We start from the raw sequence: 72,089 nt of genomic DNA, 5'->3' as shown, positions 1-72,089 counted from the left end.
TATGTTAAAACTTATTATCTTGGAACTATATTTGGATCATATACACACTTGAATCAATCGAACTGCTTTAAATGTTAATTTGTCCCAATTTTGAAAAACGTTTCAAAAATTAAGTTATTGGTAATGCATATTTTAAGGTTCTTCTTGTCGTAGAACACACTGAGGGGTGTCAGGATTGATCAAATGAAAGACCGACCGAAGGGAGTTCTTTTTTTTGGCAGTACTGACACCCCGAGGTGTAAAAATAGTATTATTTTTTAAAAGATTTGCAAAATTTAGCATCCTATTCTACCGACCACACTAAAATTGGGATATTCTTTTCTAATGCGTTTATGTTTAAATACGTCCTACGGCTCAATTTGATGTGAAATAAAACTCACTAATTAATCTAGATATAAAACCTTTTAAAAGTTACTATCGATACACAATAAAAAATACTACTGTAACCGCATGAAGAAAGAAACAAATGAATAGTTACCATCCGATAACGGTGTTAACAAATACAAGACGCATTGTAAGTAATTTATTGTACCAACTTAGTTTATGGAAAAGGGAGGGCGTATGTTTTTGTTTTGTGAGATACCGTAACGTGAATGTTATTCAATTGAATATAAAAGTATCTTTTGATAAAACATATACATCAATTTAAAAAAAAGTTAAGAACTGACACGAAGACGAATATAAATACATGTAGCTCACAGTATGATTTCCTAATTAACAATATCTTCCTGAATATGCATGAAATATTTGCCACTGGACGTAAAGCAAGCAACCAACAATCAATGTGACTCAATAAGATTATCAAAATCTTACGCGCGAATAAGTTAAACCTGGCTTTATTTTATGAAAGTTAACAATAAAATCTATCCAACATAATGACATATATGATAATGTTTCTGTAATGTAGCGATAAATAAACAAAATTTCACGTTTTATTTGTTTCCGAAATTAAAATGCTGGTAATTACGATTTCTTTTACCCCTGTCATCGGTTGAACTTTAAAAAATAAATTCCCAACCGGCAACAAAAAAAAACCCGATCAGACGAATATAATTTAGAAGTAAATTATAGATTGCATTTTTATCAAGGAAAATAATGATCTCAAGCAGGTCATTATTTTATACCTTGGGGAATATTTCATTAAAACATGGTATCTTCTGGGTTGATTCTGAAAAAGAATAACCTATGGTTCTGAATGAAAATAACTCCATATAAGTATATAATAATTTAGATTTTATCATAACACCTGCGTAATGTTAAGTAGGTCTCTACAACACAGCTGCAAGCACATGAGAGTTGAAAAATAAAATTTGCAGTTTTCCCTGATTTAAGGTAGGTAGCCTTTTTTAAATTGCGAAACATGCATGGAATTCAAACTAACAATTGAATTCCAAGTGAACAATAATACTAGTGATGCATTACTATTTTAATTAGTTTTTTTTTCTGTGAGAAATAGATATTAGTCAACGATAAAAATTGTCTCAGTTTTATAAATTTGTACATTTTTGCAAATAAATAATATCGAAAATAAATATTTTTTTTTTACTTGGACACATAAGTTCTAGATTGCAAATGCTTATATACTGTCATACGGACATTATAATAAAGTTCGAGTTTATCTAAATCGACATTTATAAAATATTCTAACGTTATGAAAATCGAACATTTCCTATATCCGAATAGTTTGACTTGGTGATTACAGACTTCCGATTTGATTCATTTAAAAAAGTAATACATGTGCATCAACTTCCGCCTTTGTCTTTTTATATTATAAATCATAAGTACTAGCCATCAATATTACATGAAATTTAATTTTTTTTGGTTAAAATACTGTCTAGAAAAATCCCTGGGGTTCGAATGTTTGTGTTGGGTTAAAGCATTTCTGATGAAACAAGAATGTGTCCTCAGTACACGAATGCCCCACTCGCACTATCATTTTCCATGTTCAGTGGACCGTGAAATTGGAATAAAAACTCTAATTTGGCATTAAAATTAGAAAGATTATATCATAGGCAACATGTGTACTAAGTTTGAAGTCGATTGGACTTCAACTTCATCAAAAACTACCTTGACCAAAAACTTTAACCTGAAGCAGGACAGACAGACGGACGGACGAACGGACGAACGGGCGAACGGACGCACAGAACAGAAAACATAATGCCCCTCTACTATCGTAGGTGGGGCATACAAAAATCAGTTCTGTCCCAGGCATACGAATCCATATTAAAGCCAACATTTCGGAAATTTTCGTTTTGTTAAGCTAGAAGAATTTGCATTTGGTTTCGATTTTTGCACCATTGAGTTTGACTGCCGTACTTAATTATCATCAACTTGGTAATTCAATGAGTTTCTTGAGTGGTATGTATAAGAATAAATGAATATTTTGTTTACAAGGAGTGATTACACCTCGGCACTGACGGGAGTGGTGAACTGTTTGACTCCGGTCCGTTCATACGTTCGTCCGTCACATAAAAGTATACGTCTTTATTGTATATGTAAGGCACAAAAGTGTAAAACTTACCTGATAGTTATCAAAACAATTAAACAGAAAGACAAAATAATAGTACACCATTAAACATGTTTACATCGAAAACTGTAATATGTTAAACAGGTTTTCCATATTGTATGCATATTTTTCGTTGTACTCAAGTTATAAAATACAGTTTTTGTTGAAACCCTCATTGGAATATGGCCAAAGTTTCAACTTAACCTATGATATAATTTTTAGTATTTTGGTACCTTTGATAAGTATTTACGATAAACCGTAAAGTTATTCAAAATATATGAAATGTCTATAACTTTATATATTATATAACTTCTTAACGGGTACAGACTAAATGTGATATTTTTCTACTGGATAAAAATGTAAAATATCAAAGACATTTCAAAATGAGAAGTCCTATACAAAATGGCAAAAATGGGAAATATTAGCAAAGGTTAAAAAAACATCCAGCTTTTTTAAAGAATTGAATAAATAATAACATTTAGAAAAATCAAATGATTTAGATAAATGTAATTCACATCCGTATTTATAGTTTGGAAACAATAAACACAGACAAAAAAACATACTTATGTACAATAATCGTTGTTCGTGACGGATGCTTCTAATGTATCTGAATGTTCATACTCTTCCGGAGTACCTGAAATTCAACCCCGTTTTGATGCGTTTCGTTTTGCCATTTCTGTAGCTAACTATTAAGAGTTTTGTGGACAGATTTCTCATTTCGCCGGTTTTTATGAACTCTTCTTTTCAAAAGAGGCGAAGAATGCCAAAGGGAAATTTAAACGCATAAGTCGAAAATTAACTGACAACGACATGAATAAAAAAGAAAAGAATAGAACAAAAAAAATGCAAAAAAAATAATACAAAAACCACTGAAAAATTGGGTTGGTCTCAGGTGTTCCGGAAGGGTAAGCAGGTCCTGCTCCTCATGTGGGTACCGTTCTTCCTATGTATCTGTTCCGGACCATATGAGTATCTGGACCATACGCGTATGGTCATGACCATATGGGTATATACCTATATGGTCCGACCATACGCGTATGGTCGGACCGTACGCGTATGGTCGGGGTAATCAACACGTATACTTTTAAACTCTTCATTAGGTGTGACGCTTCTGGTTGTTACGTCACTAAAATTTCATTTTATTATATATTTAAAAAACCTAAAAAAAACAAACCCAACAGTTTCACACAGTTAATATTGTTTACTATTTGTAAGTACAATTATAAGACGTCAAAATCAGATGAACATAGTGTAAAAAGGAATTTTATTGTTTAAAGTAGGTGACATCATCGGCAAGGATATGATATTTTTTAAAAATCATGATATTTATTAAAAAGTAAAATATTAAAAGTGTATGTACTATGTTTCCTTATTTTTTTCTATTCTTTTTTTCTATACTTCTATTTTAATCTTAATTATAAGACCGGTAAAATAGCATTTAAGAGCCATGAAAAAGCTACTGCCTTTATTTAATTAGATCTGTGATATTCATTTTACAATATTGGAGATCTATACGATCTAGAGTTTCTTAACACCGTAGACACATCGGAGTTGTCCGAGTCGATATCACTGCACGCAGCCAAAACAAGCAATCCGCGCAGAAAAGCTACATGTATGATACCGTGTGAATTCCATTTCTAGTATACAAAAGCATACACGAATACAATTAGCGATTAAAACTAAGATCAACTGACTGTGCCATTAATATTTAATGTTTATGTAGCTTTTGAATTATTTATATTGTATATTTGAAAAAAATACCTATATGGTCCAAATACTCATATGGTCCGGCCCGTTAATAACCAAACGAGTATAATACTCATATGGTCCGACCATACGCGTACGGTCGGACCATATGAGTATACGCATATGGTCATGACCATACGCGTATGGTCCAAATACTCATATGGTCCGGAACATATCCATACATGTTGTCCAGTTTATAACATATTCAAAAGCCGACATAAAACCGGACACTCGTATTTTGCTTAATACTAGTAAACTATAAAATGTTGTCATGATTGTTGTTGTGATAAAACAAATTTTATAAGTACCTAAACTACATAAAATATATCAGGAACAAATTAGGATGAAATAAAAAATCAAAACAAATACAAGAGAAAAAGTGGAAGGACATAATAAGCTAAATGTATATAATTTGCTAGTAAATAAAACGTGACTGACATAACAAGGAAACATTGATAGGCAAACACGTTTAAATGGCAATATCTAAAGAGATATCAGTTCATAAATGCTCTTAGTAGTCCTAAATGTAGGAAATATATTTACATTTTATAAATCAAAATCATTTGTAAAATTACTACTAAGAAGTAGCAAATGAATAAATAATGCTGTTTGATATTGTTTCACAGTGTATTATATATTTCGTAGCGAAAACTTGATGTTCTGTAACCATCTTAAGTAATGTATTCTAATTTTAGATTAATTAGTGAATTACATTTTTTTCTCTATTTGATTGATCACAGGTGACCCATATTAAAATGTGTTTTAGTAGATGCACTTTTTTTAAATTTAAGATTATAAAATTAAATCTTCATGATCTAATTTGAATTTAAGATAATAAAAAGCTAATGTCATAACTACAAATGTATGTATAAATATCGCACAGTTATCTTTCTTCTGTTGAGATAACATAACATAACAGACATTATAATGCAGTATACCGGACGACCTCAAACGTTAAAAAACTAAGGGCACATATAAAGACGTAAGCTATCTTAGAAATGAAAAAAAGACAGATGATATAATATCTACTATCATCTTTGGAGATAAGATCCCTAAGACAGAATTAAAACTCATAGGTCGAAGAGAGACCGATACAGGCTTTTAGAGCTGTCTTTAACGTTGTAATGTATGAAAGAAATGCATTGTTTATGATAAACACGACATTAATGTCAACTTACGACAGATTGTGGATGTCAACATAGAAAAGTCTATGCAATGCCATGAATAATATATTGAAATATATCCATTTGCTTGCGTAATCTGGACAAGAAATAATACAATTCTTCAAATTCACATTCCTCTTAGAGAAGTGTGAATGATTATAACTATATAACTCTGAATTCATACTAAATCTGATAAGGGACACAGTGAAAAAAAACTTGTCAATTGCCTAAATTGTTTATCATAATTTTATGAAATAAGAAAAAGATTTTTTTTTATGCAACTATAAAAATTGTTTCTCAAACGATTTTTAAAAATATTTAAAAAGTCAAGGTTCGAGATAAAGGTCAAGATTTTAATACACAAAAAATACTACAAAATGCTTTTACCAAACCCGATTTTAATATCTTATTTCAACTACGTCCCCAGTATTCACTTTACAAATGCACTTCAAAATTCGACATCATATGAAATTAAATGTTAATTGCTTTATGTTTTATAGAATTCAAGGATTAGCTAGGTATATTTTTGTATGTCTACATGTTTTTTCAGGTGTCACCGTCGTCTCAAGGATATCCAATGCAACTGTATAAGATCAATATTATGATAAAATTAATAGTGAAAATTAATACATGTGAATTTAATAATAGCGTGTATTTTAAACATAAAAAGTATTTAAATTCGTATCAAAATTAATATTTTTCAATAAATAAACAGGAGTCAAATAAAATCTAACTCATTTAGAATAAAAGTTACTAATAGCATGCATTTGAAACATATTAAAGAATTTATTTAAATTCGAATAAAGATTAAAACTTAAACGTTTAAAGGTGATAATTTTTTAAATAAATAAACCAGTGTCAAACAGAATTTAGTTTAATTAAATTTGTGATAAAAATAAAAAAGAAAGATGTAGATAATTGATAAGTATCGTGTTACTTCTGATATTGTTTTGTTCCTCACAACTAATTATAAAAAGCATTAATCATGACATTGTGTTATCCTTTCAGGCATATTTTTTTCAAATTTCGTTAATGATGCCACAGAGAAGGACATCAAAAAGCAAAATAGATATTACGATTTGTATTAAATCTACAGTGAATCATGTTTTAAAAGACAACGCAATGGAAAGCAAAAACGTGGTCTCATTAGTCAGGCGGTCTTTTAATACAGGTTGAATCTATATGCAATGCGCTACAAAGGGATTTCAAATTTGTGGTCTTACATAACAGGTTTTCGCTTAATACAGATCGTCGCTATCAAAGCGGGTTTGACTGCAGTCTACACCTGAAAGGCATTGCATTTCTTATATTATAACTGGTAATTTTAGCTGCAAAGAAAGACAATTAACATATAAAGCCTGTCACTTTCTATAAAGGTCAGTCCCCATTCTTAAAATATATTACAGTGTATCCCCAATTTATGGATAATACATTAAATCATTAAGAGACGCCTTTTTTTGAACAAAACATTCGCCTTCATTTTATTCTTAAGTATTTTATCACAAATGAAACAATTATAGAAAATTTGAAGTTTTGATATGGTTGCAAATGAAACAACTTTTCATCAGAGACCAAATAGCATATATATGTTCAAAACTTGTATAGGTCACCGTGCGGCTTTAAACAATGAGTATAATCCATACGTATACCATATAGTCAGCTATGAAACGCCCTGAAAGGATAAATGTAAAATCAACAATGTAATGAAAACAATAACTGCATCATCTATGATCAAGCATGATAAAAGAATAATAATAAAAACATAGATATACAGCAACAAACGTCAACATACAAGACAAATTTATATTAACTATGTTTTCCGATCACATTTTTTTTTTCGGTAATTAAATGCTGACATTGCGAATGGGTATTTTTGTTCTAATACTTAACCGTTACCTTAGAATTAATGAAATTGACATATGACCTTTAGATGGACTGCGGAAAGAACCCAGAATGACATGACACGAAAATAGTTACATTCCGTTTCACCAAACATATATACAATTCAAAGAATTTGTATTGAAGTTAAAATGTTAACAAAAAAAAATCTGTTCTACGTTTTTTCTCAATATTTATTGAGAAGATACACATTTAAATATTTAAATTGTTCAAATCTACTGTCTGTACCAGAATTCATAACGTAAAGTCTTTAATCAAATGCCAAAATCAAAAGCTCAAACACATCGAACGAATGTATAACAATTGCCATATTTCCTTCTTTGTTTAGACATTTTCTTATAAAAAAAAATGGTGGATTGAACCTGGTTTTATAGTTAGCTAAACCTCTCATTTGTATGACGGTTGCATTAAATTCCTACTTATTATTGTAGTATCTACAGTTCTCTACTTATTATTGTAGTATCTACAGTTCTCTACTTATTATTGTAGTATCTACAGTTCTCTACTTATTCTTGTAGTATCTACAGTTCTCTACTTATTCTGGTAGTATCTACAGTTCTCTACTTATTCTTGTAGTATCTACAGTTCTCTACTTATTCTTGTAGTATCTACAGTTCTCTACTTATTCTTGTAGTATCTACAGTTCTCTATTTATTCTTGTAGTATCTACAGTTCTCTATTTATTCTTGTAGTATCTACAGTTCTCTACTTATTCTTGTAGTATCTACAGTTCTCTACTTATTCTTGTAGTATCTACAGTTGTCTACTTATTCTTGTAGTATCTACAGTTGTCTACTTATTCCTGTAGTATCTACAATTCTCTATTTATTCTTGTAGTATCTACAGTTGTCTATTTATTCTTGTAGTATCTACAGTTCTCTACTTATTCTGGTAGTATCTACAGTTGTCTACTTATTCTTGTAGTATCTACAGTTCTCTGCTTATTCTGGTAGTATCTACAGTTGTCTACTTATTCTTGTAGTATTTACAGTTCTCTACTTATTCTTGTAGTATCTACAATTCTCTATTTATTCTTGTAGTATCTACAGTTCTCTACTTATTCTGGTAGTATCTACAGTTGTCTACTTATTCTTGTAGTATCGACAGTTGTCTACTTATTCTTGTAGTATCTACAGTTCTCTACTTATTCTTGTAGTATCTACAGTTCTCTACTTATTCTTGTAGTATCTACAGATCTCTACTTATTCTTGTAGTATCTACAGTTGTCTACTTATTCTTGTAGTATCTACAGTTGTCTACTTATTCTTGTAGTATTTACAGTTCTCTACTTATTCTTGTAGTATCTACAATTCTCTATTTATTCTTGTAGTATCTACAGTTCTCTACTTATTCTGGTAGTATCTACAGTTGTCTACTTATTCTTGTAGTATCGACAGTTGTCTACTTATTCTTGTAGTATCTACAGTTCTCTACTTATTCTTGTAGTATCTACAGTTCTCTACTTATTCTTGTAGTATCTACAGATCTCTACTTATTCTTGTAGTATCTACACTTCTCTATTTATTCTTGTAGTATCTACAGTTCTCTACTTATTCTTGTAGTATCTACAGTTCTCTACTTATTCTTGTAGTATCTACAGTTCTCTACTTATTCTTGTAGTATCTACAGTTCTCTACTTATTCTTGTAGTATCTACAGTTCTCTACTTATTCTTGTAGTATCTACAGTTCTTTATACTTTAGCACGCATTATTCTCTATTCTTACATTTATTGCTAATTATTATCATTCATTATTTTCTCTGCCAATTATTATCTAATCTGTAAACCCCAGCCAGTTTTTCCAATATCTCATATCCCAACTAATCACTTTCCATAAAGCTCATCAAGTATCGCATAACTGGTAACCTTCCATAAAAACGAAATAGTTGTATTTTGTCAACATATTATGTATTTAAATATTTCAAAACAAAATACAAGAAAATCGTGCAGATAACACACGATTATAAATTCCCAAGTTGTTTTATAATTTTTGATTTACTTTAGTGGTCAACCATTTAAATCAATATGTTGTTTTAAACAATTATGGATTTTGACGCTTGTACTATTATGTTTAACGACAAACTAACCAAAATAAATAGGAACATGTTAATCATAATAGCAATTCCAAAATAATTAAGCATTAAAATATTGATAAACTTAAAGCAAATACTTAAAATGTATAACTTAAACAAATTAGTCAGAGAGTTCGAACCCCAAGCATGGTTGGTGTCACAGTGTTTGACTTCGATATTAGTTTTCTAGAATTACCCATTTTCCTAAAAGTCTGCTGTCAGTTGGAAGGAGTCACAAAACTAAGCATAGATAAACGAGTAGTTTTATAAATAACACTAAAAGTTTATAATAATGTTGTGCTAAAGTAATAAAAAGAATTCCGGGGGAAAATACATGATAAAGTTATAATCTTTAAAAATACTGATAACAAGATGTACAGAACAAAAAAATCTTCTTTAATATTTTTGTTTTCTTGTAACAAGAGGCTTTATATATTCTGTACATCATACATTTTTGTTTTCAGTATTTTTTTAACTTCTTGTATTTTCCATAAAGTTCCCCAAGTATCACATACATGTAACTCATCACTTTCCATAACGCTCCTAGAGTATCGCATATTAAGTCACTTTCATCAAGCCCCTCAAGTATCATATAACTGGTACCTTTCCCTAAATAAAGAATGTTTATATTTGATCAACACATTATGTATTTAAATATTTTATAACAAAAGTAATCACCCGATAACTGCCGGTTAATACATTCTCAAGACTTTTCACATATAATTGTGTTTTGTATACAGTGGTCAACCCTTTAAATCGATGTGTTGTTTTAAACAGAAATGGATTTTGACGGTTTCACTAAAAGGTTAAAGACAAACTAACCAAAATAATGAAGGAACATAACTTTGTTTATTATAATAGTAATGTCAAAAGAATTAAAATATGAAAAACGGATACACTTAAAGTATATATTTAAAATGAAAAACTTTAACAGATTAGTGAAAGGGTTCGAACTCCGACCATGACAGTTCTGATTGACTCCGATCTAATTTCACTATAATTTGCATTCCCCTGCCGAAGGTGGAGTGTAATATCCGGGCACTCCGTCAGGGGGGTCTCTCTATTCACTCCGGCTACCTCCATCATGGTGGTTCTCTCTATGCACTCCGACTGCCTCCACCAGTTGAAGCCGGCATTATCAATTATTCTACTAGAAGCGGAGGATAAATTGAGGACTAAAGTCATAAATAAAAATTGTTCCAAATTGGAAATAAAATTGTGTTCTTCATGGGTGTTATCGATATCCGGCTTGAAATGTTTACTAGAATGAGATACGGTTCTTTATTTATTCAAATATTTATTTGATCTGACATAATGTTATGTACATACTAATAAGATGATGTAATATGGATGCAAAAGGGTAGCGAAAGATACCAGAGGGACAGTCAAACTCATACATCACAAAAAAACTGACAACATGATGATAATAAAAGAAAAGGACAAACAGACAACTAATAGTACACACGACACAACATAGAAAACTAAAAACTTCGCTATACCAAACTCCACCGAAAACTGGGTGTGATCGTAGATAATTCTCCACATGTGAAACCCGTCATGTTGGAAGTTATTATGCAAATGAGACGACTCTCTATTCAAGTCAAAATGTATGCAATACTCTGCTTATTATTCTCTTTTTTGAAAATCCTACCCAGACCCTCATACGCGTATACACCTTAACGCTATTTATCCGCCATTACTGGATATCACACAGGTTCCCGTAAAATGATGACGTCATAAAACAAAAAAGCTGACGCCACATTGAAACAGTGGTTGTTGTATGCTTTAAAAGTTCAAGCGGCCGGGTTAGCCGGGATTAGCGATAAGTTGTACTGTGAAGAATTGAAGTTGGCCACATAAACATGAAATATAATAAAAAAAAAATAACTAATGCATGATTGTATATTTCATGTAGATATTGCATGTTAAGTCATGAATTAAGCTTATCTAGAATATCAAAAAATTATCATATACCACATCTACTTATTTTTAACAGAAACATGTTCATTCCTTTTCAGTAGAAAATAAATATATACTTCTAGGTTTTATCTTAGATATAAATCCAAGTCTCAGTGGCGCACATCAACTTTATACCAATAAATATTTAAAAGATTTGATATAATGCATATATTAGGTACATCAAGACAATGTACCACAGATCAACGTTATAATTGTCATTATTCGCAAAGACCTCCTAAGCGCATAGCTGATTCATTTGTTAGTTTGTTGGTTTCTGTTTGGCAAAATAATTCCTTGATGGTTGGATATATTAAGAAGTATAAACAGGTCTTAAGACTTAACAGATACTTGCTGCCTTAAACATTAAAGTCTCCTTCTATTCTGCACGATTCTGCTATACAGCACATTAAATACCATTGAAAGGCAATCATATACTAGTAAATAAATATGCAGCAGTAATGTATTACAGTAATGATATTCCGTGTATAAAACTTTATTCAAATGTGACCATGTATTTTACACGGCCATATTATGGACGTGTCTATACAAGGCATGAGACTGTAATTCAACATCTTTTTTGCGTTGCTGCATGATTCTGCTATACAGCACATTAAGTACCTTTGAAAGGCAATTATATGAAATAAATATGCAGCAGTAATGATATTCTATGTATAAAACTTTATTCAAATGTGACCATGTATTTGACCCGGCATATGAACGTGTCTGTAATTCTATATCTTTTTTCGTTGCTGCATATCATAATAATTGATTATGATGCACAATAGTTTGTACATAAATCAGGCTGCTTGTTTTCTAGTTTAGCTTGTTTTATATTTGGCATTGTTTGGTCTTTTATAGCTCAGACGCACAAATATTTAATTATGACCTGAAAAATTCAGTATACTTAATCATATGTTATTTCTTTTGTGAAACCCAACTCCAGTTTTGCAGTTTTACTTCTGCGTCATTTGGTAAACAATACCACTTCTTTAGTTTTCATGTTAATTGACTTTGTTTGTCCACTAGAACATTATTTTTAATGAGTTATTGATCATAAACTTTTCGGTGTTAAATGTTTGGCTAAAGATAATTATCCAAAAAAATTAAAACTTGAAAAGAATATCAATCAAGGGTATGCGTTCGGCGAGAGTCTGGTTTATTTGTCTGTTAACGGATATATATGCTTTTTTCGACCAGTTAGTATACAAATGAGAATATATTGTATGACCAACAATGAGACAAAAATAAATCATTAGTCACCTAACGGCCTTCAACAATGGACAAAACCCATATTATCTATTCAAAGAATTTGATTTTCCTGTTTTTATCAATGGAAGCGTCTATTTTTTTTTATTTTTCCGGGTTGAATATCTTGGCATTTCATCCTCCAAGAAATTAATCAAAATCACAAAATGAGTTTTTAACCCCAACCCACTGGAATATAACAGTCCGATACCAAAGTCCTCTTCTGTTTTACTTTTCACGGTCATTTTTGAACTTTTAATAAATAGGGAAACTTAAGTGTGCTAAGCGTATAAGAATTATAGTCCTTGTTTGACCACTAGAAATTGACTTTTTAGTCAATAATATTTATTGATCATAGTATTTTAAGTTTTTAATGTTTGTCTTAAACTAATAGTTAATTAACATATTATTTTGAATTTGAAAAGTCTTATACCACTACAGGAACATTAATTATATATTTCCGAGGAAGCATACATGTATGCTTGGTTAATTGAGTATATATTTTTGGTGAATGTTTTTCGTTTCAAGCATGAATATGACAACTGAAGATGAAGGTAGGATTTCTATTTTAACATACTTTTTTAAATGATCGAGACAAAAAGAAAAACTAAAGGCTACATTACTTAAACTGTTACTCTCCCTATCAGTAGGAGAACTTATTTTAAAAAATTGTTTAAGGGTATAGATCTTGATGTGATCTACAGAACACAGAAAAGTGGGAAAGGGAGAAGTAAATTAGAAAAAAATATATAAAAAGTTGAACAAAAAAATAAGACTAATAGAAAATAAAGCCGTGCTAAAATATAATGAATGGATATAATAAGGTGCTAAAATATATAACAGGGAGTTAAGATGGAAAGAAATTGTGTTAAATATATAGTGCTAAAATATAGAGAATTGAGTATAAAAGGGTGCACAAATATAAAGCATACTAGGCAATAATGGGTAACTAAGATATATACAACAGTAGTTATGTGTCAATTAAAAAAAATACCTTGACAAAACACCTTAACCTGAATTGAGACAGACGGACGAACGAACTAAGAGACGGACAAACGGACACACAGACCAGAAAACATTATTCTTCTCTATTGTCGTAAGTGGGGCATACCAAAAATATAGTACATGAAGTATCCTCAAATCAAAGACGCATGTGTCTTACACTTAATGTAGCAAAATGCGGGTTCATATAATTTTAATCATTACTCGTTAGCATTATCTTCGATTAACATCAAACTTGGTGGATCAGCATATTTCATTAGTATTCATATTATGACTTGTATAATTTATAATAAAGTGGAAAATTTTATTATAAACAAACATACATCTTCATGTACTTATTCCCCTACATGTCTTTCCGAGCTCGGGTTTCTTTCACCCCCGAAACTAAGTAGTACATTATTTATTAAATATATAAAAGGTACTTTTTACTAATCCTAATTGACATATGAATTGATTAAAGTTTACATATAAATATTTAATAATTTTTCAACATATTATAAATTTCATACATGACATTTAAAGTAAACTGAATTGAAAAGAAAAGCAACTCGATAATTTCACGCAAAATCACGAATCTTCATCGGTCCATTAATTTTCACAATACATACAGTTGATGATCTATTATGAACCCATCTTTTTATTTGAATTTTTTGTGGTATCTGTTTATTCATTGAATCGAATTTCCGTGTGAAATAGTCTAAAAACTGTCAAGTCAGGTTTTTTAGATGGTGTTCGTGTTGCTTACTCTTTCGATTCTACGTTGTGTCTTGTGTATACTTTTGTTTGTCTGTTTGTCTTTTTCTGTTCTTTTTAGCAACGGCGTTTAGTTTATTTTTTATCAATAAGTTAGAAAGTTCCTCTAGTATCTTTATTCTCTCTTTTATATGACAATGGCGATAATTTCAGGTATGTAATCGAATGAGTCGTGAAGTTTACGACAGCGACCCGATAAAATTAAAAAAAAAAAAAAAAAAAATGGCGTCTGGTTATCACCACTACAGGTGTCTATTGTTATATTCCTATAATGTGTCTTCTGTTTGTCGGGACTGTCTCGCACAATTTACCTCTTCAGTCCGGAAAAGAATAACATATTGGCTAGCCACAAAACCAAGTTTAATCTACCATTGTTTTCTTAAATGTCCTGTACCAAGTCAGGAAAATGGCCATTGTTATATTATTCTCGTTTCTGTGTAAGTTGCATTTTAGTTTTGTGTTTCTGTTGTGTCGTGGTTCTCCTGTTATATTTGATGTGTTAATTTGTAACCCGGATTTTTTTCCCAACCGATTTATGAATTTCGAACAGCGGTATTCTGCTGTTGCCTTTATTTATCAATTACATATTGAGTTAGTTGTCGTCTGTCAGTACAGTACCATGGCTTTTGTAAAAATTGAATGAAGTGCAGTTAATTCGTCATTTCTTGGTTCTCACAGTATCTGATATTCTAGTTACCAGAAATGTAGGATAAAGTGTATCCTGTTATGTGCTTGTTTTCGGGACTGTATAATCTAAATATGCTTGTCGGCGGCGAACAGTTAGTGTCGTCTGCTATACATGTGGTTGTTGGATGGCAGTTGAATTTTGACAAAAGCGTGCCTTCCATCTTATAGTACCCCCAGACAACTAAAGGATTTAGGCCCACCACACTAGGTCAAGTACACGACACCATACAAAACGTTATTCTGGTAATACCCAACTGTCTAAAACAGTAAAGAATGCATTAAGTATAAACGTTGAAAGTTTATTCAAAAAAACGTGGAGCGCTGATAGATAATTGATATACAATGTTAAACACTGATTTTTTGTTTAATTTTAATTTGGTAGAAAAATACGAGAGACTAAAACTAAAATGTTTAAATCCTTATACAGAATTATAAACATATATGATTGAATGGAAAATTGAACATACATGATCATTTAAATTTAAATCAAAATATGATTTTAAATTTGTACGAGTCACTAGACACAAAATCGACACTTATTCTAATCTTTTACAAAAATAATTGAGTAGTGATCATCTTTTAATATACCAAAATGATTATAGTCGGACACACATTCCTGTATTTTCTACTTGGATTTTAGTAATTATTGTGGCAAATTCGGTACCACAAAATATTATTTGAGGACGAAATTGAATATGTTTGGAAATGAGAAAATAATATCTTGGTAAGTTCCATAAAATATTTTCAGTTATTAGCAGTGATATTAAAAAAAATATATATTTTAACATTGTACGTCCCATCTTCATTTATAACTGTATCCCCTTGGTCTCGTTTTCATACCGAATGTTGGTGGTTTTCTCCGGGGACTCTAGATTCCTCTACCAATAAAAACTGACCGCCCATAAATAGAACAAGTTTTGAAAGTGGCGTTTAACACTAGTCAGTAAATCAATTGGTAGTCTTGTGAAAAGAGAGGGACAAAAGAAAGATATCGAAGGGACAGTCAAACTCATAAATTTAAAATAAACTGACAACGTCATGGCTAAAAATTAAAAAGACAAACAAACAATAGTACACATGACACAACATAGAAAACTAAAGAATAATCATCACGAACCCCAAGTAGAAGTGGTTCTGAAGTCGTAGGTTTGATCTCCGGCTGGGCCAACCCAAAGGCTGAAATAATTTGTATTTGCTGCTTCTCCGCTTAGCACTTAGCATTTTCAAGTAAGAACAAAGACTGGTCGGCTCAGAGTCAGAATAATGTTTCCAGGTAATATGTTTTCCTGAGGAACTGTTACCTTGTGAACCATCATGTTGAAATTCCGGCTCAGTATGTCGATCTTGTACAAAGCAGTATATGTTATCATATTACAACAACATGTTCTCGTCCTAAATTTGCCACTGGACGCTACGCATACATTATAATCATCAGACATACGTAAAACGAGACAGTTTGAAAATACCAGTGCTTAAATACGATATAATACACAAGCAGTGACGGATCCAAAAATTTCCATAAGAAGTGGTGGTGGAGGTGGGCTGACTGCCTAAGAGGGACCCGCACTTGTCATGCTTCAGTGATTCTCTATATAATCAACATTGTTTCCCCAAAAAAGGGGGGGGGGCTCCCCAATTGCAAATTGGTTTAATTAATTATAATTCATTTGATTAAAATCGGTATTGAGGAAGTAAACGTATTCGATAGATTGCCCCGAATGTTAAAACTCCTCTAATCATCTTTCTCATCAATACAAAATAAAAGTACGTATATAATTGTCTTTTTTCAATGGAAAAGATATTCGTATTTTTTCTCCCTCTAAATGACAAGCATCTTTACACAGGAGGTTTGTATAATTTAATATGTGTATCGTAAAAAAAAACACATGTAAATGGCATCGAAACATGTAATAACGAAACATGTTTTATGAAACGTATGGGGAGAGCTATATATTATGAAAGTGAAATGCTGAGAACAATAACAAATCTGGCCTTTGTTAGTCTTGTATTATTTTAATTTTAGTTTCTTGTGTACAATTTGGAAATTAGTATGGCGTTCATTATCACTGAACTAGTATATATTTGTTTAGGGGCCAGCTGAATGACGCCTCCGGATGCGGGAATTTCTCGCTACATTGAAGACCTGTTGGTGACCTTCTGCTGTTGTTTTTTCATTTGGTCGGGTTGTTGTCTCTTTGACACATTCCCCATTTCCATTCTCAATTTTAAATAACCTATATCAACACGAACTTAAACAATATTGTTAATTATAGAAAGGAACTTCTGGGTAAAAATTAATGTTGAACTTTTGGGGGGAAAAATGATGTGAAAGTCCACAATACGAAAACAAAGGTTGAATTAAATAAGAGGCTAACGTTCATATGAACATGGGAATAATACGACGAAAACAGGTGTATTGGATATTAATAATCAATATACAACAATAATTTGCGTAGGGATATAAACAAAGGACATAACATATCATAAAATAAATAAAGACTGTATACCTCGTGTTGCGTGACTTACAGGTATTTGCGAAAAGGATATTCTTTTCAAAAGTGACTTTTTGTTTCACTTTTAATAAATAATTTTGTTATATAATAAGGTGCGATAAAAATTTCTAGTTCCTGTGATGAATCGACAAAAAATGGTACATATTATGTAAGGTATAATGAAAACGAGAAATTATGACACAAGTGATATATTGTTTTCTATTAAATGAATAAATCCGGATAGCCGGTCCTTCTCCGTAATTTGTCTTTTCTATTCTGTAAAAAAACAAAGTGTGTCAACAAATGCTGTACAAAAAGGTAGCAGACTTTATCATATAAAAAAAAAAAAAATGTGTCGAAAAGTGAATGAAGCAATGCTGTATAAACAAACATCATTTGTCTCAATTCGGCTTTTTCCGTACCCTCATATAAAGAATAGAAGGAGAGTAGCAGATTCTAGGGAAAACGGTACTATTTATTCTGCCATAGGCGACAATACTAACATTTTCCAAATTTACCAGTTTTATAATAAAAACCTGGATAAAACAGTTATGTGTGGTGTTAGTACTTTATTACTGTATTCTTAAAATTGAAGCCAAATAGTATCATGACCAATTTCAGACGGAGCTTGTTTTTATTATCCATGCCCACCGTCATTTTGCACCAAATTTATGAAATTTCGATAGCCTTTTCGAAAAATTCTCGAGAAATATTTCAATAGGTTTTAAAATTTATATTGTAAATTAACACACTGCAGTTATTCATAGATAATTAAAAAATATATATTGTAACCTTACATCCAATCACAGCGCTCCTAAGTTGACTTCCTTCCCCTGTCTTGGGTACACAAATGCTGGGAAAGGTAATACTACCGTTTTCCCTCTACCGAGGGTTGCCGAATGAAACAAACATGCAAGAGGTCTCACCGGGATCACGAGCGGACTGAATATAATTACAATATTAAACTAAAATGCAGATCAAATAACAAGTTGTAAACAAATAGAACTATTGTTGTACAAATTATGTAACATTTAGAATTATGGTAAAATGAGAAAATTAAAACACAATTGATACAATATCTAAAACTGAATAAACCCGGATACTTTTGGACCTTTCCGTAATTGGTCCCTCTTAACAATGTACCAAGTCAGGAAAAGGGCTATTGTTAATACATCATAGTTCGTTTCTGTGTATGTTGCATTTTAGTGTTGTGTTTCTGTTGTGTCGTAGTTCTCTTATATTTGATGTGTTTCCCGCAGTTTTAGTTTGAAACCCGGATTTGTTTTTTTCTCAATCAATTTATGAACTTCGAACAGCGTATACTACTGTTGCCTTTATTTACTCTGAATGAGTAAAGTTTATCAACCTATGACATTATCATTGTAGCATATTTTGAATAATTAAATAACTAATAGAAGCGGTTAGGGAAAAGTATGTGACGCAATGCTGGAAAAAGCATAAAATAGGTCACACCTTGATCACGAGCACACTAATGTAAATTAAAATGCTGATCAAATATTAGGTTGTAAGTAAAAAAAAAAATTCTTCAAACGAACATCTTAAAAAGAATGCAATTGGACATGGGTATAAACCAGAAATTGATTGATTGATTGATTGTTGTTTGTTTTTAGCCGCATGACACAAAAAGGCTTTATTGCCGCGAGAGCTAATTCGAATTTTTTTGCATTTAAAAGCACATTTTAAAATCAGACAAAAGGTCCTTCAAATAAACTAAAATTATAGTTTAAAGCAAATTAAAACAACTAGAAACTAATCTAAAACTAAACCGTTTAGACTTAGTGTGCTCACGTGACTTATATGATGTGGTTGCGTCATACTTATAAATTTAGGTATATTCATATTGTTTTTTTTTTGTTAAACTTCGTGTACTGATACAAAAGGGTCTGAATGGGGTTAAACCTAGAAAAAGAAAAATGACATAACACGAAGAATAAAGGAAAAAAAAGAAAAGTTAAATGCTTTGTAATAAAGAATTGAAAATAATAAGTAATATAAATAAAGAATAAATATAAGTTAAAATAGTATTGAAAAGTAGAGAAAAAACATTTACATGTTATGAAGGAACCCCCAACTGACCGTCAAACAATGATACAAACGTTAGATGCATGCATGTTGAAAATATGATTGATTGATTGATTGTGTTTTAATCTTCCTTTAAACTTTATTTTCATGGAGGCCAGTTTTTATTGGCAAAGGAAGCCAATGTAACCAGATAAAATCACTGACATTCGATTGGAAAACTGACAATACTAGTTCATTACAATACGAGTCTACCCGCTTTTGGCGAGGTTTGAACTCACAACCTCTGTGTTGACTGGCTAGTGATTACAGAAGTAGTACTTCTTAGATCACATAGCTACTGAAGTCCCCTTATAAATTTGATGTTTCAATAGAAAATAAAACAATGTTAAGTTTATGATTTGCGATTTTTGTTGAAAGTTACGAGAATGCCTTATTTATCTGGATTCTTAAATGAACTGGATCTTATTTATCATGGGTGTAAGTATATGTAACTAAATAATCGAAAGTGACATAGTTATTCGGTCCTCTGACTTACATTATATTATTACTGTTATATTTCTATTTATTACCAATTAAGAACTGTATGACAAAGTTAAGATAGCTTGGTATAAATCAGTTTTAAAAGGAGTTTTTCATTGATTTATATTCTATAAGAAGTATTTTCAAAGAGTCTTTCAAGTTCTGAATCAATCCAACTAAATTTAACAAATTAATTATTGTACTCCAAGTAACATAATCGAAAGGGTCATAGTTTATCTGTCCTCTGTCTTAAATTATATTATTACTGTTATCTTTCTATTTATTATTAATTTAGAATTGTATGACAAAGTTGAGATATCTTGGTTGAAATCAGTTTTGTTAAAGGAGTTTTTCCTTGATTTATATTCCATAAGGAGTATTTTCAAAGAGTCTTTAAAGTTCTGAATCAATTCCAACAAAATTTCACAAATTAATTCTTGTTTACATGTTACATAATAAAAAGTGCCATAGTTTATCTGTCCTTTTGACTTACATTATATTATTACTGTTATCTTTCTTTTTATTATTAATTTAGAATTGTATGACAAAGTTGAGATATATTGGTATAATTCAGTTTAAAAGGAGATGTCTTTAGCTTATAATTCATAAGAAGTATTTTCAAATTTTCTTTAAAGTTCAATCCAACTTAAATTCGCAAATTAATTTTTGTACCCCAAGTTAAATAATCAAAGGTAACATAGTTTATCTGTTCTCTGACTTACATTTTATTATTAATGTTATCTTTTTATTTACCCTTGATTTACACATTGTATGACATAGTTAATATACATGTATCTTGGTATAAGTCAGTTTTAAAAGGTGATTTTTCAAAAGAATCGTAAAAGGTCAATCCAACTCAGGTCATAATTAATTTTGTTTGCTCCTTGGCAATAAACTAACACAAAGGCATTAACTGATTGCCTGGAAATCTCGGAAATTAAGCTTTTTTCCTGAAATATGATAATGATTATTCAACATATTGCCAATCATTATTTCAGTCACTAAATGAACCCGGGAATTCTTGCTAAATCTCTCATTTAAATGTACATTTGGTTAAATATTTTGATGTAAATTGTGTTTATATCAAATTTTTAAAATAAATATGCATTTTTTTAACAGATATTCTAATTTTTCGTCATATTCATAACAAAATTAACTTGTACTTCGATCTGTTTAGAAAAGTTGAAAAGTTTCATACAAGTAAAATTTCTGATGAAAGTAGAAGAATTTAAATCCGATCATAAGATTTTTTACCAAATTCGCTCTTCTCAGGTCGAGTTTGATTTGGTCTTGTCAAAAGTAGACAAGTGAAGATTACAAATTTTACTCACATATTTTTGCTATTGATTGTATTGTATATGCGAATGAATAAATAATTTTCTTCTCATAAAGGTAGTAAAAAGCTACAAAGAAAATAACAGTTCATATGTACTGCATATTGGGTTTTGCATATGTGAAATTATAAATAACATTTTAAGTGTAATGCAGTTCATCTAACCAGGAGGGCAGACCTCCATGGAAATGTATCGTTTATATATACTCAATGTTTCTAGTGTGATAGGCATTTATATTATTTGTATTTTGATGACAATTTTCGTTAATCATTCAATCGGATCATATACCCGAGATAATACAATGATCTGTTGACAACGATTGAACTTTTGACATATTGAATCCCTAGAAAAGACGTCTTTTATAAAATTATACTACAAAAATTAAAAGATGACAACATGTATGTCATTTTTAGCATTGAACGCTTGAAAAAGAAAACAAAAGGGAATGGAGACTGACGAAGTAAATTGAAGAAAAAAATTCTCTATAGGAATTATATAGAAAAATCACAAAAATACTGAAACTCTAAGGAAAATTCAAAACGATAAGTCTTTAATCAAATGTCAAAATCAACAGCTCATACACATCAAACGAATGGATCACAACTGTCTTATTCCTGACTTGGTACAGGCATACTCTTGTGTAGATAACGGTGGATTAAACCTGGTTTTTTAGCTAGCTAATCCTCTCACTTGTATGACAGTCGCGTCAAATTTCATTATATTGACAACGATGCGTGAACAAAACAAACCAACATAATAGGTACTAATGTCAAATATGCAGCAGTCAAGATTGTTGTACAATTTTTTTTATCAATAACGCAAAAAAAAATATGCAACAAAGAAGCACAAAATGGCATAAATTTGCGATAGTACAATGTGCAATGACGATATGTATAAGTTCAGAGCAACGTCATATGCGTAACGAAGAAATATAAAGAGGTATATAAACAGAGCTTAAAGCAAAAAATAAAAAGACGAGCAACAAATAATTTTTACAATAGCACAATAACTGGATGTATAAGCACAGAGTCACGTCACATGCATACGAGAATATCACAAACTGAAATGACAGTACGTACGACAAACATCTTATTCACGACAAAATCAAACAAATATTTAACAAAAAAGCATAAAAAGGCATACATAAAACCTAACAACCTAACCCATTTTTGAATTTTATCTATGTATGCAAAATTCACCCAAAGAACTGGGACCAAATGACTAGACTGACTCACATAATCAGGTCATGGCGACATAAACCGTCTAATTTGACCAACTTAATAATGGATATTTAGTATAAAGGGATTCCATCTATCCATGTCTATGCAAATTTTGCTCGTGATTTCATCGACCTATTTCTTTCGTTTTGTACGAATTGTAACATGAAAATAGAATTTAGGGAGAGGAGTAATAGTTTTACTCATTTTATTTGAAGTGTTCAATAGTAGAGGACAGATCAATGTTATGTATATCCAATCAAACTCAAATTAAATATACAATTTTCTATACATTCACTTTACAAAAATAGCAAAATTAGAGCTCCCATGTTAAAATGTTTGTCAGAGGTGACTTTTGATTTAATTGATGTTGGTGGGCCCTATAAACTCCGAAGTGACAATGGTCGTGAATCTACGGCTTTGTTTTCATCCGAGTAATAACTTAGTTTGCCAACACTAGTGACTTCATTTGTTTAAACTTCAGTTCCAGTGATGTTAGTATGTACCAACGTTATTTCAACTTTGAACAAATGTGGTTTTTTTCTTCTTATATTTGCATTTCAGGCATTAAAATTAGATATTGTCATTTAAATAATATATTTAACATAACCATAATAGCGGGAGGTTTGGCATGCCTCAAAACCAGGTTAAACCAATCATTGTTTTCTTAAAATGTCCTGTATCAAGTCAGGAAAATAACCATTGTTGTATTGTAGTTCGTTTCTATGTGTGTTACATTTTTATGTTGTGTTTCTGTTGTGTCGTAGTTCTACTCTTTTATTAGATGCGTTTCCCTAAGTTTTAGTTTGTAACCCGGCTTTGTTTTTATCTCAATTGTTTTATGAATTTTGAACAGCGGTATACTAATGTTGCATTTATATTGCATGGGCACATTTTGCAGTATTTAAACTTGAATCGTTGGCTTTATGAATAATGCCTGGCTTACTGTATAGATTTTCTGGTTATTGCTGCTTATGGTTTAAGTTTGATACATTATGTTACTGATTGCCATTAATATATTATGTGACATGTATAAAACAGTATAATTTCAATAAAAGATGTTTAATAGTTGAGAGTATGAATAAATTATATTTCTTTGGGATATAAACCATACTTTTGAAAAAATGATTAAGGTTATCACAGGTTATAGGCTTATAAGTTGATACGCCAGACACGCGTTTCGTCTACAATAGACTCATCACTTTTAGTTGAAAATAGTTAGAAACCCAAACAAGTTAAATTCCACAAGTTGAGATAAATACGGCTAAGGTAATCTACGCCATGGATAAACTCTGCATGATACGCTCCGAATAAACTAAATTCTGTACTGATTTGAATTATGTACGCATCAGTATTATACCCTTCTACAAGCACTTAACGTTTACATACTTTTGAAAGGTTTCGTCATTTTCGTACAATTTATGCAGATTTCTGACTACTGCGTTTAAATATTTTTTTCTTTGTTAATTTTAACCATCAATACTAAATACAAATGTTTGAATATGTGTATGCATAATTATTTTTCTTAACGAATTGATCAATATTTTAACTTCACAACCTTTACACTTAATCACGATTATTCATGGGACATGTATTTACTTTAAAGTTATCAAAAATTAACTTACATTTTGTTTTTAAATATTTTTGTTACAAGTACAACATAAATATTCAAAGCTATCCCAATTTTCATATTCAGAATTAATTGCACTGTTCGTAAAATATATTTGTTTCCTAACATACATTTTACTATGAACGTTATCTTACTAATAATCAGTTTTTAAGTACTGTATGATATAAAAAAAAAAAGTTATCTGGGTATAAATCAGTTTTAAAGATTAATTTTGACTAAATTGATTTTATACGTAGGCATTTTCAAAAGAGGTTTTGAAATTCCTATTAACTGAATTTAAAAAGTATATTTTGCACTTCAAGGTTGTAAATGATCTTGTATTTTTGAACATATAATCAAGGCTTGAATACTTTCTACTTCAGGAATAGATTTCTTTAGCTGCATTTCGCAAACTTTTAGGAATTGTTGGTCCACAATGCTCTTCGTTCTTTATTTTACCTTTTTAGTTCTTTTTTATTCGAATGTCTCTGATGTGTCTGGCGCATATCCAACATATCAATCCTGATATCTATGATGAGTTTATTTGAATTCAAATTCAAGGCTTGATAGTAGTCTTTATCTTATATCATGGTTCACGTAGTTGTACTTATATTACAAGTACATACAGAAAAAAAACCAATATGTGGGATAATCCTTATCAAATATATATTTGCCTAGAAAATCAACTATACATTGTATTGTCTCACACTATCTAGGAATAATCTCTATGTAAATGTTAACTTTAATAAGTAAACATTGCAATATGCATTCCTAATATAAGCATTTTATATGTTTGAATGTTTATATTAACTTATTAGTACCGTAATATGCATGTATAATATTGAAATACTTCTTGAAATGGTCGAACTCGTGTATATATGTGTAGTATAAATCACTTGTAGTGAAAACCTATACAATGTTAAGACAAGTATTATATACCATTTCATGTACTTGTCTTGAACATGCATATCTATTTAATGTTTTCATCGTTTTCGTACAATTTATGCCGACCCCCTGAATGCAGCGTTTTCAATTTTTTTCTATGAACATGCTGAATATTATAACTATCAATAAAAATTATAAATTTTTACACAAAATAATTCTGTAAAGTTATATATGAGAATTCATATTTATTTATCTTGAGTAATAGATGAATATTAACAAAGTTTACATCGAATCACGACTAAACATAAGACATGTAGCCGGTTCTTCGGTACTGGCATGAAAATACGAATTTTTTGTGTTATCAAAATTACTGTTACAAAATGATAGAAATTATTATAAATTAAGGAATGTATCTCCCTCATCCAAAGCTCTGATTCCTTTCACGGATTTGACTATACTTTTTGGACCTTTTGGATTATAGCTCTTCATCTTTTACATAAGATTTTAAATATTTTGGCCACGAGCATCATTGAAGAGACATGAATTGTCGAAATGCGCATCTGGTGCAAGAAAATTGGTACCGTTAATTTTATTATTAGGATGCTGGATTCTTATTTATTTCAACTTAACAATACATGTAAATGAAATATGCCTGATTCAGTTGCTCTCTTAACTATGTCAACATAACGGAATTACAAACAAGCGAGGCGAAACAAACTGTGATAGCATTTAGGAGTTAAGATAGTCATATAACAAGGTTCATCACACTATTTTGTGCAAAAATGTCTGTTCCAATTCAGGAATATACCAGCTGTTTTTTTAATTTGTTCCATTCGTTATATAATCGAGGCAATGACTTTGTCAGTTTCAAAGACTTTCTTAACAAACCTTGAAAATAGATAATTTTTATCAGACATTTCCCCTGGGAAATTGATTATACCTCTCTAAAGAAATGTCAAACTTCGGTATATACGTTTCTTATTTGTCAAAATATACATTGTGAAGCGATTCAAAATCACAATAAATATTACACAACCTTTAAAATTCTTGCCAATATGAAAATATATGTTGAAGCTTTTATCTTGTTCGTACAAATTATGCGGACCCCTTAGTGACCGTTTAAATATTTTTCTTTATAATTTATAATTAGCCAGAAAAAAAATATGTGTTTTCAAAAGATTATTATGTATCATTGAAAACATGTATGCATAAATATTTATCTAAATTGATTGCCAAATATATCAAATTCAAAAATTTGACGCTGAAGCACGATTCTCACAGAGTCAAATGCTAGTTCATTATACTACTAAAGGTAGACCATAACACTGCAGGGAGATAACTCTGTAAAGATCAGCTGAACTTTTTCATCAAACTCTATATTTTTATGGAAATATAAGCTTCTCAATTATCAGAATTAGTGTATATTAAGTTTTTTATATTTTTTTCTATAATTTTGACAAATGATCGAAATAAATATTTTGACTAAATTATGAGAAAATTGAACAAGCCAAATTAATTTTACTGACGGTGTTTGGTAATCCCTTATATAATATATAATATCTACATTATAAAGTGAAAAATAAGTTTGAAATTTTATTTTGTTGGACAAAATAGATACATAAGTTTGTTGCCTGTTTAATTTTAAGTGCACTATACACTGTAAATGAATATAATATCAAAGTGTATATAGTTCAAAGGTACCAGGATTATCACTTAGTACGCCAGACGCGCGTTTCATCTACATAAGACTCATCAGGGACGTTCATATCAACATATTTATAAAGCCAAAAAAGTACAAAGTTGAAGAGCATTGAGGATTCAAAAATTCAAAAAGGTTGTGCCAAAAACATGGGTGGGCATTATTTTTGTCGATATTTTACCCTTCGCGCTAGCGAAATGTAACATATAGTCAAATATAATACATGTTCATGTTAAAATGAGCATAGACCATAACATGAAGGTATTATTTCAATTTCAGTAGGTCAAATACGGTAAATTTGAGGATAGAAGCGTACGAAAATACTTTAATGTTCAGCTATACCCGTGTATTTCACATGAATTGGCTCTATGATATAGACCTCAGGCTGACCGTAAAAATTTCTTTTCTTTTAATATTTGGTGTCAATACAATGGACAAAGACAAATACAACTTGCATACACGTGATAATTTTATCCAGATTTAATCTACATTTTCTACATCAGGAAATGCCTGTACCAAGTCAGGCATGTGACAGTGGTTGTTATCTGTTGATTTGGGACTTTCCTTTTTTGAATTTTCCTCGGAGTTCAGTATTTTTGTGTTTTTACTTTTCATTTGATGTGTTTGGGCTTTTGCTTTAGCCATTTGTTTAGGGAGTTTCTTTTTGGAATTTTCCTTGAAGTTTAGTATTTTTATATTGAGCCGAAATTAAATTTTTTAGTGTCACTGAAATTTATACTTGATATCCTTATGTATATAAATAAACTCATCATATATACCAGGACTAAATTTTGTATATACGCCAAACGCGCGTTTCGTCTACAAAAGACTCATCAGTGACGCTCGACTCCAAAAAGGGGATCTATATTTCATAAACTCGAAACTCCTGTCGTAGCGTAAATGTTTGTAAAGCTTGGTATATTTGTATATTCATTGAACCAACATAGACATCATGTGATAAATTCTTTGAAAAATATGTGTTAAAATATAACAAATAAAGGAGATAAGCTACAAAAAGGGACAACAAGAACATTAGTCGACAAGAAAAATGCAGATGAGCACCAACGTAATTTGTTGTCAATTAATGAGATTCAAATAACATTAACGGTACCAATGTTTTTGCACCAGATGCGCATTTCTACAATACATGTCTCTTCAGTGATGCTCATGGCCGCGCCAAAATATTTGAAATCCAAAGTTTATATATAAGATGAAGAGCTATAATCCAAAAGTTCCAAAAAGTATATCAAAAATCGTGAAAGGAAACAAGAGCTTTGCATGAGAAAGATACATTCCTTTATTTATAATAATTTCTTACATTTTGTAACAGCAAATTTTAATTACAGAAAAAATCAAACGTTCGCGTGGATATTGTAAGAAACATAAGAATCAGATCACCTCACTTAACATTTTTAATGATAACGAAATAACTACGTTGAACTTACATTTGAAGTCAACTAACAATTGAGAATTGTAATTTGAAAACAAAGCAACCATTTATTTTAAAATATTTAGGTAATTTGATTTTGAAAACTGATAAGATGTTAAATATGAAGATAAATCGATGTGTATATGTACGAAAGTCAGTGCCTCACCTGCTCGGTAAGTTATTTATAATTAAATCTCTAAAATCAAAATTTGTAAAGTTTTATAAATACTGAAATATTAAAATAGAACTTAAATTACAGGGTAGGATGCATCTTTAAATTTTATCATTAAAAATTTGAACGAATTGACGGGCGTGTTACAACACCCTTAATTTTGTGTATATATTTTTTGTGTAGTTAATCTTTTTGTTGCTTAGATTTTTTGGAATGTTTTTTTTTTTTGTCTTTGTAGAACCTTGGATATCTATTATCCATCTAATATATTCACTCTCTCTTCTCTTTTCCCTATATTTACTGCTGTTTCCCTATATTTTTTTTACCTTTTCCCTTATTATGTCTATTAGTTTTGTTCGCACATCGTTGTTGATACATGTATATGAATTCTGATGTGACTGTCATACAATTCAAGTGAAATGTTTAGCTAGCTATAAAACAGGTGAATCCACCATTTTCTGCATAAGAAAATGTCTGTACCATGTCAGGAATATGACAGTTGTTATCCATTCGTTCGATGTGTTTGAGATTTTGGTTTTGCCATTTGGATAGCGACTTTCTGTTTGGAATATTTCTCGGAGTTTAATATCTTTGTTATTTTTAGCTTACTTCGATTGTAAAGACACGTGAGCCTCTTCGCGGTTTTTTTTTCATTATGTGATTACTGGACCGTTTTTAACGTGAATATTTGATAACCAAATAGAATATTTCATGATTATTTGTAAATAAATAGTCTAGCACTGTATTTCTAACATTTGATTAGTTTAAACATATCTATTTAAAATGGATTGGGTAACAAGTTTTGCAACTTATATTAATCCCTTTCCACTTTGCGGGTGCGAGTGCTGCCTTGTAGTGGTATTAGTCTACTCTTTTACGAAATCTACAACGGTGTCTTTTACATGCAAAAGATATGGCTCTCTCTTAAAACGGGTCAGCCATTTGTCGTCCTCTTCCGACGGACTATCATAGTTTCCTCACCTGCTCGGTAAGTTATTTATAATTAAATCTCTAAAATCAAAATTTGTAAAGTTTTATAAATACTGAAATATTAAAATAGAACTTAAATTACAGGGTGGATGCATCTTTAAATTTTATCATTAAAAATTTGAACGAATTGACGGGCGTGTTACAACACCCTTAATTTTGTGTATATATTTTTTGTGTAGTTAATCTTTTTGTTGCTTAGATTTTTTGGAATGTTTTTTTTTTTGTCTTTGTAGAACCTTGGATATCTATTATCCATCTAATATATTCACTCTCTCTTCTCTTTTCTCTATATTTACTGCTGTTTCCCTATATTTTTTTTTACCTTTTCCCCTATTATGTCTATTAGTTTTGTTCGCACATCGTTGTTGATACATGTATATGAATTCTGATGTGACTGTCATACAATTCAAGTGAAATGTTTAGCTAGCTATAAAACAGGTGAATCCACCATTTTCTGCATAAGAAAATGTCTGTACCATGTCAGGAATATGACAGTTGTTATCCATTCGTTCGATGTGTTTGAGATTTTGGTTTTGCCATTTGGATAGCGACTTTCTGTTTGGAATATTTCTCGGAGTTTAATATCTTTGTTATTTTTAGCTTACTTCGATTGTAAAGACACGTGAGCCTCTTCGCGGTTTTTTTTTTCATTATGTGATTACTGGACCGTTTTTAACGTGAATATTTGATAACCAAATAGAATATTTCATGATTATTTGTAAATAAATAGTCTAGCACTGTATTTCTAACATTTGATTAGTTTAAACATATCTATTTAAAATGGATTGGGTAACAAGTTTTGCAACTTATATTAATCCCTTTCCACTTTGCGGGTGCGAGTGCTGCCTTGTAGTGGTATTAGTCTACTCTTTTACGAAATCTACAACGGTGTCTTTTACATGCAAAAGATATGGCTCTCTCTTAAAACGGGTCAGCCATTTGTCGTCCTCTTCCGACGGACTATCATAGTTTCCTCAAGCCATACTCGCAAATGGTGTCAAGGGAGAGCCGAAAATTGAGTTCCTAAAATTTTAATCCCAAACGGGAATCGAAATTTGGTTGTCTTGGTTAAAAAAAATATTGATTATTGATTTATTTTGTCAAAATAATTATAATTATGTGATTACTTGGAGTGGCTTCAAATAGCAAGACCTGGTCCTCGACATTGGCCATGCTTCCTACATGTATACTAATGCATACTCATAGGAACAAGGGTAGAATAAGAGGTATACAAACACACTTAAACTGTGAAGGTCGCTTTCGAATTAAATGATCGTGAAATTGGAGTGACAATGCAAGATAAGAACATTATAATATAAAAATGTATGAATGGACATTTAACACTCAAATTACACGATCCTTATATAAAAGGCGATCGTATTTTAAAATGGCCATGTGTCACGATTATAAGCTTATATTATACATTACTATAGCACGAACGATCAACTTCTAAAGAAACGATAGAGTTAAGAAATAAACCTATATTAAGAAGTGTCCCGTATTTTAACACCGACGTAAAATATTTCTCGTTCATAATTTTTGTCACAATGATGTTTAAAAAATACACACTGAAACCATTCAAAACAGCACACATTAAGTAAAATATGTAAAAAAAAACATCAAATTTTTCTACGGTAATCGAAAACTTTAAAAGGTATACTGTTTTCAAAGTAAAATAATTTATCTGGACTGATATGCAAAAAATAACTCAAGTTGAGATTTCCAATCGTAGAATTAATGTATCGTAAAACATGCAGATAAAATCCTTCCGTTCGGAACAAATTGTGAATTAAGTAGCTTAATGCACACGGGCCAAACCGCTCGTTAGTTTAATTGTATGAGAGGGTAATGTAAAAACTTAGTACAACTGGGTTTTTTTTGCAACCAGTCTATTTAGTTATACAATTAGAGGTGCATTATGACACGTAGCTTGTCCAAAATGCTTTTGAAATAATGTTGTTATTATGGTCTTGATGTTGATTACATAATAGAAAATAAAAGGCTAATACTACAGAAAACGACCAAAAATAAATAATAAATAATAATGATTAATAGCTGATTGCTTAATGTTCAGTGGCAAAAATAATAAGAAGTGGTGGGGCTAAAATATAAAAGAATGGAGAAAAATGGTAAGCTGTGTAAAGAATATAATGAGTGTTCCAAACGAAGGTTAAATTAGAAAAGCGCTTTGTATTACTATTAGATGCAAAAAGAGAAATAGCATTCGACATTATTTTATTAACATCTGAACAAATTTTTGCCAAGAGAAGTTGGGAAATTTCAGTGATTTTACTTATCATAAAGTTAAACTAAAATCAGAAATTCTTATGATAGAATCGGAGAGATTGCTACGACAACTTTTTTCTTCTAAAATGCATTTTTTGGTTAGAGAAAGTTCCGATTTTTTTCTAGGGATTTTTAAAATAAATTTATAAATCTATAAAGTGTTATCAATAAGTACCCATGCATAATTTTTATTGACGTCTATTATCACTGAACTACATGACGTAGTACACATTTTTGTTTGTAGGGACCAGGTGAAGCAGTCCTCCTGGTGCCTGATTTTCTCGCTGTGTTGTAGACCAATTGGTGACTTTCAGTTGTTTTCTGCTCTTATGTCAGGTAGTTGTCTCTGAATTATTCTCCATTTCCATTCCCAATTTGGTCATGTTATTTTTCATTGTATATCTTTAATATTCAATCTGATCAAAACATGTAATGCGAGAAGGAGTTTGTTTGTTTGTGCGCATTTTTTTCTGTTTGTTCGACTGGTAGTTCATCAACAGCTGTACTGGTTTTAATAATGTCATAAAAAGAAATACCTGATTACGATTTACAACTCTTGTTTTAATATAACGCAAGTTAATGGTAAAAGTCGTTTAGCAACGTTAAAATGGTATAAATTCATAAAAAAAAGATGCAAACCATGGTAAAAAAAAAAAGAATGAGAGAAAACTCCACACTAGCAAGGCTGGACCCAGTGCAAGCATCCATTTCAACGTGTAAGACGAATATTTATACAGAACTGTGGAAATATTTGCAAGGACGGATGCGTAAGCATCTTCTGTTCTGTACGCGCCAATTGCCATCCATGTTAAATATTTTACTCTCCGAGTCAGACAAATTTTTAATATTTTTTTTATGAGAATCCTTTCCAATTTGTAAATGGTAATGTCGTTCTCTAAAACAGTCGTAAGTGGATTAAGATGGGACGCATCAAAAAGCAAATATTTTGAGAAAGAATAATGAATTGGTAGAAGAAATATTTAATTTTAAACGACAGAATAGTACACGTACTTTTAAGTATCATTGATGGCCTTAAGATTTGACAAATTTAAATTACAAGATCAGTCCATTATAGTGCATATAGTTGAATAATTGGGCACTCAAAGTCGAAAAAACAACACCGTTGTGTATTAGTTACTTTAAAGGGGGTAGTATCTTAAAATGATAATGTCACGATAATAAAATTAAATTTCCAATTCATGGCACGAGCCTCCAAATTCGGTTAAATGAAATATATAAGTGTTCCTATTTATTTTTAATTCATAATAGTCATAAATAAATAAATGACAGACGTAAGCACGACCGTGTGACGTGTAGAACAAAGAACTTTAAATATTGAAAAAGGATCACTCAATATATAGATAGGATTTACAAAATACAAAAGAAGATCAAGTTCACAAAAAAAAAGTTATGCGTTTTACTATCTATATACATGTATTTAAATAATTGGGCACGCATTTCACTAATTTTAGAATTAGCTGATCTTTGTATTTGTTTTATTCTGTAGTTAGCCATTTTACTGTACAAATACATGTGCTAAAAGATATTTGTCTCATTCGCACGTATACCATAGCTCCTAATTCGTTTATCAAGTGATATTAGAATTATATAGGAATATCGTTATCTGGTATCCAGCTTCTACTGTGGGCAAACGGTAATATTCAGTTTATTATTTAGTACCAGATTCTTTCTGTCTCGTTTTCGCAGTATTTTTTTTTAAGTATTTCGATTTGTTTCTTTAGCCAATCCAAAAAAAAGTTGAATATAAATTATCGATGCAAAATGTGAATTGCAACATGAATATAATACATACGTAATATGTACAATATTAAAAAATATATAGTACATAATATATGCACGCCTCGAAGTAGGCAAACAACAGTTTGTGTATCCTTCTGTAGCTCATAATTATAATGATTATACTATTGAAAATGTAGTACGTATTTTATTATTTGTGCGTTTGGCTACAATTTTTGAACTTTCAATAAATCATGCACATGTTGTTGGTAAACAGACTTTTTTACAAACGTAGAAACAAATACTTCGTTAAGTCCGGTTGAAGTTAGAAACAAATCCAGCGTGTGTACTAACAAACGACAAACTGCAGACGCATTTTTAGCGTTTGCATAGTTTTTCAAAGTTTATGTAAACTTTGCAAACGTATGTTTGAAAGAAATTATCAAAACATGTGCGCGCTTAGCCGTTCTCATCGTTTGTGTTAGAAAGAAATGCACCCTTAGCTTCTAAGAAATCATTGAAATACGTGTTAATAATTTGGAATTATCAAAAGTATGATTAATTGTAATGAGAAAAGAAGCAAAAGATAAACAAGTGACAAACAAACATTAAAATTTAGGAAAGCACCATGGCAAAAAAAACAATCGAAAACGAGGAAAATGTTTATAGAGAGAACTTATTTGGAAATACTTGAATGAAAATATAACAACGACGCCTTATAATTAAAACAATTATTTAAAAGTATAATTTAAAACTTATAGAGTCACAGGAAGACACTTTAATTAATTAATAAGAAAAAAAACTTCTTAGGGAGCTTCCATTTAATTTTAAAACGGGGTGAAATTTGAAACAAGGTAGGACAGGAGTTTTGAGAGAAAAAAAGGCAGGATGAGCAACTTGACAAAAAGGCAGTATTGCAATTTATGTTAAAAAAGTCAGGCTAAACGTTTATGAAATTAGACAGGACCGAATAGACCGGGGGGGGGGGGAAAGAAAGTCGGGCCAGAGATTACAACAGAAAAAAGACAGTATATTTTTTTATTCTTGCCCCTGCATAGAAATCAAATGGTAGCTCCCTAAGAATAAAAAGATTATAAAATGATCCTTAAAATAACAAATTTCATGCCCTTTAAAAAAAATGTTATATGATATGACTTCTATCAATTAATACAATTTCTAATTTCAATTGTTAATAGTCAAAGTAACTAAGTATATTTTTAAATGAAATTATTGCATGATAATGCTCTGTGTAGCATATGACATGGCTTGTTTTTTGTGTGTAAATACCCGTATAATTGTTGACATACAATATAGCAAGCATGACATTTTATGTAAGGCGGTATTTAAAGTCTGATTAAGATCCAAACAAACACTGGACCATTATATACGTGGAAAAGAAACAGTAAAAACATATTTTTTGGATATTTTTGGACATTTGTAATATAATCACGGTAAGTTACGTTTTATCAACTAATATCTTCATAATAGAAACAATTGGGAATTTCGATAAAAAAAAAATGCCTCTTAAATAATGCTCGGACCAAAATATTAGAAAGTTCACAACCTGCAAAATATAAATTGGATGAGTCATACGGCTCATAAAGAGGCCATTTACCAAAATCCATTCATACTAATTTTTTTTACTTTCGATTTGAGACCCAAATAATATGAATGAAAATATAAGATGAAGACTTTTCCTGTCATATTTCTGAAATTTAATGTCTCGAAAAGGAGCTCCATAACCGATCAATATTTTATGCTTTTTTGTTTCTTAACTAGTACTCTTCCAACTTAATTCCACCGAAGTCCATCCTTCATGTGAGGTACATTGTAGCAGGAACGGAACTTGATGAGCTCGCGATATTTTACGTAAAATTTTGCATTCAACTGGAGCACGTTAACATGAAAATTATATGTATAACTTTTATATTTTCTGGGATATAGTAAATCAAATATTTGAAAAGCATATATAGTAGCACAAATGTTTAAAATACACATAAATATCGTTAAATATTTTAGAAAATTTAATTAAAATTACCATTTCTCGAAATCCTGTCCTATGACTTTTCTTTAAAAAATAATATGTAAGGGGTCAACCATTGAACTTTCAAAAAATAGGCGGGTATGTTTTGTTGTATGTGTAGAAAAATATTTAACGCTATACCTCAAATAGTATTGTTCAAAATCACTATCAGGTATGGGCAAAATCTTGATACAGAATATTTCTGTTTTCCTCTGCATAAACAGAACATTTGTTTTCTTTAATTTTAGAATCAGCTATATTTTTTTGAGAATAAAAAACAATACCCCCTCCCCCCTTTGAAATTAAATGGTCGTTCATTTGAATTGCTACTGAAATTTCCGTATGCAGATCCACATGCTTAAAGTTGTGGCAAACATCCGGGAGGTTGACCGTTTACGTACCGTACATTGTAACCATATGTTGATTTCTAAATTTTATGACTACATTTCATTTAATTTTTTTTGGCATCGAAGAATAGTAAAATAGTTTTAAAAAAATAAGAATGTATAGTAAAACTGCACGAAATAAATACTATCATCGTAACTTGATTAACCATAAACAAGAGGCTGATTTAGGGAGCAAAAAGGGGGCACCCTACCCGTTTGAGAAAAAAATTGTTGATTACAAAGGGAATCACTGAATATTGACGGAAGTGGGTCCCCTCTAAGCAACCAATTATGCAAAATTCTAGATCCGCCACTGTAAACTATCAACAGCTGGTAAATGACAAGAAATATGAATGCAAGTTAATGTTAGTTTTTTTAGATTTTATTTTACCTTCGTCCAAACAGTTAATTTATTATTATGACAATATCATTGAAAATATTTGTCAACACAGAAACGCTGGCTACTAGGCTGCTGATAGCCTCAGACAGAAACCTCAATATGCAGTAACATCGACCCGGTTTTGGAAATGAACTCATTATTTATACCATGATTGTGTACGCCAGACGCAATATTTGCATTTATATCAAGAGCCTTGCATGATACAGTCATTTTATACATTGTTTGTGCGTTTGTAAAGGTTGTTTGATTTATAAAAATATGTAAAGAAATTCAGCTGACTTCTGCGTTATTGTGAATATTCATCATATATCACTAGAACACACCCGTGATATCGCGGGTTTGTGACTGAATTAAAGAATATAACTATGCGAAAGCCTTATTTTAGTATTGGTATGGTCATCTGATAAAGTCATGCCGATTATAAGATGCACAGTTTTCTCTGCTTTCAATATCTTTCTGTTTGAACCAGTCGACCTGGAACTAATATCAATTATTGGTATTATTAATTTTATTTGGAAAACAAAAGGGCCTGGAAAGGAGTATTTTTTTTAATCAACAGCATTGTCCTTTATGAGTTATATAAAGTTGAATTCTTTGATTCGCTGTTTTACGTAACAAATTGAAAACTGTACATGCTGTACCTATCACGCCTTATTTTAAGTCCAGATTTTTATTATTCGTATTGTCATCTTAGAAAGTCATACTGATTAAAATACTACAATCGGGAACAATGTGACAATGATTGAATTAAGTAGTGTCAACCCTGTGATTACGACCCGTACGCGCGTGTATATAGCAAAATCTTAATTACAGCGTTTGGTGGTGCGCCTGTCAGATGCAGAACGTACAGATAAGATAATAGGTATAACAGGTGAATATACTATTGGTATCGGTATCGGATTCGACACGGAACTTCTTTATTATTGGCAATATTAATTATGTGGAAAACAAAAGGGTCTGGAGTGGTGTAATTTTTAATCAACAGCATTGTACTATATAAGTTATATATAAAGTTGAATTCTTTAATTCATCGTTTTTACGTGATGACGGATGACAAATTGGACCTCGTAATTTTAGTATTATAGATATATCTACACGCATAGTATTGTGTAAATGTAGACTCCCAATGATATTTGTATCCTTTTCAATGCCCCTATGCACTTAGAACTCCATGCTCATATTACGTCACTTTTTTCACCTGACCCTGCATGGTGGCGTGAACAAAAGATATCTATTCCCACTTATATTATTGTTGACGTGATAATGACGCTGGACACGGATATTTGATGATTTATTGAGGAACGGAGAATGAAGTGTTGTCTATCTCGATATTTTCTACATATTTGCACGATTCAGGACAAAAAACGACATTTTTTTTTGCGAAACAAGTTATTACAACTTATATTATTCCCTTTCTAATTTATGACTTTCGTCAACAAAAAGATAAGTTCATGAATAATTTGTTATTTCTAAGAACGTGATATAATTGTTCTATAATAAATAAATTCTATGTGGGGTGACTTATAGGTAAAGATCCATTTGGCCGGTGTATTAATATTTTATGAAAATAAAACGAGCCAAATTAATTTTAGTTTAGGTGTTGCCACCTTAATTGGAGGTCTGACACCTAAAGCTAAGGCGACAGATGTTTGTTCTATTAACTTTCGTCAACAAAAAGATAAGTTCATGAATAATTTGTTATTTCTAAGAACGTGATATAATTGTTTCATAATAAACTAATTCTATGGAGGGACTTATAGGTGTAGATTCATATGGCCGGATGTATTAATATTTCTAATATATATTGTATATTTATAAACTGCATATATTTACACAGTCATTTAATTTTTATAATAAATAATTTACTTTCTTACTTACTTATATTGTTTTGTTAATACCTTTCGCTTATTATATGTCATAGTCATTCGGTGATATTCTCGTTTCTATAGTGAAATTGTAACTTTGCAAATTCTTAATTTTAATAATTTATACGAAAATCTGTCGCTTTCTAGTTTATCTCGCACAAAACAATTACTTACTGAAAGACTCTTGATTAACGTCATTAGTGTAGGGATATTGATGATCCCTCCTACATGGTTGAAGATGGTACCTGTGAAGGTCATAACTTGAAAGAGATCTACAGTGAAACCTGTTTAAACCGAACCTCTTCGGGACTTATGATTTTGTTCGGTTTTGACCGATGTTCGGTTTAATCAGATTGATAATGCATACAATTTGATATGACGGTGCTAAAGAACAAGTTTGGTTTATACAGGTTTTCTGTTTACGCAGGATTCGGTTTAGCCTGATTTTACTGTACTTGATTCATAGCGTTGAAAAAACTAAACAAACAAACTCTGGCTCAGAAAACCCCCTTTTTTAAAGTTTAAGTTGAAAGGTTGCTCTCTATCATTACCATACTTTAACATTGTATTACAAATTAAAGGACCTTGTTGACAGAACGGACTCAGTAGTTTCATGTAATCTTTAAAAGGTTCTTGATAGATTTTTACATAATAAAGTAATTTGTTGTGGACTTTAGATGAATTGTGGACTTTAACGGTACCACACAGGACCAAATCTGAAAAAAACATACCAATGATATACATGTATGATAAAGGAAAATGGGCCAAAGATGTGAAGAGTAGTACAGTGAAACCTGTTTAAACCGAACCTCTTCGGGACTTATGATTTTGTTCGGTTTTGACCGATGTTGGGTTGAATCAGGTTGACAATGCAAACAATTTGATATGACGGTGCTAAAGAACAAGTTTGGTTTATACAAGTTTTCTGTTTATGCAGGATTCGGTTTAGCCAGGTTTTACTGTACTAGAGAACAAGAAGGACTTAGGTGCTAAAATATAAGAAATAGAGAATACATAATTAAAATGATTCAATCTGCCTAAAAATTATAAAAAACACCATTAATTATTAACATCTATTTGGATAAAAACGATTGAAAGTACCGTTTCGAATTTAAGGGTTACAACATAATATAAGTTCTTGATAGTGGTTAGGAACGATAATTTAACTTCCAACAGAGGGGGGAAGTTATATTTTTTTCCCGTAAAAAGATATGCTGATCCCCAATTTGGTGGCATATTGTGATCGAGATTTTCTTCATACCTTATTCGTGATACATTAAAAGAGAAATGTTGATTAATAACATCGAAAAACTTTTTAAAAAAATAAACAACATCGAAAAACTTTCAAAAAAAAAATATGACGCAGACAAAAAATCACTTCCCTCCACCTGCCACCCCCAATTCAATGATTGTTCTCTTATACATTTTATTCACAACAAGTGACGAAATACTGTGATTATTAAATTTAGTATGGCGTTTATTATCACTGAACTAGTATAATATATTTGTTTAGGGGCCAGCTGAAGGACGCCTCCGGGTGCGGGAATTTCTCGCTACATTGAAGACCTGTTGGTGACCTTCTGTTGGTTTTTTTTCTAAGGTCTTTGACACATTTCCCATTTCCATTCTCAATTTTATGTAGTGCAAGGCGATTTTGTGCCACGATATCTCAGTAGCATGAGTTCGAATCCCGTCCAGGGAAGTACAATAATCTGTTTCATCAAATTTACAGATCTAACATTGTTGTTTAGACGAATTATATATTATATGTATGAGTATATGTATTTTCTGTATAGTGATATTTCAATAAAATCTGTATTGTGGCAAATAAATAATATACATGTACAAATGTATGTAGCAAGATGAATATTTTGCTTTAACCGATTGCAAAGTTGTCTTGAAACAGTGAAATAGTGTATGTAAGGCCATAATAAATAATAGGTTTGTTTGCCCAAACGCTACCTACCCAGAAAACTCAAATTCTTTAATTGTCCTGTTTGAAGATTTTTTTTTAATCAAATAGACATGAAGACTAATAAACATCTGATACTTTGAAAAAAAAGAAAATGCCTACCTACCTACCCACTGTCTCAATCTTTGGGTAGGGTTTGGGCAAACCCAGATATTTTTAAGTGTGGCCTAAGCTTAATTTTGATCCTAAATATTAATAAAAAAAGTAATATTTTATATAACTTTTTTTAGAAAGATGACTGAAATATTCTGTTTCACAAACTAAACAATACAATTACAAAATGTTCACAACGTGGTCTCCTAATTCAAAATAATATCTTTAGAAATGAAGCATAATATTCTCTGAAAGCATTTTGAAATGTGGCTTTCAGAAGAAGAAAAATTAAATACCAGTGATATAACTTTTGCATTTAAATTGGTAAGATGATAAGACCATAGACAAATGAAAATTTGATGTATTTATGTCAGTATGACATTTATACACTTGACACCAAATGACCAGGATGTAAACAACTGCAAAGGAAATTTTACCACGTGACATGCGCTTACGTAATCAAGAGACAGCCAATCAGATCTCTCCAGCATAATACGAACAAGAAACAGATCCGTAAAAAATATGTACAAGTCTCATAAATAATAATTCAAAGGATGTAAAATAAAACTTTCTTTGTTGATGGTATCAACGTGAGAAAATAAATTTGAGTTCGTAATTAAAGGAGAAATTACATAATTTATAAAAATCAAATTTATTGGATCATAGACCAGAGACTTTAACTAAAATAGAATTATATGAACATTTTTGTCGGATTTAATCGGTTTGTTTTATTGCTTTGAATACTTTTTGTACCGTTCTGCCTCTCCGTAAATAGCTTTAATATAAAACATGTTGTTTTAGTGTTTCAAATTGTTTCTATTTGTGTGTAGTTTTTCATATGGTTACTTTTGACCTTTTTTTTTTTTTTTTAAGTTTATTGTCATAAATAGTGTGTGTTTCGTCAATGTTTTATACTTAAATTTAGACAATTTCGTTTTATTTTAGAAGATTTTGTCGAACGTCAACAACAAACAAGAGGTGAACACGTGGTGACAATCACTGTCGACAATACAACTGGTAGCCACATTCAAGGTTCTACACATCTTAAGGAATTAAGGTACCAGTCGAAGGCACATCAACTATCAAGCAGTACAAAACTATGGAAATCTCACGATGATATATACACAACAACCCAAGATATTCCGAATGGTTTAAGTCTGCTACGATATCTTCCATCTAGTCCAGTTGAAAGTTCGTACCAACAGTTCATAAAGCCTAAGTCTAATATACGGAGTTATTTGATAGACGAAACTGGGTCCCAGCTTGAGATTAGTGAAATGAGTAAGTCGAAATACACAAGTCCAGCACTAGGTCTCGGATACAAGAGAAGGGAAGATGTTGCGTACACGAACCCTGCGTTCATTGACTCCAAATCATCAATTTTAAACGAACCCGAAACAAAGGATATAGTCACCGTTGTTCAAGATATCAGTTTTAAAACCAACGGTCATCCACAAGCTATTAATTTTGAAGAAGATTCAAAACATAAATCTAACGGCTCCATAAAGGGGAGCAGTAATCTAGAAAATCATGGAAAATCTACGCCGACAGCTCAAGTTATGCCAAATGTCCATTTCAAGTATGACATCCCTGATGAACTAAGCGACAGTGTCAAAATAAACATGGTGGAAGATGTTGGAAATAACTCAAACGGAAGTACAGAATTTCCCAGAAGTTCACCGGATGCTGATGTACAATCTAAAATTATCCACGACAAGACCAATAATAATATAGTACCTGTAGATACAAATATTGCAGAGTAAGTATTGTCAAATTTTCAATATTTTTAAATTTCCCGCTCGAATCTAGGCAAATGTGAGTATTTGTTTGTCCTTATCTCTTCGTCTGTTAAATATACCGGTTTTAGTGTGTTGGTGTTATTATTGAATTCACCAAGTTAAAGTGGCGTTCATCACCACCAATCAAAAATCTAATCGGCAAAAAAATAGTTAAGGCTGATTAATAATATTTCATCTAGTAATACACTTTCAATGGCATTTTTACCCTCAGTGTTTTGAAAAAAATTGTTATTACTTATTTTATTTAAGGAATTATTGCACGAGAATGAAACACTAGAGATTTTTGTTATCGGAAACCCGATTTAATCTTAAAATCTTATTACAATGTTAGTTGTAAACAATTATGAATTTATTTTTCACCACAAAAGAGGTATTTTGTTTCACACATTATAATATTAGTCCTTCTTACAAAAATCTGACAAATCGCCCTAATTTTTCTTTTATATCTTTGTATCACTACTTTTAATGTTGTTATAAAGGTTTATTTATTAAATGGGAGTTATTCATAACGAAATGAAAATATCATATTTAAAACCAAATACACGTTCTTTTTGACATTTTTTTTTACTTATTATGTCTGTTTTTTTTGTATTTACACATTGTTGTCAATAAATAGGAATTTAATGTAATTTTCATACCATTGAGAGGTTTGTAAAGCTTTAAAACCCGGTTTAATCGACTTTTTGTATAGATAAGAAAATGCTTGTACCATGCAAGTCAGAAACATGACCATCGTTTTCCATTGGCTTGATGAGTTTGAGCTTTTGATTTTGTCCGTTGGCGAAGGACTTTCCAATTTGAATTTTCCTTCGAGTCGGTTAAGAGCCCTACAGAGCTCATGTTTAATGAATTTTGTGCATACATGTAGCATGTCCGACTCTAGATAAAAATGTCCTTACTTACTTACTTACTTTCGAGATTGATATTTTTGTTATTTTACTTTTTGCATGTTAATTATTAAGCACGTGTTTTTGTTGTACTAGTATAAATGTTTTTGTTTTGATGTAAAAATACATTATAGACGTATATGGAATGGTGTCTTCTTTGAAAATAGGTAAAGCGATTCACATGTATACTAACATATATATTTTTTCTATACTATTACAGCCAATTGCATTGAGTGTATAAGAAAAGGGAATGTATCTCCAGTGGTTAGCTTGCTTGCTAGCCGAACCGCGAAGTCATTATCAACTAAGGTATACTTCCCTTCTTTCGAAGTAGCCTAGTCCTCCTCTTAAAATAGGAGAATATATCCATATTAATAACTACTTCAAGGTTCAGTTAGCAAACAAGCTAACCAAATGTATTACCTTTTCTTACACACTCAATGCTATCGACTGTACATGAAAGGACCTCATTTTGTGTGTCGCTTCTCTTCCTTCCACAACAAAAATTAATCATCCTGCCGCTGTGTCCTATAGGTACCATGCATAGTTGCATTCATCATCCTTGCTTATAATTATTCAGTTTGGATTATTTTTTGAGGAAAAAGAAAATAAGGCGTCCGGATAAAAAAAAATGTACTGTTCCCAAGTACCAATATATGACAATGACTTTTAATACCGTTCTCCAGTCAGAAATATTTTTACAAAAAGAGTTAACATACTGGTACTCTAAATGTCTGCCATTACGCGGGTGTGCTCTAATGTAATACAGTAAACGTACCATTTGTCTTTAGAACAACGTATTATATATAACAAAACCCCTGGCAGGGTATTCGATACTATAAAATATCCACAAACCTGAAATATTTATATTTTGAATAGTTAGTTTGTTTGATAATTTGCAAAGTACTAACATAGTATAAACGTACTACACATTTCTTGTTGACATTTCTAAGTACTTCCTTATAGCAACACTATACTGATTTATGAACTAGAGTCCTCGGTCGTAACTACTCTACCATTACTATTACACCAAAAGGGCCGAAAAGTTACGATTTGTATAGATGTGTTTCATTACACGAAGGTATCCTTAACTATGTTGATTATAGATTTTTTTTTGTAGAAATCATATTACAAGCAGTTTCAAAATACCATTGAACATCAATTTAATAAATATTTTTGTCTCCAGATACTATAATTGTCCGTAATTGACTGACTTAAAACCTACCAAGCTGCACAAATCCAGATACTATAATTGTCCGTAATTGACGGACAGAAAGCCTACCAAGCTGCACAAATCTTGTATGCTGAAGCAATACACAGCTACTTTTGCATAGGTACTATATCTGTACTAAAATATGTAGTACTGGAAATTTACTTTTAATATTTAGTACTATTTCTTTACTTTAAAAATTGTTATAATATTTAGGTACTTGTATTTTACAGTACTTGATTTGTACTAAATATTTTGGTACAGAAATAATACAATAGTCCATGTTTGAAACTCATAATTTTAAGAGATTTGAAATAGAAAACTTTCAAAATCCTGAGAACATAAAGGTAGTAACCAAAAATATGTAGTATCTAAATTTCAAGTACAAATTGAGTACTGTTAAATACTGGTACCTAAATATTACAATAATTTTAAAGTAACAAAAAAGTACTGAATATTAACCAGTACTACAGGTTTTTAGTACAGAAATAGTACCTATGCAAAAGTAGCTGTGTATACCATTTCAGAATCTAAAGAACCAATAATTGATAGTCCTGACTTTGATTGACTGATAGATTTAAGGCATAATCAGTCACTTGAATCATATGTCTTTACCAAAAATGTGAAAAAATGGCAAGGCCGTCTCTTATCTATGAAATTAAAACCAATGGCAATACGTTATTTTATTACAATATAGTTTACGAATACTTTTCTTTAGATTCTAAAACTTATTAAGGATAACATATCATTTATTCATTTCCCCTTTTCATAAAGTATTGTATGATAGTTCTTTGATATCAAACATCCGATTTTGCTCTTTCAATGATATATTCAAACTGCTTGTATTACACAATTATATTATAGTACTAGTATTTAAAATGCAGATATTACTGGTTATTTTTAGTTATTTTAATAGCAGGTAAGGTTTCAGTAGCATGTTTATATGCCAGAAAAATAACACAGTTACTTTTGCCATTTCACTGTACTGAATCTCAAGTTGTAATAATTCTTCTTATTTAACTTATCACAATTTAATATTTGCTAACTGCATTTTGTGTTCTCTTATTAAACTTTTCACATAAACATTTGCTATCTGCATTTTCCAATCTTAAAAGATCGGAAATCTTAATTTTTATTTTTATCTCTGCGGATTTTTTTTTCTTCCAGCGGAATGAAAATGATTATTCTGAAAACATGAATATTCATTTATTTATTTATACCATTAATATAATTTATCAACTTAAACTTTCCTTTTTCTATGTTGCCTTTTTATTGAATTTAATCACTCTTTAACGCTACACTTTTTCTCAGTTCAAATAGTTAAATAATAATGACCAAATGGATGAAAATCATCAACCTAAAAAAGGATGTTTGTTTAAACTATCAGTTACATTGTACAGGGGCATTATGTTTTCTGGTCTGTGCGTCCTTTCGTCCGTCTGTCCGTCTGTCCGTCCGTCCGTCCGTCTGTCCGTCCGTCCGTCTGTTCGTTTTTGGTCAAGGTAGTTTTTGATGAAGTTGAAGTCCAATCGACTTCAAACTTGGTACACATGTTCCCTATGATACGATCTTTCTAATTTTAATGCCAAATTAGAGACTTTACTCCAATTTCACGGTCCAATGAACATAGAAAATGATAGTGCGAGTGGGGCATTCGTGTTCTGAGGACACATTATTGTTCTTTGAGTTATGCAAATCAGCATAAAAAATGAAAGTTTTCCGTCAAACTCAGCTTTTTTCTAATTTTCTAGTCTAGTCGTCTGCTTTTCCGTTTTTCCCGCCATTTAAATTCAATTTAAAAGAAATCTTTATTCTGATTTACTGCTTTTAGTACATGTATCTTACTATACAATGCTTATATAATTTTGTTAAAAAGTCGGCTATTATAGTTGCTAAAATTATATCAAGATCTTTACTACAAATCATACTTAGATCTATTTACGCTAAAATTATACTTATATATACGCCACATATTATGCTTATAAGTTATACGCTATAAATTATACTTAGATATACGCCACTCATTATGCTTAGTTATACGCTACAAATTATACTTTGATATAAACTCTACACATATGCTTAGATCAATTACAAATTAGGCATATATTATTGCTACAAATTATACTCAGATAAATGGTTGTATATATACAATAAGAGTTTAGTCAGACTATCTTACACTATTTGAAAATACTTTTATACTTTATTTCCATATATAAAAGATGATTATCTCAAAATAGAAGGCGTGTTCGTTTAATTCATTCATGTTTATTTTGTGTGATGATATTTGTAATAGACAAGATAATCTTTAATTAAAATGGAGAACTAAGACGACATTTTGAAAACTATGTAAATTTATGTTACAGATTGCAATGCAAACTCTTTTTTGTGTTATTCGTTAACACTGCAAATGATGTTTACACATCAATCATTCGTTTTCCCTCTAAACTCTGTATCTTGTTTAAAAGCACGAATTTGTCATTCAATAAATTTCAATGTTGCGTTAATACGAATTCAGATTTCATTAGGAAATAAAATACTTTTTATTAGATATCATAAGTCTGCAAAACAGATGATTTGAAAAAAGACGATATGGGGTTTATGTAAAACAAGACGGCAACTTTATCTCGTTTATGTAAACAAATATTTACTTTTACTGCGCGGAGATATCTTCCGGATGAAATGAGGGGGGAGGTATTGTTCTATTCGTAATATCGTTAATAAAAAAAGTGAAAAAAAGTTCAAATCTATCAAAAATAAAATAAACACCAAAAATAAAATAAACACAACACCGATAAAAAAATGTTCCTGTATGTTATACATACTTGTGTAAAATTTTTATATCGACAAAAAGCCACTGATTCCTTCATGTGTAAACATTTTAAATGCAATGGAGAGCCAATGCCTTTAAATATATACATGTATATTCCCTTCTGAATATGACAAGGGGGATAAAAAGAGGTACATGTATATCAAATACGATCTCAAATTTCAATTAGTTCAGTAAAATCATTTAATATTCTCAGTTAAGAAATAATGTTATAACTTATTTAATAAGTTATTGAAAAATAATACAAGTTTATAAATTGTTAATATATCAAAATAATTTTCACCTTAAGCAAGCAAGCAAGCAGAGGGTCTGTAATTTAAATAATAAAATTGTTCTTGTGTTGTGATGTTAAACAACTGTCATAGGTTAGGGAATTATTAGCGTCTTCAAACAAGTTTAACACCGCAACATTCTGTTTATGTGCCTGTCCCAAGTCAGGAGGCTGACGTTTACTAATTTTCGATAGTTCCTGTCTCTTGTAATTGCTCTGCGTAAATTGCTTCGTTATAAATTTCTCTGTTTATATTCTCAATTGAATTGTTTCATATTCTTCTTTTTGAGGCCTTTCATAGCCGACTATACAATATGGCTTTAACACTTCGGTGTTGCATATCAATAATGTGGTCATTTTTATAAATTTCCTGTTTACAAAACTTTGAATTTTATTATCCCAGGCATAGATTACCTTAGACGTATTTGGCGCAAGTTTTTGGAATTTTGGATCTTCAATGCTCTTCAACTTGGTACTTGTTTGGCTTCATAAATGTTTTGATATGAGCGTCACTGATGATTCTTATGCAGAAACGCGCGTCTGGCGTATAGAATTATAATCCTACTACCTTGATAACTATTTATCACTGTAGAATGCTATACAGTGCCTACAATTGCTTACATCCGCTTCATTTGACTTTAGTGGATAGTTGTCTCAATGGCGATCATACCACATCTTCATATTTTTATAATAACAATGAGTTGATACTTACATACTTATCTTATATCGTTTTACTCTACTGCATATAAACATATAATTAATTTACTTTTTATATATTTTTTTAAATATTATTGCCTTCTAACATCGTTCAATAATTTGTTTGCCATGCTCTTAGGGACGACATCAAAAGTTCAATGAAGGATAAAAATCTTAATTCACATAGTTTTTTTCACTGACCCCACACACCCCTCTTAACTTAATTTGGGAAAAATTTATTGACCAATAGGGATATATTTAAAATCGATTTTAGATTAAGAAAACTTGCAGCAATGTTAACCTCGCACCCCCCCCCCCCCCAAAAAAAAAAAAAAAAAAATAAATAGTTGATTTAAGTTTTTTATCCTACATTGAACTTTTGATGTCGTCTCTTACTTGTATTTGTTTATTTTATTTTCAGCCATTGTTCTTTGTTGTCTTCGTAAATAAAACAATGTCATTCACGTTGTGAAATTATGCAAAAATATATACACGTACCACACCTCTTAATTTTTACACTGCACATGCGCAGCCAAAAAAAAACCATTGCAATAGAAATTTGAAATTCGGTATTCAATATCCTAATCATTCCTAAATCAGGAATATAAACTTGAAGCCGGGATCGATTTTTTTGTTTAGATTTTTGTTGTTGACATATTCATGTCAAGTACGTGCATATCCAATGCATGCTGGTACTTCGCAAGGTCATTCCCTCATGCGTTTCACTGATTGTATTAGATATGTCACTCAAGGTTATTTGTAATATTTTATTCAAAATCAAGCATTGATGTACGTGATTGCAAACATTCTAGCTTAATTTCCATAAATGAAAGTTAGAAAATATTAAGCTAATATATACCTTGTACATGTACCACAGGTTCGGATTCATAAAAGCCGCAACCGGCGGGCTCTTACTTTTAAATAGTCAACGCTATTTATTTATTACTGCTAAATTGTGTCAAAATAAGGTTTTGCTTATTCTCACGAGCATCTTATTAAACCTGATCTGCGCTTGTATCATTGAAGTACATAATGAATAGCTTTTTCACTGGAAAAACATCTACAATGTATTAAATCATAAGTAAAAGAAAACCCACCGACTTCTCGGGAATTTACGAAAAAAAATTGAAAAGACACACTTTATTCAACAAACAATAGATAGAAAACTGAAAACTGACTTCACCTGATATCAGATGATCCGGGAGGCAGTCCTGAAAGACAATTGTATACAAAATACACTGCGACAGACTTAAGATGATACCCAACACGTTCAATAAAAATTAATTTGGCTCGTTTAATTTTCATAAAATTTTGACAAAGTATTTACTTTGACCCTTTAACAAAAATATAAAAATTTCAAAACTTTTGAACCAACCATTTTATCAGAAAAATTACACTGGTTATATAGTGGTTTGACAAACACCAATTTTGATCACTGAGAAGCTTAATATTCCCTTTACAATACAACGTAATTGAAACGTTTAGCTGACTTTACAGAGTTATCTCCCTGTAGTGTTAGGTAACACCTTAATAACAAAAACATTTTGCAAGATCCTGATAAATTAGTTAATGGTAAGAGATCCCCCAGCTGAGACATATTAATGAACTTTTTAAGTATATTCTTTTACACAGATACTATGGAACGGTAAACATGTACTGCTTCATGTTACACATGTAATAGATAACTATCTGTCATTAAAACGTTTCAATTATTCTCAACAATTATACATGTAGTACAAAATGTATTTTTATATGATCTGTATTTTGATATAACAATGATCGTATGCTTTTAAAATAGAGATGAAGAGGTTAAATGGTTGGCATGGATGGAAGTACAGTTCAAAAAGATTGCAGGGGAAGATGGAGAGATAAGTTTGGAAGAGTTCAAAAATGCATTGGGGGTGAAAAAGGTAAATTGAAAATCTAAAGTCACTCTGAATCAAAGATTGAATTTGAAGTTTCCCCTTGGGGTTGAAGACCCATTGGGTAGAATTTGGCTGATTTTTTTACGCTATGATCAGGTTATCGGGTTGTCGTCTCTTTGACACATTTCGCATTTTCCTTGTCTTTTTAGCAGAATTCTTAACAACAGACAATTATATACAAGATACATGTATACCGTTCTTTTGAGAGGTATCAAATCATAATATAAGCCACAAGATGTAAAGCAGACACCATGCCTGAAATCAATTCAAAGTTTCAGTCGTCTTGAACATGCATCATATATTTGCATCTTGACTTTATTTAAAGCAGACAACATTAATTCAATTCTAGATTACAAACATACTTAAACATTCATGAAATATTTGCCACTGGACGTAAAACACACAAAATGAATTTGATTCAATGTTTCAAACGTCTTACATGCATTAATTATGAGCCACTTGAAGTTTAATAGACTAAATCAGTTCAAATAATGATATCATACTTAAACATTTATGAAATATTTGCCACTGGACTGGACGTTGATTTATTCAATACAAGATATCAATTGTCCCCTCCCAAGTCTAGACAAAGTTAAATTAAATAAATACAATAAAATAAGTTTTTAAAACAAAACACACGTATTATTTAATATAAGCTTTGGATTGCAAATATTTTGGCCACGAGCATCAATGAATAGACATGTATTGTCGAAATGCGCGTCTGGTGCAAGAAAATTGGTTCCGTTAATTTTATTAATACCATTATACATATTTTCTTTCAGTCCTTTTTTGCTGAACGTTTCTTCACCTTGTTTGATAGTGACAGAAGTGGTTCTATAGAATGTGACGAACTCATGGTTGGTCTCCGTAAACTAACCAAGGGGACACCAGCAGAAAAACTCAAATTCCTCTTTGATGTTTATGATGCAAATGGTAGTTTATTAAATAAAATAATAATCTTATTTTCTTATTTATGACATAAATAATGTCCTAAATAAATAGATATTAAAAAAGAAGATGTGGTATGATTACTTATTAGACAACTCTCTAAAAAAAGACCAAATGACACATGCATTAACTTCTACTAGTCACCGTTCGGCCTTTATCGATGAGCAATGCGCATACCGCATAGTCAGCTATAAAAGGCACCGAAATGCATGTTGTATATGCATACTTTTAAAAAGACACATCGTAAATGATTTCATGTTCAAAATGCACTTGCTACGCAGCATTTGCTAACATTATAAATAAGCAAAAGAAGGTTTGGCATAAATGCATGACACAACTCTCAACCAGAGATCAAACAACAAAGTAAGAAGTTGACAACTATAAGTCATCACACGACCTTCAACAATGAGCAAAACACACTTGTTCTAAACAAGAACTAATAGTTTTATAAGGAGAAGCATTCTGAATCATGAAATGTTTAATTAAATACGGCATCAAACTTGCTACTATTCTATTAGTAATCTCAAAACAATCAGATGTTATACCAACAGACGATATTTTCTTGGGAAAGTGGGTCTTTTGATAACGTGGTCGCCTCGAGTTCGGGAAGACAAGGGTTCGAATATCCTCCGAGTCAAGATAAAAAAATTATAATTAATATGTGTTCTTAACACCCTATGCCAGTTGTCTAATAAAATGAGAGCATAGACTGGTTAGCATGTGTCTGATGGGGATGTAATGTCTTCCTAGACTATTTACCGGATTTGTAATCACATAAGCAACACGACGGGTGCCGCATGTGGAGCAGGATCTGCTTACCCTTCCGGAGCACCTGAGATCACCCCTAGTTTTTGGTGGGGTTCGTGTTGTTTATTCCTTATTTTTCTATGTTGTGTCATGTGTACTATTGTTTTCTGTTTGTCTTTTTCATTTTTAGCCATGGCGTTGTCAGTTTGTTTTAGATTTACTAGTTTGACTGTCCCTTTGGTATCTTTCGTCCCTCTTTTTTTATACTGTTACCTTTTGGACTAGCAAGTTAAAAAAAAACTCCGACTCAGTGTGTTGGTATAGTACAACGTAGGATTAATATTCGTATAACATTAGAATGTTTGCGTCCTGAATATGCATTTGATTTGCCGCTGTATGTTAAAAAGCCGTATAGCCAGGGTTTCCGCTGGCGGTCGCCATTTTCGCAATTTGCGAAAAAATAATAATTGTGGCGATAAAAATTCGTCATTTGCGAAAGAATTTGGCGAAAGAAATATATAGAACGATTTATTTTCCTCCATCTTGTTTATTTACTTTTTCGAGTTTCTCGGACTTTACCCGATCAGACAATATTCGGAATTCACCTTGACCTCATTAAGGTTTGGACAGAAAGTCAATAATCAGCTGATTGCATTTTATAGCTATCGACATCAAAGGACTATATTAATAAAGGTGTTGATTGAATTGTTTGACAAAATGATATGGTTAAATGGCTTCTGCTAAATGTCACATGTACAGAATTTATTTACCACTTTGCGACGCACGTGTTTGAAGCAAACGTTTTTGCGTCTCCTCCGCTTTTAAAGATAGTTTAGAAAAGAAAGATGTTGTTGTGACGAAATGTCCAAAAGCAAGAAAAATCTCGGATTTAAAACTTTAATTATCCTTTGACTTAAATATCGGTAATTGATTAGGAAGACGTTTTTAAAGTCGTTTGAGTGACACACGTGTTTCAAGCCTAGTTTTACGTTTACCAGTTGGGAGAAAAAATATTGCTCACATCTTATAGATAATTGATACCAGTAACAGTAATTTTTATGCCCGGTCGCTGCGGAGGGAACATGATGTGTTGCTATTGTCCGTCCGTACATCCAACAAAGTTTGTGTTCACCAAATTTAGTGTGCCTCAACCAAATGTTCTGAAACTTAAACACAATTTGTATAACCAAAAAAAAAGATTCCGAATTTCGGTGCCTTCACTTATACCGTTCTAGAGTTATGCCCCTCTATCACGTGTCATGCCGGCAGAGGCATTGTCTGCATTCTTCGTTTATTTCGAAATGTCTTGCACCCAAAGGTAATTGGAATTTCACGTAATTGAAATTTGAAATTTCATTTTTAAAAGTTTATTCTACAATAGTTTAGATTTTAACTTTCTAAAATTATTTATATGCCAGATAAAGAAAAAAATGATTTAAATTTTAAACAAAATATTATCTTAACATTTTGATATTTTCCCAAAAGAAAGTGGTACTATTGACATTGATGAGCTGAAGACCGTGTTAAGATCGTGCATGGAGGAAAGTTCCTTACAGTTGAGTGAGGATGATTTAGACAGTCTGACTGCTTTGTTGTTTGAATCAGCTGATGAAGACGGAAGTGGGGAAATATCATTTGACGAACTGAAAGCGGAACTGGAGAAACATCCGGGTGTTATTGAAAATTTATCAATCAGGTATAGCATTTTACCGAAGATCTGGGGTGTTATTGAGTTATTGAAAAAATCTATTAGGTAACGCTCTTAACCAAAGTTGTCAAACTTAATAAACAAAACTAAAAAGTAGACTGTGTTATAAAATACCATTGAATAAGTACTTCTTGTTTACAATTTTTTTTCAAATCCACAAATGTTTTACCGAAATTGAAATAACGTGGAAGCGATATGATTAGAAGTGAGAAAATATCCGCCAGGATAAATAGTTTTAAACGTGTTATGTTTTTACACTCCTCAATCTCTCATTTCTAAAATGTAAGCATATTTGATTAAACATATTCCAGAAACATCTATCATGTACATTATACCGAGTTAACTATAGTTTAAAGAGTAGTCACCGTCAGTTGTGCATTTGACGATCGCGAATACATTTTTACTTTTACTTGCAATATTGTAATAAACCTTTATTCATCAACATGTTAGGTATTCGTCCTCAATGTGGTATTCATCGAAAATGAAAAGACATATGCAATCTATGTAGAACTATTGATGAAATGAAATTTAGAAGGTAGCAAAAAAAAACCAATTAAAACTAAAAATAAATAAATAAAACAGGGATTGAAAACCCTTATGAAGTAACAAATCAAAACATAATCTGACCACAAATGTTTATTTTAGTGCCGCCCAGTGGATGAAACCGCCAAGTAAGAAGAAACAAAAGGATGGTTTCTCAAGATATTTCACAAAAAGATATATTCTAAATAATGTACGAAAAGTGTTGTTCTTTTTGTGGTATGTTTTGGCAAACATTGGATTTGGAATTTATGCTGGTTGGAACTATCGGACATCGAATGGATTTATCATTGCTGCCAGAGTTTGTGGAATGAATTTGAATTTCAACTGTATGTTTATACTCGTTCTAATGCTCCGTAAATCGTTGACGTATCTGCGTATGACAAAAATAGGCAATTTACTGCCGATTGATCAACATATTTTATTTCACAAAATGGTGGGAATCATGATAGCGTTTTACAGCGCTGTTCATACAATCGCTCATTTTGGGAATGCATGTAAGTATACTTCTTGTTAATGTTTTTAGGTCTGTGTGTCGGTTCGTCTGTCCGTTCGTCCGTTCATCCGTCCGTACGTTCGTCTGTCTCGATTCATGTAAAGTTTTTGGTCAAGGTAGTTTTTGATGAAGTTCAAGTACAATAAATCTATAACATGTCCCTTATTATATGATCTTTCTAATTTTAATGCCAAATTAGAGTTTTGACCTCTAATGTTGACAGTCCATTGACCATAGAAAAAATAAAAGTGTGAGTGGGGCATCCATGTAAAGTATTCACATTCTTGTTTTAAACTATAGAGACTATAATAAAATATTGAATCTTTAAATTTATAAAGACGCGCGAAATTCGTAGATTATATTTATAAAACAAATGTAAAAGAAAACCATAACCTCCTCACATATGAATCAATAAAAATAGATACTAGTACTTTAAAAGAAACGTTAAAAATACATTTTTCGAATGTGCAGATAATATTTGTTTTTAAATGAAGTCTTCGGCATTTCTTTTTAGTTTTACTGGATAAATCCAGAGACGATCTGAAGCTTTGGGAGATTTTATTTACAACCAAAGCGGGGTTTGGATGGGTTTACGACACAGCTATTCTGACTGGATGGGGATTAGATATTATAGTGATCATAATGGTCATTTGTTCAATGCCATTTGTCCGGAGGAGTGGACACTTCCAGGTACGTACAACCCATGCACATATGCATGAGCGTAAATTCAAAGATTAATTAAAAATAAAGAAAAGCGTATAAGTTTCACCCGTAAAATGTGTAGTTTACTATGAATCAGCTTTAAGGAAGAAAAAAACACAATGTTTTCGAATATTTGATCCAATCTATACATAGAGGAACGTATGCAAATAAACACTTAAATGAGAGAGAGAAAAAGTCATACATATACTTAATCTACTGTGGATTCATTAATTTTCGTGCATGGATACCAAATTTGGTGGATTAGGGAAAATTTGCATGTTCGTGGATATCTATTTTCGTGCTTTCGATGATGTCTACATACAAGCCTATAGAAAATTTGTCATTCGTTGAACATTTAATTTCGTGGTTTATCTATTACCAAGAAATCCACGAAAATTGGTATCCAACCGAACGAAAATTAACGAATCCACAGTATATGGGTACCTTGACATCTCTCGTTCACCAATACATCCTATGCCAAGGGATGTAGTTTTTACGTAAAACCGTGTATAACATGTTTTATTTGTAGCTTTTATATTCGAAATATGCCTGTGTATTTTATATTTAAATTTGACACACATATTTGATACAGGTACATGTATACAATATACACATAATGTTATGTTCCTTTTGTAGGTGTTCTACTGGACACATATGTTGTATGTACCGTTCTGGATTCTTGTTATCATCCATGGTTCTAACTTCTGGAAATGGTTTGTAGCTCCTGGGCTTCTGTTTATATTGGAAAAGCTTTCAAGATCAAAATTTATAAAGAGAGCGCGATATGGTAATACTTATATCGAAGAAATTACATTATTGCCGTCTGGGGTTAGTATTTTATTATTTTTGTTTTTATTTATTTTATTAAAAAGTTTGAATTTTGAAACTTATAGGTGTCAGTCGATCTCGACCTGTCTCTTCATCGGCAACTACATGTACGCCCGGCCGGCATTGTTTCCAGCTAGTTTCCCCCACAATATGTAAAGATTCCAGACTCAGCTCTCACAGATGTAGTTCGTCTGTCGAGAGTCTGAGGGCAATGAGGGAAAGCAGGCCATGTTTCAGTACCCGAATATTGAACTTAATTTTGTTATAACATCTACGATACGAATTATTCAATCTAATTTTGTTATAATATAAGTTTGCATTGAATTAATTACTGTGCTGAAAGTTGACGATTTTGTGGGTTGAAATGTTTTGCGTTTAAATGCATTCATTTTTCGCGAGAGGGTGAAGCTGCAGCAGCATATTTCACGTTAACAGTTTTGACAGTTTATCTTTTAAATAACGATGAAAATCGATGATTCTAAAAGATGTTTTGATTTATATAATAGGCGTACTATATCAAAAAAAATGTACCTTCATATACATGTACCACATTTATAAATATGGTTGAATCGATGAAATTTCATTTATTGGTTACACGACGATAGTGAAAATTGAACTGCTATTGCAGACTAGTACCAAATGGTTTTCCTTCAACTTCATTTTCAACTCATATAATTTCAACAAACTATACTTGCATATTCACGTGCTTTCGTCATGTACATGTAATTATTATTTATAACAATACTCTTGCAAGACAATGATATTAAAACGAAACATTTTCATCACCCTTAAATGATTGAGTATGGTACGCACATGTATGAAGGAGGATAATAGGACCTTTATTGGGACTCCGGGATCGGGTGTTTTTAAGCTCGGGATTTCGGGATTGACCCTTTCGGGATTTCATGTTTTTAAGCACGGGAATTCGGGACCAGGACCCCTCCTACCCTCGCTCATGTATGTATGCATTTAAAAAGCTGGCTTCGAACGAAGCTATGCTACTGGATTATGCAATGATGTAATATTTGAGAGTTACAACAAAAATAAGTACTGAAATCGAATGATATGGTCACACAAAATTGATGAGTTTTTTTCTGTAAAAGGTCAGATAGGCCTAAATGTAACACCAATTGTTATATATTTTCAAACTCATTGCTTAAAATATGAACTTATATAGTTCTGTTGTCAACTAAAATTACATGACACACTTTTTTCAATTTTATTTATAGGTCACACACTTAGAAATTTCAAGACCTGATAATTTCTCTTACAAAGCAGGGGATTACTTGAATATACAAATTCCTGCAATTGCTGAACACGAATGGCATCCATTTACAATAAGTAGTGCACCAGAAATGGACGGTACGTATAAATGAATAGATGCGGAGGGATCAGTGTATTTGTTTTTGGGTCATTTAATAATGGTTTAATGGGGGTACCCAACACTTTTGGTAAAATAGATTTGGTTTGTTTTATTTTCATACAGTTTTACAACGTATTAACTTTGACATGTTGACTGACATTTACATAAATATAAAAATGAACCACCGAGTTTACAGGAATAATTTCGTTGGATATAATGTAGTTTGAAAAATAATAGTTTTGATCATTGCGAAGCTTGTTTTCTCCTTACTAAATGTGAATGATTAAAACGTTCAGCTGGTATTTAAAGAGTAAACACCCTTAGGTGTTTCGTACCCTTAAATTTCGTATGCCTTCAATACGAAACACATTGTTATTTTAACAGGAAAGACATAAGTTTAATGTATTCGCTGCGATTTATATTTGCGTTATTTTTTTTCTCACGAAAGTTGCGAGAAATAAATCGCTCGCGAAAATGAGTTGATGTGCAGTATGTATAACTGATCACAAATGCCCGAATGAATTCAATAAAGTATTCTACTACAGATTTGTGTCTCTTTTAACAGGAAGATTATGGCTACATGTAAGATCAGCTGGACACTGGACAAAGAAATTATACGAGCACTTTGAGAATTACGACCCCGGAGAAACCGAGGACCTAGACGATGACCATTGTCCAATGGATGACATTGAAAGACGGCGCAAGTCTGCCGTAGGTTCAAGGAGAAAGTCAACAATTGGTATGTACATGTACAATTGAGAAAAAAATGATTGATAAGTGTGTGTTCAATACCGTTTTTAGCTATCATTTATGTCGTAGCTGCTAGTAGTAATTAGCAGAAAAGTACTAATTTAAAAGATGAAAATCAACGAAAAGTCTGAAAAACACCAAACTGCACTGCCGACATATGCAACACTCTGACAAAGGGGATAAAAATTATCAATTTTAAATTAAACGCACATTGCATGGTAGATTGTACATAGATATCAAATACACTTTAAAATGCCCCGTTTGAAGTCATAGTTCAGAAAAACTGCATGCAAAATGAAGTGTGTTCTAAACATAGAATATTAAGATACGAAAGATACGAAATGAAGCAAGTTTGGAAAAAAAACGACCGAATCAATTACTTAAAATCTTCCAAAAGCACAATTTTTGAAAGCACTATATATACATGCACAGCACCATCGTGAGCTGTTTATTTGACGGGTAGTTAGCACTGTTTTTTGAATGATCAAAAATGTTTGCAGGCAATAGTATTCAAGATTTTGTGCACAATTAAAACGAAACGATTTCAAATCTACTTGGTAGTTTGAGAACTTTTATTTCAGAGTAATGTTTATATCTAAAATAATTATAGTCCTAATTTTCAATATCATTTAAATTATATTCTTAAATAATATCGAATGTTTATTTATTATTTCACATGATTCAATGACTTAACTGAGCAAATTTTATGCATGAAACATATTTTCTACTAGAGGTATCAAATGCCATGCAGTTTGGTAAGAATATATTTAAATATATACTGCTTGATACATAAATTAGCCGTTTCAGAATCTAATGTATTCTGGGTATAATTTTCAAATTGTCGTGATTGGTTATAAAAGTCATACATATAATGGAAAAAGGGTACGAACAATACATTTACCAATAGTCCTTTAGGTTCTGAAACGGTCAATACTTGCCTTGTCTGAATAAAACATCAACTGTTTATGCTTGCCCTAACACATACATTTGTTTTATGTTTCTTGCTTCCATATATTTATATAATTATCATTGCATGCAGTATATTAAGCTAGACTAAGTTCTTACCCTTGCAACACTATTTAACATACCGGTAGAACTCTCCTGTACAAAGTACGTGTACCTGAGTCAGAGCATAGATATATATACATATGTCTCTGGTCAGAGTCAAACGGATTAAGCACAGGAAACAATAATATCTGTGTGTTTCTACTCGCTATTTAATACTGTTGACTTCTATGTGTGTAAATGTGTGTATATATTAACAGAAAAACAAGTTTTATGTTGTACTGTTATACCACTGTCCCAGGTTAGGGGGAGGGTTGGGATCCCGCTAACATGTTTAACCCCGCCACATTATTTATGTATGTGCCTGTCCCAAGTTAGGAGCCTGTTATTCAGTGGTTGTCGTTTGTTTATGTGTTACATATCTGTTTTTCGTTCATTGTCTTTTTTTTGTAATTTTTTCCATAAATAAGGCCGTTAGTTTTCTCGTTTGAATTGTTTTACATTGTCTTATCGGGGCTTTTTATAGCTGACTATGCGGTATGGGCTTTGCTCATCAAAGGCCGTACGGTGTCCTATAGTTGTTTATGTTTGTGTCATTTTGGTTTTTTGTGGATAGTTGTCTCATTGGCAATCATACCACATCTTCTTTTTTTAGATTTAATTGAAAAAAAACCTATGTTGGATAAAAACGGCTATTTCTATACGTGTGCATATAAAACAAATTTCGTTCTAAAGAAGCCTAAATACAACACAAACACCATTTTGACAAAACGCATTTGATAAACAGGTCAAAGAACGGGTGTTCTTTGACCCTGACCCTGCCGACTGCCATTGGTGATTGTCAAACTAATTGATCACAAGATTTAAAAAAATGGATCTTTTATATTATTAACATATTGTTTGTGTTGTATTTTTAATTGGCCTACAAACACTATATTCTGAAGAAGAAGATATTTTCTTTCCAATTATGGGCCCCAATTGGTATAAAACTTTACAACATCAATAATTGTCATAATACAATACAAACAATGATATAAACAAAAGATTAATGAGAAATATTTAGGTTTTTAAAGAATATAATATGATGAATAGTGAAAAGATTTGTGTTATTTTTTCTTCTGTTTTTTTTGCTATAAAGATTTACTAAGAAATTTTAGCCTGTCTCTATCCTATAAAACATATGTTTTCCAATATCTATTCCATCAAGAGAAACATTGATTTTGATTATTATTATGGTCAATGATAACAAAGACAGTTCAATTCAATTCAATCATCTTCTGACATCAGACTCGGACTTCTCTTGACCTGAATTTTAATGTGCGTATTGTTATGCGTTTTACAATGTACCTTTCTACATTGGCTAGAGGTATAAAGGGAGGGTTGAGATCTCACACACATGTTTAACCCGCCGCATTTTTGCGCCTGTCAAAAGTCAGGAGCCTCTGGCCTTTGTTAGTCTTGTATTTTTTTAATTTTAGTTTCTTGTGTACAATTTAGATATTAGTATGGCGTTCATTATCACTGAACTAGTATATATTTGTTTAGTGGTCAGCTGAAGGACGCCTCCGGGTGCGGGAATTTCTCGCTACATTGAAAACCTGTTGGTGACTTTCTGCTGTTGTTGTGTTTTTCTATGGTCGGGTTGTTGTCTGTTTGACACATTCCCCATTTCCATTCTCAATTTTAATATTCTATTTACGTCTCACCTTATGTATAAAATTACACAGTACATTTATAAAAGATACATTTTGTATACATAAGCCAATCTGTACAGATTTAAGAGAGACGATATTCAACTAAATCTATATGTATATGTACATAATAAAGGATAAACCTGAATGGTAAAATTATACAACAAAAATGTTTAATTATTATTTACAATATAAAATTTCTCAGCGTCTTTTAAGAATAAAATTGGCACATAGTCTTATAATATCTTGATTCGAAAATAAAAATACCATTTTCCGATAATCTGTAAAGCTATTAAAATGTTCATCAATTTTAAGATACTCAGTAAAAAGAACTTGTCTAAGATCATTTTAAATAGGACAATGCAAAATAACATGATATTCATCTTCGACAGTATTAAAACAATTGAAACAACATCTCTCTTCCAGCGGCAAATGTTCATTCCTCCCAGTTTCCAGTCTAATAGGATCCACCCAATATCTACATTTTGCAAAGGCGCTTCTTTCACAAAAATGCATTAACAGTTTGCAGTAGTTTTCAACAACATTATCCTGATTAAAATATTATAGGTTCTCAATTTATAACGCCCATTTCTCCGTCTTGAAGAGGATGAACTAACAGTACTTTTCCATTCTTTAATATAATTATCAAACATTCTTGACATGACTGTATCAATAATCATATGTTTATTAATGTTAGTGTTTGTATTATTAAAGTTAACCATTTCAAGTTCCGTGAAATGTTTTTTCAGACATCATACAAAACTATGTTATTATGATTTTTATTTTTATTTGCCAGGTCGTCAGAGAAGCAAATCAATGGGTTTTGTGAAGCCCTCCTTCGACAAGGTAAGTTATTAGTACAAACGAATATATATTATGTTTCCTACTAAAATATATTTTACAATAAATAATACTTAATATCTACTGACAAATTTTCGTCTTGAATATAATACCTCAGTGTACAATTTGCCACTGGACATCAAGCAAACAACAATCATTTGACCAGTGTCTAAATGTCAATAATACAATATATTTTTTTATGTACAACGCGATAAGAAAGCCCATAGATTTTATTTTTTATTTAAGTCCGGTCAATTATATTCATATTAATGTTTGGCTGTAATCAAAGGACATCATTATTTTTTTTCGTCACAACTAATAAATATTTGAAAGCGAAAAACTATCGATGGACAAACGAATATATTTATTCTGATGGTGGTACAACAACACACATCGATCTGATTGATTGATTGTTGATGTTGTAATGTGACTTTTAAGGTGGTACCTAACACTACAGGGAGATAACTCTGTAATATCAGCTAAACGTTTTAATTGTGTTGCTTTGTGAAGGCAATATGAAGCTTCACAATGATCAAAATTGGTGTTTGTCAAACTGCTACATATAACCAGTGTAATTTTTCTGACAAAACGGTTGGTTAAAAATTTTTGAAATTTGCATATTTTTATTAATTTACTTTGACAGAATTTTATGAAAATTAAACGAGCCAAATTAATTTTAGTGAAAGTGTACGGTACCACCTTAAGCGCAACTTTTGGGCTATTTCGAGGTAGCCAGTTTATATTGCATGAGAAAGTCCGAGAGCCCGATGCAAAAAAAACGATCTTTGATCTTCGATAGGATAACAGAAAATTATAGTCAATTAAGAATGGAGTCGAATGCACCCGAACGGGTGGGGTTCGAACACATCGCACTGTAATCAAACAATACACTTTAAATGGTATTGTTAAAACCATTGTTATTGTGGTAGTAAATCAATGATCGGAGTAAAGCTATAATAGATACACAAACCACAAGGTTGTTTTATTACAAGGTTTTTCTTTTAATTGACAATCTCATATTGCTAGACAAACCTTATACTTAGAACTGATCCTTTTCTACATTTTACTGAATGAATCTTCGATTTTAATTCTTATAACATTTCAGGGAAGAATTCTGTTTTTCACCTTGATATTTTTTTTAATGAAAACGAATTTGATAGGGACTATAGAATACTTGATTGATTTTTGGTGCTAAACAACGCATGTATACCCTTACCTTTGTCTTGAAAAAAAACCAGAGGCCCACGAGAGAACCACCAAACTTTGGCAAGAAAACTGTCGAGCGCACCTGCCACGAGTGTTGACGGGCTACTGAACGTTAGAGATACACTATTAATACCATTAATGTACTAAGGTCCGACAAAATATTAGAATGTATGGCTACTTTAGTGATACTTCTTAGTTATCTCTCCGATGCATTGACTAACATAACTTGCGATATACCATTTTACTAAATAATGAGCATTTGACCATGAAATTTTAGCCTTCTATCCACAATTACGTGATATTAAAGACGTTCCCGTGAAGCTGCGAGACCTCAGTACAATAGTCTGGTTCTCTCCCTTAAAACGTTTCGGGGGTCAGAGCCAAACAGATAAAGGACAGGGAACTAGTCTATGTGCAATGCTCATTTTTCCTTCGGTCCACAATGACGTGACATCAAAGACGAACCCTACAAATCTTAGAAACCTCCGGTAAAAATTATCAATACCACTATTTTGATTTTTAGTCTTGGACGTTTCCATATGGTCTTGGTGCCAAAAGAGAGAATTCCTAAAGCTAGACAGCATGCACTCTAACTATTTTAGCCAACGTTTCTCAGAACAATCCCCACATTCCGGTCGATTCATTTTCTTTCGGACTAGGCATGAACTATTTGCCACAGGACGTTTTGCAAACAAAATCAAAATCTATCATTCTTTTTCATGTCGTAATTTTATTTAAAACTAAATTGACAGACATGATAAAGAATCATATATTGATCAGACCTATATATTTTAACGTTTATCAATATTCAATGTATAAGAATGTCTTTATAACTTTGCAGAAAGAAGTAGAGAAGCAAAACAGAATAAAAAAGAAAAACAAGCACGTGAGAGTAAAGGTACGTATTTCACTCAAGTCAAATCCATTCGGCATTGTTAGTTCGGCACCTCTAGAAAAAGTAAAACTAGCACCTGGTTGACTCCTAACCTAAACAAAAGGGTCAAATCGACACCTAAAACGGGAACCCAATATTAATTTTACCGATTAATTTTCTTTCCTTTTAGTTGAAAAACAGGTTTTGGTTTTATTGTCGAGCCTTCGACTTTAGTCGAAAAAGCGAGACAAAGCGATCCTACATTCCGTCGTCGTCGGCGTCGTCGTCGGCGGCGTCCACAAATATTCACTCTGTGGTTAAAGTTTTTGAAATTTTAATAACTTTCTTAAACTAAACTGGATTTCTACCAAACTTGGACAGATGCTTGTTTATGATCATAAGATAGTATCCAGAAGTAAATTTTGTAAAAATAAAATTCCATTTTTTCCATATTTTACTTGTAAATGGACTTAGTTTTTCTGCCGGGAAACATTACATTCACTCTGTGGTTAAAGTTTTTAAAAGTTTAATAACTTTCTTAAACTAAACTGGATTTCTACCAAACTTGGACAGAAGCTTGTTTATGATCATAAGATAGTATCCAGAAGTAAATTTTGTAAAAATACAATTCCATTTTTTCCATATTTTACTTGTAAATGGACTTAGATTTTCTGCGGGGAAACATTACATTCATTCTGTGGTTAAAGTTTTTAAAATTTTAATAACTTTCTTAAACTATCCTGGGTTTGTACCAAAATTGGACAGAAGCTTATTTATGATCAGAAGATAGTATCCAGAAGTAAATTTTGTAAAAAAATAAATCCATTTATCCCATATTTTACTTTTAAATGGACTTAGTTTTTCTGCAGGGAAACATTACATTCACTCTGTGGTTAAAGTTTTTAAAATTTTAATAACTTTCTTAAACTATCCTGGGTTTGTACCAAAATTGGACAGAAGCTTATTTATCATCATAGGATAGTATCCAGAAGTAAATTTTGTAAAAAAAAATCCACTTTCTCGGTATTTTACGCTTAAATGGACTTAGATTTTCTTCCAGTTAACATTACATACCTGTAAAGTCTGCAGTTAAAGTTTATAAAGCATTTATTAGAATAATAAACTATGCTGGATTTTACCAAACTTGGACAGAAGCTTCTTACAATCAAAAGATTGTATCAAAAGGAATATTTTTATTGATTTTTTTCCTCATTTTTGTTGAGCCTGCAATTTACAGCAAAAGTAGGCGAGACACTGGGTTCCGCGGAACCCTTACAAATTTTTAATACATACTAGACGCAAATGGAGCAACACACAAATTAGTCTTGGAAAAACAACTGACACAGTGATACAACCAACGTTAAAAAAACTTGTAAAGAAAAATAAAGATTAAGTCTTCAACAGGAATCTCACCAAAAAAAAAAAGATAAACTAAACCTCTTTGGAAAGGTAAGAAGTGTCAGGTTTCTACAGATATAGGATTGAATGATGCACACGGAAAACGTATCGTTTTAAAAAATGCAGATGTGGTATAATCGCCAATGGGATAACTATCATCAAGATAAAATTGAGAATGGAAATGAGACAAAATGAACTGGATGTATGCAATAATAGGAAAACAAACGGCCTTCAAAAATGTGAAAAACACATACCTTAATTATCAGCTGTTATAAAAGGTTATCTGTTGTTATTTTCTGCCTACGAAAGTATAATAAGAGAAGGTCATACTATCACTGAACTAGTATATATGTGTTTAGGGGCCAGCTGAAGGACGCCTCCGGGTGCTGGAATTTCTCGCTACACTGAAGACCTGTTCGTGACCCTCTGCTGTTGTTTTTTCTATGGTCAGGTTGCTGTCTCTTTTACACATTCCCCATTTCCATTTTCCATTTTATGATCATATGAACTGATTTTATTGTTTTTAACAATATTTTTACTCAACCTATGTTATTTTAGTGTTACATTGATGGACCCTATGGGACAGCAACTAGAGAAATTTTCCAAACAGAGCATGCAATACTAGTTGGAGCAGGAATAGGAGTAACCCCAATGGCGTCCATTCTTCAAAGTATAATGTACAGATATAAAGAATCAAAACGTACCTGTCCTAAATGTTCACATTCCTGGTTCGGATCAATGGCCCATACCGCAATGAAAACAAGAAAGGTAAGTACCAGTTTTTCTAAGTGTGCACGTTCCTGACTTCGATTAATAACTCATATTGCAATGTAAACCAGGAAGGTAAGTACCAGTCCTAAGTGTGCACGTTCCGGCTTTCCAAAAACAGTTCATTTCACAATGAAAACAAGGGAGGTAAATTCCAGAAAAAAAGCGCATACCTCGATGAAATCGGTAAGGACACCATCACCGAAACTCAAAGACTGTGGCAAACACAGAAGGGAGTTTTTAGTTATTTCCATCAGCAGAACATTAGTTTATGAAAACAGGTTGTAGAAAAAAGAAAAGTATTTCTTCAGAGTTATTGATTGTCACTGCACAATTTAATATTGAGTTCTCATTTAAAATTTAGACTCTATGCATTTAGTTATTGGTTTGATATATCAACACGAGATGAGGTTCAGGCATGAATGTTACAAAAGACGAGAATTTTAGCAACACGGAGTTTTCCACCGTAAGCCATAGCCGGCCTGAAAGTATAATACTACATGTAAATCTAACATTGACGTATGCTATCAAATGCCCCTAAATAACATTTCAAACTAGAAACAAACGATATGATGAATTATAAAAAAAAAGAAAGCTCGTTTACCGACGTTCATATAAAAAATTATATGTTTTAAATCAAGAATGTTCAAATAAATCTTAAGTTTAAGAATTCCGGAATTAAAAAAAGTTTGATTTTTTTTTTAATAATTGCAGGTTGATTTTGTGTGGATAAACAGAGATCAGAAATCATTCGAATGGTTCGTAAGTCTTCTAACAAACCTAGAAATCGAACAGTCCCTTGATAACGAAGAAGAAGATGATAGTAAAATTATAGACATGCATATGTTTATGACCGCAGCACAGAAAAAGACAGACATGAAAGGCATAGGATTACAAATAGCATTAGATCTCATGCATGAGAAATCAAACAAGGATTTAATAACGGGGTTAAAAACTAAAACACAGCCAGGACGACCTGACTGGAATAAGGTTAGTACAAACTTTACAAGTTATGAAAAATTAGCTTGCTACAGGGTAAGTTAAACGAAATTTAGGGTACAAATATTTATAAATTTGATATTGAAATTTGGGGTAAAAATTAACTCTTTTTCGATTATGTTGTTGGGCATGGAAACATTATTTTCCGACAATTTACCGATTATTACATTGGTTTTACATATTGTATTTACTCTTTTTTGACTGAATACTAAATTTGCTTGCCTCCGAATATAAAATCGTCAGAAAATCAAAAATTCTATAGTATAACGTCTGTTATTATAAAACATTATGTTTAGTTGTCTCATCATAATATAGTATTTGGGGTCATCCTTTTAGACAACCAATATTGGTAGAATTAAAAAAAAACGAAAATAACGCACTCAGTGGGAATTTCAAAACGAATGGCCTTAAAAAACGCATTGACACTTAAAAAAGAAAACACTTACAAAATATGTATGTCCTGTCGTAGGCAACGAGGGCATTATGTGATACCCTTGACCTTTCGGCTTTCGACATTCCGTCTTTCTGTCAGTCCGTCAATTTTAACCAGGGAAATCGAAGTTCATACAATTTTGTCTTTTATTTGTTTTTCTTTAAATATTTTATTATATGCTAGATAGCGATAACTAATTTAGAATTATTGTATTTCAGCTGTTCAAATCATTTGAAGGAGAGAATAAAGGAAAAATAAAGGTTTTCTTTTGCGGTGCACCACAGTTAGGCAAGATCATAAAAGAAGCTGCAGAAAGATTTTCATTTGCGTTTTCTAAAGAAAACTTTTAACATCGAAACATTTGGATATTTATTTTATCATTTTCAGTGAATCAAATGTTGTTAAGCATTTATATTGAGTATTAGTAGATTCTCTAAAGGGAACAGACATAATACGTTAGACTTTTAAAATAGTTTATCGGTGTGAACAATTTGAAGTTCCAGCACTGTATAAACACCGTTTATCGCCATATGCATGCATACCAATACCGGTGAAAAACACATCTCCCTGGTTGTTTCAAGTATCGAAAAAAACAAAGTCATCCGTAATGAGCCAGGGAGGAAAACGAATATTTTGAATATTTTAAAAAATTCAAATCTTTTGATCTAATTTGTTTATTCAAAAACTAAAGTGATAAAAGGCTCTTAATCGAATTAATGGTCGAAACGTTCACAATAGTTTTAACATGTCTACTTTTAAATTGGTGTTCCCAATATATATATATATATATATATAGTTTAAACAGGGCCATGCCTAGCTTAAATTAGATTTCGATGTCAGAAAAAGTTGTGTAATTTCAGAATTTATCCGGATTGTTATGCATAGGATTATGGTATATTTGTCCTATGGACACATATTATTTTGTACGTTACAGCATGTTTTTATTTTGTTATTTCTTTTAAGTTTTTATAGTGCAGAAATCAACAAGTTATGTATCTCTAATTTGTAAAGTTTGCTACATTTGTAATAAAAACAAAACCGATAACGTGTTGGCTTATCTTGTTTCTGTTTGTTTTATTCACGCATCGTTGTCAGTATAATGGCATTTGATTGTTAGAGGTTAAGCTAATTATAAAACCAGGTTCAATTTATTTTTTTCTCATAAGAAAATGCCTGAACCAAGTCAGGAATATGATAATTGTTATGTATTAACATGTTGATGTGTTTGTGATTTTGATTTTGTCATTTAATTAGGGACTTTCCTTTTTAAATTTTCCTCGGAGTTCAGTATTTTTATGAATGTACTTTTTTTCAGATCAACAATTTGGTAATTTCGAACTGGCAATTAAAACGTTTTGCTTATCCTTCCGGAGCACTGCATATCAATCACAGTTTTGGGGTTTAGGATTCCTGTTGCTCCGTCCGTCCGTCATGCTTCAGGTTAAAGTTTTTGTCCGAAGTAGTTTTTGATGAAGTTGAAGTCCAATCAATTTGACACTTAGTACACATGTTCCTCATGATATGATCTTTCTAATTAGAGTTTTAACTCCCAAGTTCACAGTCCACTGAACACAGAAAATGATAATGCGTTTGGGTATCCTTTCACTATAGGCACATTCGTGTTTGCCATTGCGATGTCAGGGCTTTTTCAACTTATCTGTTTAAATGTCCCTATTGTTTCTTTCTCTTTTCTTTTATAAACATAATTAGAAGCCCGGACGTGCAGAGATACGGATTTGCTTTTAACAACAGAGGTCAATTCACCAAAACTTTAAATAAATCACAAGGTTTATATCCATGTTGTATCTCATTGATAACCCAACCTCAAATGAATCATTATTTGTCTACCCATGTTGTATCTCACTGATAACCAAACCTCAAACGAATCACAAGGTTTATACCCATGATCTATCTCATTCATAACCCAAACTCACTTGAAACACAAGGTTTATACCCATGATCTATCTCATTCATAACCCAAACTCATTTAAAACACAAGGTTTATGTTCATGATCTATCTCATTCATAACACAACTTCAAATGAAACACAAGGTTTACATGTATACCCATGATCTATCTCATTCATAACCCAAACTCATTTGAAACACAAGGTTTATGCTCATGATCTATCTCATTCATAACACAACTTCAAATGAAACACAAGGTTTACATGTATACCCATGATCTATCTCATTCATAACCCAAACTCATTTGAAACACAAGGTTTATGTTCATGATCTATCTCATTCATAACACAACTTCAAATGAAACACAAGGTTTACATGTATACCCATGATCTATCTCATTCATAACCCAAACTCATTTGAAACACAAGGTTTATGCTCATGATCTATCTCATTCATAACACAACTTCAAATGAAACACAAGGTTTTCATGTATACCCATTATCTATCTCATTCATAACCCAAACTCATTTGAAACACAAGGTTTATGCTCATGATCTATCTCATTCATAACCCAAACTCATTTGAAACACAAGGTTTATGCTCATGATCTATCTCATTCATAACACAACTTCAAATGAAACACAAGGTTTACATGTATACCCATGATCTATCTCATTCATAACCCAAACTCACTTGAAACAGAAGGTTTATGTTCATGATCTATCTCATTCTTATCACAACTTCAAATGAAACACAAGGTTTACATGTATACCCATGATCTATCTCATTAATAACCCAAATTCAAATGAAACACAAGGTTTACATGTATACCCATGATCTATCTCATTCATAACCCAAACTCACTTGAAACACAAGGTTTATGTTCATGATCTATCTCATTCTTATCACAATTTCAAATGAAACACAAGGTTTACATGTATACCCATGATCTATCTCATTAATAACCCAAATTCAAATGAATCATTATTTGTCTACCCATGTTGTATCTCACTGATAACCAAACCTCAAACGAATCACAAGGTTTATACCCATGATCTTTCTCATTCATAACCCAAACTCACTTGAATCATTATTTGTCTACCCATGTTGTATCTCACTGATAACCAAACCTCAAACGAATCACAAGGTTTATACCCATGATCTATCTCATTAATAACCCAAACTCAAATGAATCATTATTTGTCTACCCATGTTGTATCTCACTGATAACCAAACCTCAAACGAATCACAAGGTTTATACCCATGATCTATCTCATTCATAACCCAAACTCACTTGAAACACAAGGTTTATGCTCATGATCTATCTCATTCATAACACAACTTCAAATGAAACACAAGGTTTACATGTATACCCATGATCTATCTCATTCATAACCCAAACTCACTTGAAACACAAGGTTTATGTTCATGATCTATCTCATTCTTATCACAATTTCAAATGAAACACAAGGTTTACATGTATACCCATGATCTATCTCATTAATAACCCAAATTCAAATGAATCATTATTTGTCTACCCATGTTGTATCTCACTGATAACCAAACCTCAAACGAATCACAAGGTTTATACCCATGATCTTTCTCATTCATAACCCAAACTCACTTGAATCATTATTTGTCTACCCATGTTGTATCTCACTGATAACCAAACCTCAAACGAATCACAAGGTTTATACCCATGATCTATCTCATTAATAACCCAAACTCAAATGAATCATTATTTGTCTACCCATGTTGTATCTCACTGATAACCAAACCTCAAACGAATCACAAGGTTTATACCCATGATCTATCTCATTCATAACCCAAACTCACTTGAAACACAAGGTTTATGCTCATGATCTATCTCATTGATAACACAACTTCAAATGAAACACAAGGTTTTCATGTATACCCATGATCTATCTCATTCATAACCCAAACTCAATTGAAACACAAGCTTTATGCTCATGATTTATCATTATCTCATTGATAATACAACCTCAAATGAATTACCAATATTTGAATAATACCTTTTACATATGTTCAGTTTGTGTCAATAGTTATTAGAATAACCATTTCACAAATGATATCGGATATGTTCCTTACGTCGTAACTACAATCCCCTTCCCTTTCATGAATTTGACCTACCGAATTAGACTATTTACCGGATGTGTAATCACATAAGCAACACGACGAGTGCCGCATGTGGAGCATGTGGAGCAGGATCTGCTTACCCTTCCGGAGCACCTGAGATCACCCCTAGTTTTTGGTGGGGTTCGTGTTGTTTATTCTGTAGTTTTATATGTTGTGTCATGTGTACTATTGTTATTCTGTTTGTCTTTTTCATTTTTAGCCATGGCGTTGTGAGTTTGTTTTAGATTTATGAGTTTGACTGTCCCTTTGGTGTCTTTCGTCCCTCTTTTATCAGGAGTGAAATGTGTCGATACAATAATAACTTGAATAAAGCTTTAATAGAGTATCATGTGTTGCTGTCTAAATGACGTTCTACCAATATATCCATTTATATATGATAAACAGATACTATTCCAATGCTTCTGTCTAATAGACGTTTTACCAATATATCCATTTATATATGATAAACAGATACTATTCCAATGTTGCTGTCTAATTGACGTTTTACCAATATATCCATTTATATATGATAAACAGATACTATTCCAATGCTGCTGTCTAAATGACGTTTTACCAATATATTCATTTAAATATGATAAACAGATACTATTCCAATGCTGTTGTCTAATTGACGTTTTACCAATATATTCATTTATATATGATAAACAGATACTATTTCAATGTTGCTGTCTATAATTGACGTTTTACCAATATCTCCATTTATATATGATAAACAGATACTATTCCAATGTTGCTGTCTAATTGACGTTTTACCAATATATCCATTTATATATGATAAACAGATACTATTCCAATGTTGCTGTCTAATTGACGTTTTACCAATATATCCATTTATATATGATAAACAGATACTATTCCAATGCTACTGTCTAAATGACGTTTTACCAATATATTCATTTAAATATGATAAACAGATACTATTCCAATGCTGC

General features: G+C 31.5%; 1 protein-coding gene across 2 annotated transcripts; it reads left to right on the top strand.

The window, feature by feature from the left end:
* The first annotated feature begins 13,034 nt into the window (after positions 1-13,034).
* On the top strand, positions 13,035-68,150 carry LOC134718793 (NADPH oxidase 5-like). 2 transcript variants are annotated; one of them, XM_063581521.1, is made up of 16 exons: positions 13,035-13,143; positions 41,128-41,941; positions 49,671-49,782; positions 50,580-50,730; positions 52,978-53,188; positions 53,846-54,237; positions 54,751-54,926; positions 55,575-55,766; positions 56,996-57,128; positions 57,695-57,868; positions 58,611-58,634; positions 61,372-61,421; positions 63,463-63,519; positions 65,452-65,661; positions 66,376-66,651; positions 67,312-68,150. In XM_063581521.1, exons 1-16 carry the CDS (start codon positions 13,101-13,103, stop codon positions 67,441-67,443), a joined length of 3,147 nt encoding a protein of 1,048 aa, XP_063437591.1. In that variant the 5' UTR covers positions 13,035-13,100; the 3' UTR covers positions 67,444-68,150. The 2 variants fall into 2 exon arrangements, with proteins under 2 accessions (XP_063437591.1, XP_063437592.1); XM_063581522.1 differs by lacking the exon at positions 58,611-58,634.
* The last annotated feature ends 3,939 nt before the right edge of the window (positions 68,151-72,089 follow it).

This window comes from Mytilus trossulus, chromosome 5 (genome assembly GCF_036588685.1).
Source record: "Mytilus trossulus isolate FHL-02 chromosome 5, PNRI_Mtr1.1.1.hap1, whole genome shotgun sequence".
Lineage (NCBI taxonomy): Eukaryota > Metazoa > Mollusca > Bivalvia > Mytilida > Mytilidae > Mytilus > Mytilus trossulus.
This window is presented reverse-complemented; position numbering and strand designations above follow the sequence as displayed.

What these genes read in the sequence shown, in the direction of transcription:
- LOC134718793 (XM_063581521.1), top strand. Translation starts at nt 13,101, where the DNA reads ATGTTTTTCGTTTCAAGCATGAATATGACAACTGAAGATGAAG. An exon ending in CCGCAATGAAAACAAGAAAG is followed by an intron (nt 65,662 to 66,375) that starts GTAAGTACCAGT and finishes TAATAATTGCAG; the next exon opens with GTTGATTTTGTGTGGATAAA. An exon ending in GACGACCTGACTGGAATAAG is followed by an intron (nt 66,652 to 67,311) that starts GTTAGTACAAAC and finishes ATTGTATTTCAG; the next exon opens with CTGTTCAAATCATTTGAAGG.